We start from the raw sequence: 72,089 nt of genomic DNA, 5'->3' as shown, positions 1-72,089 counted from the left end.
GTCCTTGATTGATCACAAGTTCGGTCCCATAAATGATCCTATTAAGTCGGGTCGAACCAATTCCTTAATCTATTCTGAGTTGCATGTTTTAAATTGTCATTTTAAATTGTTAGTTACTTCTTTATTGTTTAACAGATTTCGATGTTTGTGCAAGTTAGGTTGGAAAATTTATGTTCCGAGGAATATTTAACACGTGAATATAACTCTGATATATTATTATATGTATTATTTTTTTTTGATACTCAAGACTAGATCCTGATTGATATTTGAGACACATCTTCTTTCTTGATTGAATGACAAAATATTATTGTCTTAATATCAATTAAGTTACTTATGTAAATGTAATCCAAGAATATGTAGATAATGCTAGCTTCGAATTGGACATTTATTAAATATCTTTTAGATTCGAAAATTGACATATCTTGTTTCCAGACAAGGATTGGTCTTAACATTATAAATAATGAAGCTTTATATTTTTACAAATTCATCTCAGAACACACTTGGGTAGTATGAGGTTATTTTCAGCTGCGAGTAACTTCGATTAAGTTAGGTAAAAAACACGATTAACTAGCTTAAAATTTTCTTACGAAGTCAAAGAGAACTAGTGACACCGTTGGTTGGAACCAGATTGTTATTTAGTTTTTCTTCGATTATAATTTTTGAACTAACACATACTTATATTTTAGATAAGTTCTTGTTTATTCCATAATCTTTCTGTTCTGCAATAAGGCCACTCAAAAACTTTGAAGATCAGACTATAAAATCTGTTGATAGATCTATTGATTTTTTAATGTTACAGACTCCCTGTCATGCGACAAATCTATAGAGGAATCAAGTTGTTGTGTACGTTTTTTGATTTAGAAGATTAAAGACTTTGATATTCTTATCTTAGTGTGGTTACCACTAGACTTGATTGACTGAGACTTAACAAGGAGTTTACTTTTTGTAAACAAAATAGCCTTGTAGATCTAACATGTATTTTATCTTTGTTAAACGTAAACTTTTTTTGAACATGTTGTTTATTTCAGCAAACATAAATCTTGTTGAATCGAGATTGGCTGCTTCAGTAATCTTGATCTTGATTGGAACTGATTTAGTATCAAACACATCGTCATTTGATTATATCTTGATATTTAGAATCTTAAAAACTCGAATCTTATCACTTATTCTTTATTTATGATTGTAACTGATTTAATATCAAAGATATCGTCATTTGATGTTTGATAAATGTCTTAAAGGAATCAGAGTCGTACCGACTGTGTGGTTGGTAGATATAGTCTCCATGACTTTTTGTGGAACAACTCTTGACAATGGGATTCTTCTAATAGATTCATATGTGTTGTCCAAATTGGTTGTAGGTGCATAAATACTGAGTAACTAGGGGGTTTATTCGATCTCAACTAACCAGGTTGCATTGTAGGCAAGAGTATATCGGCGTAATTATGAGAGTATTCAAAATTAGACTAGGTCTCGGGGTTTTTCTGCAAAGTAGTTTTTTTTTGTTAACAAAATCTTGTGTGTCTTTGTTTGTTTACTTTATTCTGGTTATATTTTTTTAGCTTTATAATGGAAGTAAAATACTTGTACGTGATTTATAATGTTTTTCATTTCGAACAAGGATTATATCAAAGGTGTTTCTGATATAGGTTCAACGAAAAAGAATTGATGGTGGACTTGGTACCCTCATCTTTTCACTTACTCTAACTTTCATAGATAAAAAACCATTTATTATCAAAAAAGGTTTAATACATGCAATGATTTCCCCCAGGTTAGCCATGTAATGAGCATGGTTTAACCCTTTGATATGTTCTGGATAAAGGTAATGTATTAAAATTTTGATGGGCTAGAGCCAACTCATATATGCTTTGGGTTGAATCCCACATTTACATCATAATAATATCACCAGATACTGTCCTCATTTCCTGATGCAATACATAAACCAACTCATAGTAAAATCCAAACCTAATCAGATAAAACTTTATACTAAGTATTTTTTAAACATACACCACATCAATCATAAATGATAATCCATGGAAACTTAACTTAATATGAATTAATGTTTGACATATAGAGAAAAGCACCAACAAGGCGATTACAACAAAGAAGTTGTAAAGTAACCAAATGTTTTGGTGGTATATCATTGAAATTGAAGTATCCTTCATCAACAGAGTTCATGGAATTTTCTAAGGATTTGGGTTAGAAACTTAATACCTCAAAAATCCAAAATAATATAACAGATAATAGGTTGCAAGAAAATTTAAGCTATTAGTTATTGTCGTTCACATAAGTGGTAACAGTTGAATTTATTGTGCATCTTAAGGGTGATGGTGAAATGACAACTTGACCAACCAAAAATTGAAAGAAAGCGACAATAATTCCATTAATCTATAGATTTAGATCATCGATGAAGAAATACCTCGTTTTTTTATTGTCCAGATATATAACGAAGTGTTAGAGTATTGCTCGGTTGAACCCACCAATCTTTTGGTATGTAAAGTTTGGTTGTCATATTTGCTATGTTTGATTAGATTACTAGAGTCAACTTTGTTAGGTTAGACTGGGAACAATATAAATATCGAGACAAACTCGTGTTACTCTGAAGAAACTGAAGACGTATAGTCATCAACGAACACATCATCCTTCGGTTCGAGGTTAGTAATACAGATTTGACTTGTTCCATTTATATCAACATTTTTTTTCAATTCGTTTATATTGAACATAACATACCAAGTATATTTATGTATGTCTAGTATTAGTGATTTGATCATTATATTATGATCAAAGTGTCAAGGAAGTGTATGCTAGTTGTTTTATACAACTTTGGCATATTGGACTACGAAGTATAACATTTATCTTTTTAACTTTGTAAATTCGAAATAACGTTATTCTATAATTCGTTACTAGTTAGTGTATTGAATTTTTGGGTTGATTTTATACCTATAAAACTATGTTTGATTACATAAGTTTAAAGAAGTAGACTTGCGAAACTTGTTACGTAGTTGAAACGAATCAAAGTATCTACTCTAAGACTGATCCCTTAAAAAAGGATCTTTACTAGGACTGATCCCAAGGATCTCTAGTAGGACCAATCCCTTAATTAAGGATCTCTACTAGGACCGGTTCCAATGATCTCTAGCAGGACTGATCCCATTACAAGGATCTCTAGATGGACCGATCCTTAATGTTAGCCAAATATGATGTTTTTCGACTTCAGCTATTATCTTAGGGTTTGGATAGGTTTCAGAAATATGGTTTGGTTAACATAGAAAGTTCACAAGATATAGACATAGTATTTGAACATGTGCTACTCTTATTACTTAATGTTCGAGTATTTTCCTCGATACTCAAGGTGAGATCTCAAACTGAAATATTCCAAAATATCTTTGTGATATTTAGAATTTATGTGCCATTCATGTCCCAGTGGATAAGCACATCTCTGCTTGCTATACTACTAGATAATATTTAGTTATCATCCAAGAGATATTTTGGTACATTGTTTGGATTACAATTGGAATATTTACAAAACCAAAAATAGGCGTTTCTTGCATATCTTCAGTATTTTCGGGTTTGATAATTCCTTGTTTTCCAAACTACCTTGTTGTTATAAGCAGTGAAGTTTTTAATTCTTGCAAACTTATCCCGGAATTCATGTTTGTATGAGGAAGCACGCTAGCAGTATTCTAGTAATACTCACTGATATAATGTAGAAAGTGGTAAATAAGATTTGATTCTCATACTTATTGAGATTGATTCTAAGATTTAATAATAGAAAATATATGCAAAATATGGTAACATGATGATGAGATTACTAAGACTCAAGATTCCACCAGACTTCGTATTCATGTGGTTCAAATATCAAGCTAGAAAATTTTAACTCATTCAATAGGAAATTTTGATTATAAATCTTTGCCTAAGGTAGATTTTGAAAGTAATGACTGTAAACTGAAAGCATGGAACATCAAAACACTTAAGCTAAGCATGACCCATCGATTGAAATCACGACCATTCAATAAAAACCATAAATCTATTAATAATCAATGTAAAAGTCATAAAAAAAATTAAATAGAATTACCACAAGGATGGAATTTGGCTTCCTCAATTGTCCCAGTGATGGGGTTTAGCTCCACATGATGAAAAAATGCTCAAAATAAATTTTTCATAGCTCAAATGGTGCTTAAAAGGGTGAATATATAATAAAACAAAAATTCGCAATGATATATAGGCGTTGCAGAACCCACTATTATAATAAATATATTAAATTCAAATATATGTTGCGGATGAAGCTGTTACATCAAACTATAGCTCTGTATTGTTGTAGAAAGATAAACGTTTCTGAAAGAAAATGTAACGGTTTCTAAACGACAGTTTTATGCAATATAATGTTCTTCATCATCTTCTTCAGCAGCAGCAACAGACTTTCTATGCAACTCTGATTTCTACCTTTTGTTCTCACCCCTATCTCTCCATACCTCTTATGTGACTCCCACAACTCTGTTATATACCCACATGACCCAAATCTCCCGGTTTAATGCAAAATATCTTTTCTTTAATCCTTTATTCTCCACTACCACTACACGAGAATAATTTCTTGTTTTATTTCTTGCACGCGTCTGTTAGCAGCAAACACACCCCAAGCGCGTGGAATACATGTCTTGGAATGAGAAAAACTCTTACAAGAAATATATCTCCACTTACTTTCCGTATTCAAACCAAAATATCCCTAGAAATATTCTTGTTTCATGTTTAATCCAAATTGGGTGTCTCAATCCATTTTTCTTCATAACCAAGTCCATTGCCTCTCTTGTTTCTTCGTGACAACTCATTCCAAGTCAGAACCCACGAGAAAATCTCACCAAAATGATCCGAAATTCAAAACAAAAAATTCATTTTTTTCAAACTAGCTTTTCCCGCCAATTCTATTTCTTTGAAAGGTAGGGGATGAAGTGCTTTGATCCAAAATTCAGGTGCCTTTATCTTCCGAGGTGCCATGGGAAGTATGGGAGCCTTTAACACTTTTCCGGGTGTTTTAACACTTTTCCGGATGCCTTTAACAAATTTTCCAAAAGTCAGGTGCCCTAGTCTATACTCGAGCAAATAGAAATTTGTGAGTCTTTATTAAATACAAGAGATATAAACTTGGATGGTACCAAAGACCAATATCCAAGGATCAATCAATTTCCAATCAACAACCAAAGGTTGGATTTCACAATTGATCGATACAACGTACAACCTGTGATATTTCAAATATATAAAAAAATATAATGCGGAATAGAAATAACACATACACCAGAAGTTTTGTTAACGAGGAAACCGCAAATGCAGAAAAATCCCGGGACCTAGTCCAGAATGAACACATATTGTATTAAGCCGCTACAGACACTAGCCTGCTACAAACTAACTTCTGTCTGGACTGTAGTTGAACCCCAATCAATTCCACACTGATCCAAGGTACAGTTGCGCTCCTTACGTCTCTGATCCCAGCATGATACTACGCACTTGATTCCCTTAGCTGATCTCACCCACAACTAAGAGTTGCTACGACCCAAAGTCGAAGTCTTTAATAAACAAATTTGTATCACACAAAAAAGTCTACGGTAATAGATAAATCTGTCTCTCACAGAAATACCTACGAGTTTTTGTTCCGTCTTTTGATAAATCAAGGTGAACAGTAACCAATTGATAACCCGGACTTATATTTCCGAAGAACAACCTAGAATTATCAATCACCTCACAATAATCTTAATCGACTAGCGAAAGAAGATATTGCGGAATCACAAATGATGATATGAAGGTGTTTGTGACTTCTTTTATATCTTGCCTATCGTATGAACCAATCTCAAGCCAATCTTACGATTGTACTCAAATACGATAGAAACAACAAGATCAGATCACGCAACTACAGAGAAAATAGTTGGGTCTGGCTTCACAATCTCAATGAAGTCTTCAAGTCGTTAACCTACATGGTCTCGAGAAGAAACCTAAGGTTAAAGGAGAATCGACTCTAGCTAATACAACTAGTATCACACAGGAGGTGTGAGGATTAGGTTCCCCAGTTGCTAGAGTTCTCCTTTATATAGACTTTCAAATCAGGGTTTGCAATCAATGTTAGCTTAGTAACAAAGCATTCAATATTCACCGTTAGATGAAAACCTGATTAGATTCAAGCTAATATCTTTCAACTGTTAGATAGAAACTTAGCTTATTACACACAAATGAAATGCACGATTATTTAGGTTTGTGTAACCGTACCCAAACATGTACACTTAGTTGGTTCAACAGTGGTTAACCAAATGGTTAGCCGTATGAGGACTTTCATATCAACCATATTCTTCTTTACCACAACTAGTTCAAATGACTCAAATGAACTAGTTAGAGAGTTGTTCAATTTCTTAGATCTTATAGAAGTATACAAGACATAATCGAAGCAAAAACGATTTGATTCACTTGAATCAATTCATGAACTTTATAGCCACAGTTTGCAATTATGCATTCCTTAGTTTATATAAGTTTGAGTTCACGAATTACCATTTTTAGAAAAGAACCAACCTAAGTACGCGGACTGGTACGCGGACTTAAGTACCCGGAATAAGTTTGTTTTCAGTTCACAAACTCCAGCAGATTTTCACAGGACGTGAACTTTTGATGGTGCGCGTACTGGTACGCGGACTTTAGTTCCGGTTTTCCTGAGCAGCAAAGTACGCATACTTTGGTTCAAGGAATAAGGACTTACACACATATGTGTTATTACACAATGTTTATATCCTTCCAAGGTTATATATTATAAACTCTCATTTCAATTGTTGAAACATTCTTAGAGGACGTTATATAGTTCTTATTCACAAACCATTTTTCGTCAAAGCCATTTTCAAGTAATTGAAATTAATATGACTTTCGTCACTAGTAAAGAAGAACTTGGCCAAAGCGAAAGCTAATCAACACATATTTAGAGAAATAGATAAGCGAGATAAACTCGGCTCGAAATAGCAAATGTGTATAATCATAATCTATATAGCAATACGACTTTTGTCACAAGATAGGAGATAGAGTAGATAGACTTTTGAGTGATAGATAAGTTCAAGTCTCCACATACCTTTTAGTCGATGAAGTTCCATAAGTTCCTTGAGTAGTTCTTCGTCTTTGTATGATGATCGCCATGGAGTCTTGAGCTCAACTGCACTTTCTATCCTAGTCCGAGACTTAGCTAATAGTAGACTAGAAATCAAGACTTATTGTTTTGATCATTAACATTGACAAACATGCTTGAGATAGCAACGCATGCGAGTTCGACCGAGAAGTGCTCTAACATCTAACACTAATGTTTCCATATTGCTAGACTAGAAAATAATATTCTCATGATAAACTCGTTCCTCTAAACCATCATTATGAAGTATATGCATACCTAAGTGGCCGAACTTAGTTTGGGTTCGTCGGTATGCGAACGGGTACGCATACCTCCAAACTCAGTTGAATTTCCGGACATGAACTTTACGCCAGTACTCATACGGGTATGCATACTAAGTTCCCGGACTTTCATTAAACCAACCAGTACGCACACGGGTATGCATACTATGGTTCTCAGACTTGGAATAACTTGTAACAGTTAGCATACAAGTCCGCATATTGTGCTATATGCAATTATGGTTAATTGTTCTAAACTCCCATTTCAATCATTGAAACATTCTTAGAAGACGACAATAGCTACCTCACACAAACTATTAGCTTCAAAGCAATTTTTAAGTGTTCGAATGATCAATAAAAAACATTTTGAGTCTACATCAAATGACCGTCTAACACAAATCATGTAAGATGTTACCATGCGATTTTCACATGATCATCTTTTGACTTTCGACAAAAATATAAGATCAACTTGGTTAAAGCGAAAGTTTACCAACACGTATTTCGAGAAATACGTAAGTGAGTTAAACTCAACTCGAAATATCAAATGTGTATAATCGAAGTCTATATAGCTATACGACTTTTGTCTCAAATTGAAGATAGAGTAGATAGAATTTTGATTTATAGATGAGTTCAAGTCTTCACATACCTTTTGTTGATGAAGTTTCACAAGCTCCCCTTAGTAGTTCTTCGTCTTCAATCGATGAACGTCGTGAAATCTAATGCTCAACTACACTTACTATCCTAATCCTAGACTTAGCTATAAGTAGACTAGAAATCAAGACTTATAGTTTTGGCAACTAAACTTGACAAATAAGCTTGAGATAGAAAACGCTTGCGAGTTCGACCGAGCAGTTCTCTAAAAAATACCAATTCTAAAAACTTAATTTCTATTTCATTCATCTAACATGTTAAACTCGAGTAACCCCCACACCAATTTCCACACTTCCTGCACTAGTAATCTATTCGATTTCATCACCACCTGCTAAGTTTGTGTCTCATTAAACCACCACTACGTGCATATTTTCCATCCTCTCAACTCACACACGAACACACTAAAATGCATCTGTAATAAAGCTGAATCACATATGCCAACCATATCAAACCCTAATTCATTTTTGTACCCAATCTCTCAAATTAAATACAACTCCCTGTGAATCAAAACAAGCCTTTACCTACCAACAACAATAACAAAACTTAGCCATTGTACTCTCCAAACTTCCCTACAATCTCAATATCACAACCAGCACAGTAAAACGACTCCCAATCACACAAAATAAATCGATTCCATAGATTAGTTTCATAAACATTCACCTCTAATAAAGAAAATTGAAGAAAGAAAAGGGTATATTAATTATATACTCTTAGTTTTCATACCCTACAAATATACCCCTACTACATAATAAATATACCCTCATCTTATCAACTTAATAATACATTACATTAATAATTTTTATTATATAATTTTTTTCTTATTTTATCACACAAAAATATTTCTTTATTTAAAAAAACTAGATTTCTCACGTTTCACCACTAACACCCCACTAGTTTACCACCGGCACCTCTAAATCCACCACCATCACCACCAGTCTACCCCCACCACCTACAACTTCACCGCCACTACCGTTACCACCATGACAATTATCCACCACCACTACCACCATGACAATTATACACCACCACCACTATCATTTTACCACCGGTATATCCAACTCCACCACCACTCTGGCATCACTACTATCGCCGCTAATCCACCACCACCACCACCACTGGTGCTGTCAACAACGGAAGTTGATCCCAAAAAAAACAACATAAAATAATAAAAATACATAAAAAATAATATGGTGCCAACAACCGAAGTTGACATCATAATATGGTGTCAACAACCGAAGTTGATCCCCAAAATTTAAAAATTCAGACACTATTTCGATTATGTATGGTGTCAGCAACCAAAGTTGATCCGAAAATATGGTGTCAACAACCAAAGTTAACCCCAAAATCTAGTGTCAACAACCAAAGTTGATCCCAAAAATTGATGTATTAAATTTAGGGAACCTGACGTGAATCGAACAAGAATCTTCTGATGTGGAGTCAGTTGTGCTACCATTGCACCACAAATTCGGCTTAGAGGGAAACTCTATAGTTTGCAAGTGTTAGAGCATTGCTCGGTCGAACTCGCATGCGTTGCTATCTCAAGCATGTTTGTCAATGTTAGTGATCAAAACTATAAGTCTTGATTTCTAGTCTACTATAGCTAAGGTCTCGGACTAGGATAGAAAGTGTAGTTGAGTTCAAGAACTCCATGGCAATCATCATACAAGACTAAGGACTACTCAAGGAACCGGTGGATCTTCATCGACTAAAAGGTATGTGGAGACTTGAACTTATCTATCACTCAAAAGTCGTTTTTCTATATATACTTAGATTATACATATTTGTTATTTCGAGCCGAGTTTAGCTTGACTATTTATTTCTCGAAATATGTGTTTTAAAGCTTTCGCTATATCCAGGTTCATCTTTACCTAGTGAAGAAAGTCATGACAAGTTTCAATCATTTTGAAAATTGCTTACTTTGACGAAAAATAGTTTGTGAATAACAACCATAGAATATCAACGTCCTCTAAGAATGTTTCAATGATTGAAATGAGAGTTTAGATTATATAATCATTGGAGGATATAAGCATTGTTGTGGAAACACATATATGTATAAGTTCTTATTCCTTGAACCGAAGTTTGCGAACTTTGTTGATCAAGCGAAACGTCATGGTGGCGTGAGCCAAGTCCGCGAACTGGCGGAAGTTCTCGTCCCGAGAATTTATGCTGGAGTTTGTGAACTCCGTCCGGGAATTTAAGTCCGCGAACTTGAGTAGGTTATATCTAAAAACGATGTTTGTGAACTTATTCTTATATAAACTAAGGAATGCAAATTGCAAATCGTAGCTATATAGTTCATGAACCGATTCGAGTGAATCAAATCGTTTTTGCTTCGATTGTGTCTTGTGTAGTTACTGATAGGCACATTTTTGTGTCTTATATTTATCTCAATTGTGTATATTGTTAGTGCCCATTGTTGTACTTATTTTGGTTTTTAATCTCTTTGTAGGTGTTTTTAGAAGAATAAGGTTTTGCGGCAAAATTGGCTAAAAATATGGCATTTGGACCTCTGTAGATAGCATACCGGAAGCTCCCTAGAAGTGTACCGGAAATACCCCGGAGGAACCCTGAAAAAGTGCGGAAAACATCCCAGACGAATTGCTAAAGGCACCCCTAATTTGGATAAGGGGCACCCCATTTCAGGGCATGTACTAAAGGGACACCGGAACTGGATAGGGGGAGGTCATCTTCAAAATTCAAAACAGAAATTGGCGGGAAAAAAAAGGCAGCAGCGACAACAGTTTTTGAGCAGAGATTTGAGCGACTTAGGAGGAGATTCAATGGGCATATTTGGTACTTATGGACTCTAGAAGACATAACAGGCATGTTGCAAGCAATTAGACCAAACCAATTGGGATGGATAAGCCGGAAGAAGAGATCAAAGTCCAGGCAGAGAGACGTGTCCTGCTGTTTACTGTCGAAGATTTTGTGGAGATTTTGGGAGAATTTTACGCTGGATAATCATGTATTTGGTCATGTTCAAGTCATAGGAAGAGTTTGGTGGCTATTTTATAGCTAACAGACGCGTACAAAGCAACAGAAAAGAGATTTCTCTCTCAACTGCACGTGAAGAAAAAGGGAGATAAACTCGGATTTAATCGAGTTATTTGGACCCTGTTGTGTATATAAAGGTTGTTGAGAAGTGGTAGAGGGTTTTTATCAAGAGTTTGGGGAAGTTTTGGGACGCAGAGGAGCGAAGAATAAGGATTAACAGCAATTCCCACCTGCTGCTGCTGCTGCCATTAGAGGACCTTGAAGAACACGAAGAACAGACTGCACAGAGCAGTCTTATTTTCCAGCATCAACAGCAGCAGCGGAGTGTCGTTGTTTTACGGCAGTTCCCTGGTATCGTTTCTTTCTGGACGTATTTTGTGGGTCACAGAACCACAGTTTTATAACTTTTGACTCTTTTGATCACACTTGGATCTTTGAATTAATATTTTGAGTGTATGATTAATATGAATAGCTAAACCCCAATACTGGGATGATGGAAGAAACCATTCTTTATGCATGAGTAATTTTTATTTAATTCTTTTATGACTATTTGCACTATTATGAATGGAATTATGATTTTTATTGATTATTTGTGATTTTGTCTGATGATGTATGCTTAATCCATGAGATTCTTGATGCATCATGCTTATGATTTACATCTAATACTCTACAAAATCTATTTTTCGCAAAAAAAAGAGTCGATATTTGTTATCATTATAAGCTATAATTGTCTAGAATTAATAGTTGATTAGCATGAGTATAAGAATTGGTGGAATCCTGAGTCATAGTATCTCTTGATCCTGTGACAAATTTTGTATATAATTTTGTTTTTAAATCTTTTCAAGTCCGAGCAACGAACTCTTATTTATCCCTTTTGAAAAACTACAACAAAATGGCGCCGCCGACGCGGACTTGTATATAGATTTGTTTTTAGGTTTAATTTTTTTTTTTATTTATTATTATTTGTTCCTTTTTACGTTTCTTTTTGTGTCTTTAATTTACAGGTTCGAAGTGGAATACTAAGGACTTGAGAACAAAAAGCTTAAAGCTAAAAGCTAAAAGAGAAGAAAAAAAAGACATAATTTTTTTTTAGGATTTAATTTTTTATTATTATTATGTTTTTGTATATAGCTTTTATTTATTTATTTTTAGAATTTGTAAATAGGCTTTATTTTTCATAATTTTTGTAATTTTGGAATTTTTATTTGGACTTTATTCTGGACTTTTGGACATTTTTTTAACCCTACGGAAGGGTCTTATTATTAATAAAAAAAAATTAAATTGTTTGCAGGGAAGGACGACGATTACGATATCTTCTCGGCCCCTCGGGTTCGTACATGACATAGGAGTCGTGGCCTGAGTCGACTTCAACGGTTCATCCCCCGTCTGGTACGGGAGGTAAGTCCATCGAAACACTCGCGAATCTCCTGTAAGCGAGTTACTGTATTCCTTAAGGTGATTCATTGATTGAGGACGAATTTGGACTGTTTTTAATTTCCTAGTAAAGGGAAAAGCCTGGCCAAATCAAGATAAGGACTCGGATTTCATTACCGTTTCCTTCTTGCCCGCCTTAGGAAAACGAAACCAAACGCGAACCTAAGCCTAAAATTTTGAATAGAACGAGACATATAGGGTAACGAGCTTAATAGGACAGTCATTCGAAAATATTGGTTACTATTTTGAGCATACTTCGAAGTTCAGGATGGTTTCTGTGAGTTGAATGCGTGACTGCGCCGCCTTGAATACCGGTGAGGCCTTGGGTATCAAAGCTCCACTGAGCTTCCCTCGCCTCTATTCAACTCACTTTGACTCGTACTGATTCCAGAGAATTTGCTCAGATTGTAACGAATTCCTTTTCGAAGTATTAGAAGCTGGTCTAGTGACAATCTAAGTGGAGCCATCATGCTTTTTGTTTGCTAGAAACTTAGGTTTGTTTTGGTCGAGTCAGCCTTGTTTGTGATTGTGTAGAATTTCCTTGCAATTAAGAATGTCGAACTGGTATGATAGAAGCCAATACAATGATTATCGACCTGAATTTGAATATGGACATCATCCTTTTTATGACCATGTTGGGAATAGTGGTTGGGAACGCCATCCTTTGGAAGGATATGGGTCATACCCTGGTGAGCCCAATTACTATCCACACGTGCATCAGTCATACGAGCAAGAAGATTATAGTACTAGTTCTTCGTCTCTAGAGGATACAATCAAACTATTGAAAAGTAGTCCTTATTATGATCCTTCAGTTCCTATTCCTTCTCTAGAAGACACTCTCAGGAATTTAGCTGAGTCATCACGTCAGTTAGCTGAATCGACGTATAAATTAGATGAGCTGAATAACGTAGTTATGGACGAAAGAACTGCAACAACAACTGGATCTGTAGAAGATATCCTCAATAGATTAACTCAAAACTTAGATCCTACACTAAGGGAACTTTCTTTGGAAGAGACCCTTGAGAGGATAGCTGAGTCGACACGTAGACTTGAGTTAGAGACGAACGAAAGTATTGCTCAAAATAACTTGAATTGCCAATATAGTGTATCCAATAATACCCTTGAGAATGAAGATAGTTTTTCACATAATCAAGATAACGAGGTTATAATTGGTAACATTACTTATTTAGATAAGGTTCAATCATCTTCGTACTATTATGATGACGAGGATAGTAGTGATGAAGAATCTGAAATATGTAGGCATAGTGATCAGGAATCTAGTAATCCAATTGAGTCTTATAATGATTATATTATTTCTGGTTTAGATCCTAATAATTTTAACAATTTTTCACCTATTCAAAAGGACAAGGATTTGACTAGAGATACCCCCGTTTTAGACGATGTAGTATTTCCTTTTGATTACGAAGCCGATAATGGTTTAGAGGAACGAGTTTATTCTGAGAAAAATATTGTAAAGTCTAGCGATTTAGAAACAATAGTCTTAGACGAAGAAGATGAACTCGTAGAGCATTTAAACATGTGTGAGGAGGCATCACCTGAGTATAACCTAGAAGAAGCAATTGACCATTTTCATGATTCTGATGATCTAGAAATTAGGGAAATTGTAGCTAGTCTATCTAGAGACACCCAAAACTCCAAGTTTGGGGGTGATTATCATTCTCCATGTGATTTAACTCTTAGAAAGGTCCCTCACTTGGGTCTTGACATATCTTCCTCAACCATTTTACAAGATTATCTTCATACACGTTTTCCTGAACCTAGTGATGTCCATAACGAAGTTCAGTTATTAGAAACCCATCCTCTGGTTGATGTGGTTTTCCCAGGCTATGATACCCAGATTGACTTTGTTTTCCCACCAAATAGTTTTCTTCCAATTGTGGGAACGTATAAATTTCAAATGTGCCACTTATTAAGTTCTGAGACTAAGCCTAAGTACTTTAGGAAATTAGAATAGACACATTTGCTTCAGAATGACCACTACTCTGACTGTGGTCAACTATGTAAGTCATACCTAATTGACTTAGAGGATCCTAAATTATTTAGGTTATTTTGTGATTCCAGGTTCTTATCTGAGTTTTTCCAGACTCTAGGACCTAATAATTTGGATCCTACCTATGAGGAAATGCATCCGAGGAAAATAGTCTATTTAGACCCCTTCATAGAACCTGAACCTGAACCGCAATTAGCGATAGTTATCCAGAAACTAGGTAAGGTCATGCTAGTCTTGTACATTTTCTTGGTTCACTGCAGTTTCCTTTTGTCAGAACTTTTTGGTTTTAAAGACCCACAGTTATTCCGGCTACTGTTATACGGTTCGAGTTGACTAAACCTTTTCTATGTCTGGCTGAAGACTTTAAACTTAGCACTTCTTGGGAGGTAACCCAATCTCATGCAACACGGTAATATCTTTCCTTAACTCTTTTGCTTCAAATGGTAACAGTTTCTCCTTGTTCGTGCTTTTAATTTTATCTTTAGAACATTGAGGACAATGTTAGATTTAAGTTTGGGGGTATGGGAGAAACTTTTTAGTTGCAGTATGAATAAATAAACTCCAGAACCTAGAAATTTATGCCTATTGAGGATTGCACTAACTAATCTAAGTGGATGGAAGCATTTTGGTTGTAGGAGTTGAGGAACCAATCTGATTAGATGGCAACATCTGGAAGAGTCTATTCATAAAAGCACAGAGCTCAGGTGTTAGAAATAACATGATAGTTTCACCATATCTCGTTGAGTCCTTTTCACTTCTATTTTTATTTTATTTTATTTTTAAACCATGTTTCTCTAAGTGATAGGTGGGGCCCACGATTCAAGTTGTTACCAATGCTAGGGTGAATTAGAGTGATTGAGATACAAAAAAAAAAAAAAAAAAAAGAAAAAAAAAGAAATTGAGACCAGACCATTTGACCAAAAGGAATAAATTCAATAAAGTCGACCACTGGTACCCTTGTATATGCCAGTTGTGTGGACCTAGAGTTAGGTTATCGACCACTGGTACCCTTGTATATGCCAGTGTGTTGATATTAGTCAGACTAGTATCTCAATCCATTAGGATAGGTTCATTTTGGCGGAGGCCTTCAGACAGATATGAGAAACGCCGTTCACTTAGTAAACATCAAAACCATATATGTTTTTCTATATCCATCTTCTTGATCTATCCATGTGATTAGTTTTGACTCCGAATATGATGTCCATAGTGCAACTATCTGAGTAGGGCTCTGTCACTTTATATGAATTTTAGTATGCTTGAGTGCAAACTCGTGTACAACAATTGGAATTTCGCATCAGGGTACTTCTTCCTGTAGTCAATAAGTATGCCAACCAAGGAGATTCTTTAGTGCCTTCCAAGGTTCTGCGTAGATAGCTAAGGTATGGAGTACAGGTTTTGTGGGTATATCTCTGGTAAGCCCTCCCAAGACTATAACTCGGCCACTAGGGCCACCTAGGGGTTTAAAGGCTTATTGCATACGCTAAATGCAATCGACGATGCCTGCGACAGTGAGTTGGGATTTTATTTTCTATTTGATTTGCTCGAGGACTAGCAAATAATAAGTTTGGGGGTATTTGATAGGCACATTTTTGTGTCTTATATTTATCTCAATTGTGTATATTGTTAGTGCCCATTGTTGTACTTATTTTGGTTTTTAATCTCTTTGTAGGTGTTTTTAAAAGAATAAGGTTTTGCGGCAAAATTGGCTAAAAATATGGCATTTGGACCTCTGTAGATAGCATACCGGAAGCTCCCCAGAAGTGTACCGGAAATACCCCGGAGGAACCCTGAAAAAGTGCGGAAAACATCCCAGATGAATTGCTAAAGGCACCCCTAATTTGGATAAGGGGCACCCCATTTCAGGGCATGTACTAAAGGGACACCGGAACTGGATAGGGGGAGGTCATCTTCAAAATTCAAAACAAAATTTGGCGGGAAAAAAAGGCAGCAGCGACAACAGTTTTTGAGCAGAGATTTGAGCGACTTAGGAGGAGATTCAATGGGCATATTTGGTACTTATGGACTCTAGAAGACATAACAGGCATGTTGCAAGCAATTAGACCCAACCAATTGGGCTGGATAAGCCGGAAGAAGAGATCAAAGTCCAGGCAGAGAGACGTGTCCTGCTGTTCACTGTCGAAGATTTTGTGGAGATTTTGGGAGACTTTTACGCTAGATAATCATGTATTTGGTCCTTTTCAATTCATAGGAAGAGTTTGGTGGCTATTTTATAGATAACAGACGCGTACAAAGCAACAGAAAATAGATTTCTCTCTCAACTGCACGTGAAGAAAAAGGGAGATAAACTCGGATTTAATCGAGTTATTTGGACCCTGTTGTGTATATAAAGGCTGTTGAGAAGTGGTAGAGGGTTTTATCAAGATTTTGGGGAAGGTTTGGGACGCAGAGGAGCGAAGAAGAAGGATTAACAGCAATTCCCACCTGCTGTTGCTGCTGCCATTAGAGGACCTTGAAGAACACGAAGAAGAGACTGCACAGAGCAGTCTTATTTTCCAGCTTCAACAGCAGCAGCGTAGTGTCGTTGTTTTAATGCAGTTCCCTGGTATCGTTTCTTTCTGGACGTATTTTGTGGGTCACAGAACCACAGTTTTATAACTTTTGACTCTTTTGATCACACTTGGATCTTTGAATTAATATTTTGAGTGTATGATTAATATGAATAGCTAAACCCCAATACTGGGATGATGGAAGAAACCATTCTTTATGCATGAGTAATTTTTATTTAATTCTTTTATGACTATTTGCACTATTATGAATGGAATTATGATTTTTATTGATTATTTGTGATTTTGTCTGATGATGTATGCTTAATCCATGAGATTCTTGATGCATCATGCTTATGATTTACATCTAATACTCTACAAATCTATTTTTCGCAAAAAAAGAGTCGATATTTGTTATCATTATAAGCTATAATTGTCTAGAATTAATAGTTGATTCGCATGAGTATAAGAATTGGTGGAATCCTGAGTCCTAGTATCTCTTGATCCTGTGACAAATTTTGTATATAATTTTGTTTTTAAATCTTTTCAAGTCCGAGCAACGAACTCTTATTTATCCCTTTTGAAAAACTACAACAGTTACATAAGATTTCCTTGCAATTGAACAACTCTCTAACTAGTTCATTTGAGTCATTTGAACTAGTTATGGTGAAGAAGAATATGGTGGATATGAAAGTGATAATATGGCTAACCATTTGGTTGACTATTGTTGAACCAAAAAATGTACAAGTTTGGGTACGGTTACACAAGCCTAGAAACGTGCATTTCATTTGTGTGTAACAAGATAGTTTTCGATCTAACAGTTGAAAGATAGCTTGAATCTATATCAGGTTTTCATCTAACAGTGAATATTGAATGCTTTATTACCAAGCTAACATTGATTGCAAACCCTGATTTGAAAGACTATATAAGGGAGAACTCTAGCAACTGGGAAACCTAATCCCCACACCTTCTGTGTGATACTAGTTGTGCTAATCTAGAGTCGATTCTCCTTTAAAATTTGGTTTCTTCTTATAAACCAGGTTAACGACTTAAAGACTACATTGGGATTGTGAATCCAGACCGATACTACTTTCTCGTAGTTGTGTGATCTGATCTTGTTGTTTCTATCGTACGAGTACAATTTTAATAATTGGCTTGAGATTGATATCTCCGACAGGCAAGATATAAAAGTAATCACAAACACTTCGTCTCATCGTTTGTGATTTCACAATATCTTTTTTCGCTGCGTCGATTAGGATTATTATGAGGTGATTGATAATACTATGTTGTTCTTCGGGAATATAAGTCCGGTTTATCAATTGGTTCCTGTTCACCTTGATTTATCAAAAGACGGACAAACTTCGACTTTGGGTCGTAGCAACTCTTAGTTGTGGGTGAGATCAGCTAAGGGAATCAAGTACGTAGTATGCTGCTGGGATCAGAGACGTAGGAGCATAACTGTACCTTGGATCAGTGTGAGATTGATTGGGGTTCAACTACAGTCCAGACCGAAGTTAATTTGGAGTAGGCTAGTGTCTGTAGCGGCTTAATATAGTGTATGTTCAATCTGGACTAGGTCCCGGGGTTTTTCTGCATTTGCGGTTTCCTCGTTAAAAAAATTATGGTGTCTGTGTTATTTCTTTTCCGCATTATATTTTGTCATATAATTGAAATATCACAGGTTGTGCGTTGTTCAATCAATTAGAATATCCGACCTTTTGGTTGTTGATTTAAATTGATTGACACTTGGATATTGGTCTTTGGTACCATCCAAGTTATCTCTCTAGTATTTGATAAAGGCTCGCAGATTTCTATTTGCTTGAGTATATATCAAATCGAGAGATTGAGATATAAACTCTTTAATATACTTTTTTATCTAGATCGAGTCTGAATGTCTAGTTTATTCTCTAGAAAGTATATTGGAGTTTGTCCATACATATGGCTAAGCAAAATATTGGGTGTGGTTGTTGTAGCCCCGCTTTTTCAGCAAGGATAAAGAACTGGAGCACCAATATATGCGATCTGTAAAACGAAAATGAGCAGCTATTACATACCTGCAATAATCACCAAAAATAATAAGAAGAAAAGTCCATATAGAGTTTAAAACGACAAGTTATTGTATACCTTGTACTTGCTTCTTTCACAGTCATGTCTAATAGGTGTGTTACCCATTGATGGTGCATATTAACTCTAGTATATTTTCACTAAACATTCAACTGCTGGTCAAATTTCATCACCATGCGCCAGTTTATAGAGTTAGTAAAAGTGCTGAAAAAAATTAAGATACAATAAAAGTTAGGATTGTGTATCGTACATCTTATCTTTACAAAATCCATTATAGCGTCCGTCCACCACCGTGGAACCTGAATCCCCACAAGTCTTTCTAATGTTAATGTAGGAGAGGCAATACGCAATATGAAGTTAGAATTTTAGGTACTCGTATTGAAAGAGCAAGAACTAAGCAATTTTTTTTTTAACAAACATGATTTAAACCACAAGCAAAACTATATTAATCAAGGGAAATGCTGTCACAATAGGAGTTGATCCCATAAATCAGATCAACAACAATAGGTGATCCAATAAAAAATTGTTTCAACAACAAGAGTTGATCCCATAAAAACTGAAATCCAGAGATCCTCTTCCCATAAACAAATAAAGCCGTAATACTCAAAAGTAAAGGTGAATGAATGTATGATACCTCACTACTTGTTGCTCCTCCCCATCAGAAAAAGCACTACCTTTCAGTTATATATACTTGTTAAAACAAAGAAAATAATCAAACTCACTTTCAATTTTCCCCATCAACACCTCCACACAACACCAACACCAAACCAAAATGGTGCCATATCACCACAACCATAATCACCTGCAGTGCAACAAACATCCACCACCACAACCACAACAAAGAATAACATTCACCAACACCAATGCTGCAACATCCACCACCATCGCTGAAACAACACCAATACCACCACCCACCACCAGCCAAAACCAGACCACCACCCCCACTGCCGTTATTGACTCTATGAATTCAGTCATAAAGTTTTTTAAAACATAAAATTAGTTTTCAGAAATTTCAAAATCTAAACCCAAAAATAAAGTTAAATCATACCAGTTTCAGAATCAACAAATCTCGAGCTTAATTCACTGAATTTGAATCTTCAACTCGAAATCCACTCACAATCTGAATCTTCAACTCAAAATCCACCCGAAATCTGAATCTTCAACTCGAAATTACCAAATTAAAAACCAAAAATGATCTCTGAACCTGGTTTCGAAAATCATCTTTAACCTATGAAGATCAATCAATAACAAGTTGTAATCAGTTGAAAAAAAAACACAAAAACGTGATAAATTTGCTGATAGTAGAGGCGGAGGTGATGCTACTGGTTGCTGTGGTGGCGATAAAGATGGTGGTGGTTGTGAAAGCGATGAAGATGGTGGTGGTGTGTGTTTCATCTGAGCATCGATGGAGATGGTAGCGGCTCAAAATTATTTCCGAGACTTATTTTTAGAAGCGAAGAAGAAATGGAAGGTTAAATATGGGATTATTAAAATTATGTTTTTAATGAAAATTTCAATTACCATCAGGGGTATTTGTAAAGAGGCTTATAGGTAATTATGAAGGCCCATCAGAAGTAAGGCATTTATTCAATTTCCACTAGGGGTGAGCATTAGGCTCGTAATCCGCGGATTTAACCGGGACCAACCGCATTTGTGTGGATGGATGTCCAAACCGTTCGCTAACGAGTTGGATGCGGATAAGAATTTTGGAACCCAACAGGTTACGGATTGGGTCCGGATGTAACCTTGAAAATCCGTTGGACATCCATAACCGTTAGATTAAGAATATTTATATAGTTTTTAGAATATATTTACATAGTTTAGGAATTCTTAAGGCGTTTATTTGGAGTGTTATTCATGGCATATTTATATCTATAATACATATATAGAATGTGTAGGTTCTATAAGAAATCGTCTATGTTGGTTTTATTTTTTCATTATAAATTTTAATTGAAACAAATCCATTGGATTATCCGTACCCGATCTGTTCATCCGTGTATCCGTTGGATACAAATCCGTCGGATGTTGGATTGGATACAGATGCCAAATTTGAAATCCGTAACTAATTGGATTGGATGCGAGGTAAAAACCGGTCCATATCGGTCCATGCTCACCCCTAATTTCCACTAATTTTTTTTCGTTTGGCATACAAATGGGCCTCATATAAAGCCCGTTCGATACAATGATGGGTTTACAGATGACCCTCTTAGTAAGGAACGATTTTTTGGGGACCATGGTTTTTTTGGGGGGGCCATGGTTTTATTTTGGGTAAAGACATTAGAAGTAAATCTAGGTCACCCCTTATCTGGATATTTATATTAATACCTAAATTACCCTCCTGATTAATTTTGGGTGATGATTAGTTAGTGTTAATAATAGTTAGTGTAATGATTAGTGAGATGATTAAGTTAAAGATAATTAGTGAGATTAAAAAATCAGATGGTTTTTTTTAAAGAAGTAGAATTATTGAGAGAGTAAAGTTAGAGAAGATGAAGAAGGAAAACATGAAAAACGATGGATTTTAGCAACCACAACCGGAGGAAGGGTATTTGGGTACCCAGGTGTGCTTCAAACTTAGATAATGTTGGTTGAATTTCTCCAAACTTTCAAAAAAAATGAAATTTTTTATGTAGATTTGGGTCAGTTCGGTTACCATATGTCAAGAACATGTAACCGAACACACCTGAAAGTGTAGTTCGGTTACGTTTTCCAAACACGTAGGTTACCGAACTCGCTCGTTAATGGAGGTTTTGGTCGTACAGTGTAATGTTCGGTTACCTAGGATAAAATGGTAGGTAACCGATCTTTGAACTTAACAATTTATTTGGGTATATCTTGTGTGTTCGGTTAGTTCGCAAACTTCAACGCAACCAAGTTCCCAACCGAACTGCAGGTTAAAAGTAATCTAGTGTTAGAAGTTCGGTTGGTTCGCAAACTTCAACATATTTTGAGAATCAACCGAACTGGGCTTATATATGCATATATGCAATTAGGCAAACGTTCGGTTACTACGAAATTTATTTCTTGGCGAATTAGGTAGAGTTCGGTTACGAAGTTTCAAAGATAGAGTTCGGTTACAAAGAAAACTTAACATTTTTGCGAACGAACCGAACTTGTGGACTTCTCATTATTTTCGTAAACTAAAGTTCGGTGATATCCTTATTTTGCGAAGGAACCGAACTTATGGACTTTTGTTGTTCTAATACAAGGAGTTCGGTTAAAAGTATTTTTTGCGAATCAACCGAACTCTATTGGCTAAGTTCGGTTACTTTGTAGTTTTAAAATTTTTTGCGAAAAAACCGAACTCTATTGGCTAAGTTCGGTTATTTTGGAACTCAAGATAGTGGCCACAACAACACAGTTCGGTTAGACTGGATTTGTTTTTTTTTTCGGTTCTAAGAGTGGAGTTCGGTTACTTTGTAGTTTTAAAATTTTTTGCGAAACAACCGAACAGAGAGTTCGGTGACTTAGTTTTAAATCCAATAGAACCGGACTGTTCTTCGTGTTCTTCATTTTCAAGAAGTTCGGTTAGTAAACTAGGGTATTTTGGAAAATCGGCCTAACCGAACATGGCTCTGTAACTCCTACTAAAACCCTATTTTGATGATTTCTATTCAATTGAAGCAATCAAAATCAAATTAAAGTGAAGGGTTTGTTGGAAAATACCTCCGGAGTGGTCCCATGGCAGAATCAGGCTGCGGCTGGCGTCTTTTATACTCGATAAAATTATCATGTAACAGAACTTAATTGTGATTGCATTGATGTTGTTACATTTCTTAAATAGGTGGTGGTGGTGGTGGTGGGAGGAGGTTGTGGTGGTAATCGGTGGTTGGTGGTGGTGATAATCGAAGGTGGTGGTGGTAATCGGCGGTGGTGGTAATCGGTGGTTGGTGGTGGTGATAATCGGAGGTGGTGGTGGTGGTAATCGGCGGTGGTGGGCGGTGGTGGTTATATATATATGTGGTTATTAGGTTTGTTTTAAATTAAATTAAGTTAAGGATAGGTTAGTCATTTCAACATTTTAGGACACTCCTTATCACTATAGGAAAGGTGGCCTAATAAAATCATGGTCACCTCAAAAAAAACCATGGTCACTAAAAAAATCATTCTTAGTAAGTGTGTATCCAGGAACAGCACATTAGTAATAGCATCAAAAGGAATATGCTTTACCAAAGGACATCTACGGCAATGATACGCCTGATCCACCCTAAAGTCGTGTGAATGAGTCCAAGTGGATCTATGTCTTTCCAGGTTTATCCAATGGCCTGTCCCAGCAGTAGGAGCCCCTACAGGATTCCTGAAAAGTATTATACATGCTTTCCAGCGATTTTGAGATCATGATCACGTGGTAAAAACATTTTGATTTTCTGTGCCCACTGAAGAGACAGAACAATGGGTCCCACAGATATCCAATGAAGCTTCAACACTTGGCGAATACGGATTGATTAAGATTCGTGATCCACCTCACTCCACCAGCACACAAATTAGTTATTTAACCACACCAAAATGATTTAGTACGATAATCCCTCAGCTAAAGACGGGGTATATGGTTAGCCGACACAACTACACATGATGTTCTGTGTACCCCGTGTTAGCAGCCTTGGGAAAGACTTTTTAAGAAAAGTCTCAGATTCTCTGATGTTCACTCTGGAAATGAATTAGGCATGAACTAGAAGGTTGGTTACTAGTACGTTATAGTTGAATATAACTGCCATCCCTTTTTGGATGTAGAAATATCAATCCAAACAAAATTTTTTTTACAGGAATAGCTAGTGCTAGTTCAAAAAGATGATACTCTTGGAGACTTGGAGTAGCATTATTCCACTGCTGCGGCTTTATAAACTTCGAATGAGAAGACTAAAGGATTGGTAATATATTTATTTAGGCCGAGAGATACTTTCATTGTCACATAACTGAAAAGTATGCTTAAAAGGAATATGAAATCAGTTTGACTCAATTTATTGTGTTACTCCTTCCGCCTCACTATTAAGTGATCTATTTATTTTTAGTTTTTGTCCCATTATTAAGTGACCTATATCACTAAACAAGGAAATATTTCTAAAATCATCCTTTTAATTGATTATAAAAATTATAAGAAATATGCATAATTTGATAGACGTGTTTATATTCGTTGCGTAGGTGTTTTAAAATGCTTTTCAATGATATGAAGTTTGTGAATATCCTTGGTGTAGTTTGAGAAATAAATCATTTCAAAATTTCACTAATTATTATCCATAAGGGTATAATTGTAAAAAATGCTTAAATATAATTTTTTTCCCTTGTTTTAAAAATTGTGCAAACTTGAACTAGGCCACTTAATAGTGGGGCGGAGGGAGTATAATTTTGTGAAAAAGGTTAAACTAAAAGAGAAAAATAGACGTAGCCAAAAGATAGGCTACATCTCCATGGACTGTTTTTGGTAGAATTCCACTGATGGAGTTGTTATGAAAAAAAAAAAAAATTACAGGAAACCATCTACCGGCAAGATTATTAGTAAGATACAATAACAATATTACGACTTCATTATTAAATATTTCATATTTGTGTGTTTCCTTAGATTGGATATATAGTTATTAATTGTTTTAGGTGTGTTTTTGTTTTTTCATGATCAGAATTTATTAGTTTAGTTGTAGAAAATTTAATTTGCACATGGAGAACGTAAGACCAGCCAATATCTCAACGATGCGTCACCCATATTCAAGTTCTTAAGCTCGTTTTCTTCTCCTTTGAAAATAAAAGCATGCTATCATTTTATTTTTATTTTTTTGGTCACATCATAGCCGGACATAACTCCGCTGAATGGTCCCAACCGGACTAACCTCACCGCTAGTTCAACTACCATCTCCACCAACAAAGTCCTCCCGTGCCAATATCTGTGCGGAAAATTAGAGTAAATGGGAAATCCAACACTTCTTATTACAAATGGAACAAATCCAACTCTATACCCATCGCCAAGACTATATACCAAAGGAATAGATATTACCTTATACAATATAGCGAATCCACCATTCTAGTGTTGGCGTACACACACATGGTTTTTAAAAGCGTACGCTTCACGCTTCGAATCGCAATGATGAAGCGAATCTTTTATGAAACGGGGTTAGATTTTCTGGGTTCGAACCCCACGCCTGCTACTCACTTAATCTCGTCCAAATCACTGAGCCACGGTTACATTTTTGGTGATAATTGGATTTGTATTTTATTTATATAAATATTATCTAACTTAGAACAACTATTATCATTTATAGACGCTTCAAACATCAACCGTAAAGCGATGCTTCACGATTCGACATACGCTTCGCTTTTTAAAATTGAAAAACGAGTCACGCTTCGCTTTACGCTTTAAAAACCTTACGATATACTAAATCGGTAAACAAAAATTGTATGTATGTAAGATATGACTATCAACATTGTTTATGACACAAGATGGTACGATTACCATCATCGTATAATTTAATGACTCATAATAGACGATCCTAGAGTTCACAACTCGTGTTAGCATCTATTACCTGAGAAAGCACTGAGCCTCACATACACGATACTCATTAGGTGCTTGTAGAAAAAATGGGTTAAACTAGAATTTCAAACTAGGTAGGAACCACATAGCAGTACAATGGATTTATATCACATTTCCTTTGGTTGAGAGAGTTTGTGAGTTTAACTCTCGTCCCCTTCATATAAAGGTTTTTGATGTAATGGCGTTATGATGATATTGTACAATATACTATCGAGAAAATACATGAATTAAAACTGGGTGACATCACACCAAATTAACGGTTTTGAGATATTTATTTTGTTATGAATTTAAGAGACTCATATAAATGGCAACACCGAAATATGCTTCTCAATAGTATTGTCTTCCTTATTACTTTTATATTCGTCTCAACTAGTCTTCCATTTTCAATCAAATATGAAATATGAAAGCAATGACTAAATACAACCCATGCTTTAATAGAATGCAACTCTAACTAAATACAACCCCCTTAAATATGAAATTAGCTACATACAATCCTATTTATTTTCAACAATTTTGTTAAATACAACCAGACCAATGTTTGACAAATTTGAATAAATATTTTACAAATATTTTCTTAATAAAACTTAATCTCCTACATTCTTTTCCTCTTTTAAGAGAGTGAGAATCGTCATTAAAAAACACATGTTATTATTCAAAGAGCTATTCTACATATCTATCTTTAAAAAAAATCTAGAATCCCTGTCCTAAAACCACTTTCACGTTCAGAGGGAGAACAAAACCCAAAAAAATCCATCTTTTCTTACAAAAAAATTTCACAAAATCGAGCAAGCAGTGCTTCCTATAAATTTTTTCACCGTTTAATATTGACTAAAACTATCAAAAAAATAAAAAATAAAAATCATAGCATTACGCTTAAACTTACCTCTTGACTGAATGACATGATTGTTTTGGTTTTTCTAGGGTTTGGCCTAGGTTTTCTAAAATGAGATCACTCATAGGTAAGTGTTATGACTAGGGAAGGAATAACAGTTGATTTTGTGAAGAAGAATAAATGTGTTATAGCGTTACACACACGATTGTCGTCAGTTATTTTAGTTAGTTATGAATAAGGTTTGAATTTTTTAGCGGTTGCATTTAGTTATCTTTTTAAAATTAAAAAAAAAAACTTATAATAGTAAAATCATGGTTGTATTTAACCTAACTCTGGTTGTATTTATTCATCGCCAAGCACAATTAAATCAATTGCAACATTGTAATCGTGATCAATCTTACAGTCACAGTTACATATGTAACCTACTTGACTAAAGTTGTATACCCTCCGTTTTTGAAAAAGAGATACTATCACTTTTTCAATTTGACCTATTTTTAGGCTAAAATGAAAAAAAGTGATAGTAACTCTTTTTCAAAAACAAAAGAAGTAACAAAAAAAACTTAATACTGAATAAAATGAACTTTTTTTCTCTTATACCATGTAAATGATTGTGCCTACTTAAATACTAATCTTCATATACTTATAACAAACAAACAAACAAAAACTTATCCTTAATTTTAGCAGAAATCCTCCTAATTTTTTTGTTTTCTTCTTTCTTTCTTTCTTTCTTTCTTTCTAATTTAATAATGTCGGAAATGTGCAAGGAAAATTGGATAGGTATCTCCATACTATTACTTGGTTTCAAGTAATTACGATTAAGATCTGTTAAATTCATGAGGCATCTTGGTACAGTATTTAATATACAATTCCCATTATTAAGACTGCAAAAGGGATATCAACGTAGACCGCTAATTTTTACATGATTTGTCCATCAACTAAACCTACATCCATGGAGATGTTGTTTTATTATTGGTTCAAAGATTAGACAAATTATAAATTTATAAAGGTAAAGATGTTCCCTGAAGGTCATGGTTACAATCGTAACGTGGATATTCACAGACTACGCCTTTCTTCCACGTTTCTTTAAAGCTTCTTTTACCATGTATCAAAATTCATAATTAGTTGTGTTTTTGACTCAACAATTGTGATAACCCGTTCTGATCCAATCTAGCCCATTTTCATTATTTCAAACATTTTTGTAGTTTTTTAGCTACCTCATTTTTTCAAGTACTTTGTAGGCATCTACTTTAATCAGGTCATTCGTTTATTTTTTGATTGATAAATCTGTATTATGACATGCACAATATGAGACAATAAGACTACAAGCAATGTGTTTCGTAACACATTAGGACTAATAAAAGGCATGAAAATATAAGTAACGATTAGTTGGATATAGTCATCCAAGGCATGAAAAGCTCAGTTAATTGAGTTGGGTGAAAGGACAAAACTAGGATTTTTGGTTGGGTAGGGATGGAAAATCATTGATCGGCAAGGTGGTCGACGACTGCAACATCTTTTGTTTGATGGAATCACATAACTAGTTGATAGACACATTTATGTGTTTACTTTGATCTCAATTGTCTATATTATTAGTACCTATTTTATTAGGTGTATCTGTAGGTATTTTCGAGAAATAAAAATGTTTGGAAAAATTGGCTGGAAAAGTGTTAAAGGCACCCCAAAATTTACTAAGGGCACACATGGATATAGGCACCCGCGGATTGGATAAGGGGAACCCTTCTTCTTCACGGTATGAAGAGTTTTTGGCGGGGGTAAATACGTTGTCAACTGCGAAGATTCTATGGTGATTTTTAAGAAGTTTTTGTGCGAGTTTTTCATGAATATGGATTGGTAACAACCTGTCATGACTAAACATGGTTGGTAATTATCTTGCAGCGTTAAAAAAAAAGGAAAGATTTATGTCAATTATCGATTAAATAGGAAATGAGGGTATCTCGGGATTTTGGTCTTATTTTTGGAAGTTACGAGACTATCTTCCCTCTTATATTTGGTCTTATCCCTAAAAAGGAGTTTGGAAAATTAACCTAGGGAAGACGCTTACAAAGATTGAAAGAAATATTTCTGTAAAATAATAAAGGAAGATTTATAAGGATTTATTTGCAAGATATTTGCCTTTGGTGTATAAAAGGAGTTGGCTCAAGTCACAGAGAGTTTATCGAGAGTATGGGTAAAGTTTAGAGACACTACAAAGACTTTTTGGAGGCTCGATTTGAAGACTAAAAAGTTACAGGCGAGTTCTTCACGAGCAGGGAAAAAGAAGAAGAAGAAGAAGAACCATAAGGACTCCAAAATGCAGTTTCTAATCTAGAAGATATTCTTTATTAAGCTGTGATATTTTATGTCCTTTTCAGTGACAGAAAAAAGACACTTATATATCTTGTTGTTCGATCCTCTTTTATAGTCGTTGCAGATTTATGTAACAGTTTTTTTTCTTTATTTTCTTCTTTTTAAACAATTTTTGGAGCCATGTATCAATCTTTTGAGAGTGTTTTAAGCATGATGAGCTAAACCCCATCACTGGGACATTTGAGGAAACCATATATATTTCACAATTGATTGGTAACTATTTTGATTCTTTATGACTTTTTGCGTTGATTTCAATTGATTTATGATTTTCATTAATTACTTGTGTTTTTGTTCGATGGCGTATGCTTAATTTTAAGTACTTTTGATTTGCTATGCTTATGGTTTATATTTAATCTTTTAGAAATCCAATTTTAGCAAAGAATCAGAGTCAATAATTTGAGCTATAATTAGTTGGAATTAATATATGAGCCGCATAAATATGATGTATGGTGGAATCTTGAGTCTCAGCGTCTCTTAATTTTTTCATCTTCTAATTAATTTCCATTTTAATTTATAATTAGGTCTAAAATCAAATCTTCACAAGTCCGAGTATCAAATCCCTTTTTATATCTTTCTACAACACATCACTAGTGGACAACTATAATTCTCCTGTAGAATACTAGATGAATAAACAAAACAAAAAGGGTTAGGGTTTGCAATTTGCACGAAAAACCTTCTAAATTTTCTAATGTTTCAAATTTATCGAGTGTAGACTAACTCAAATTTCATTTAGTTTGACTCGACTTATCAACATATAAGCTAGCCAATTTCAATCAACTAATACAAATCTATAATGGTTGAAACTAATGATGTGATAATATATATTTAGATAGTGGATTAGCGAAAAAGAGCCCAATATATTAACTTCTCAATAGGCCCATTCCTAGTTGGGTGAATAACTGAGGCATGGACAACCTCCTCGAAGTTGTTGTCAGATAACCACATTAATGGTCGTGCATAAAACTATACTGATAGATAATCATCATGGGAAAATAAGGAAAATACAATACGTGGTCAATTGTGCTCGAGTGATAAAATATAATGGACTTTTTGGGTTTGTTGCCAGTGTCACAAGGGTCATAAAGGTTTTATCAGCCTTTTAAGATCGACGTCTTTAAGAGATAAAAGCACACTAATATTAAATGATGTCAAGCCCTTTTTGATATTACTTCACTTATAAACTTCACATATCTATTTCTAGATATAACATGTAACAATAAAAACAACAAGACTAGTATATTAACTCCTAAATAGGCCCATCCAAAGTTGAGTGATTAACTAAGACATGAACAACCTCCTCGAAAATATTGTTATATGACCGCATTAATAGTCGTGCGTAAAACTACCCGGATGGGTAATTGCCGTGGAAAAATAGGGACAATACTATATGCGGTCGCTTGTGCTCGAATAATAAAATATAATGGGCGTTTTGGGTTAGTTACTGGTGTCACAAGGGGCAAAAAAGTTTTATCAGCCTTTTAAGCTCGATGTCTTCAAGAGATGAAAACACCCTGAAGTAAGCAAGTTCAAGCTCGTTTTGATATTACTTCACTTATAAACTTCCCCTATCCATTTCTAGATATAACATTACATGATGAAACTTCAGAATTCCAAGTAAAATCCATATTGATCTTTCCATGAGTTGTTAAGGCTTAAAGCAATGTAACATAATATATATAAGAAGGATCCCATAAAATTATTTTGGATGATCGACAAAAGAATCATTCCTTTATGCATTTATGTTACAGTCTTCTTTGAAAAAGTAGAATCTTCTAAATATTATTTACCAATTTACCAGTATTTGGAATCATAAATTACATAGATACTATGGACATTGATAATCTAGCTCTCATAAACCCTAAATAGATAATCAATATTTGTAGGGAATCTTTCTCTACTTGGTTTTGCGGTTTTAGAGAGTCAAGCGGTGAAAATGATGCATCCAAGGTCTCTTTGTGTCTTAGTGTATGCGTTTCCGAAAAAGTAACCTTGGATAGGGAGTTTCTCATTGTCATAACGGTTGTTTTTATATTTAATGTTAGAGCACTTCTCTGTCGAACTCACAAGTATTGATATCTCAAGCTTATTGTGAATGTTAGATGTACAAAACTATGACTTGATTTCCAGTCTACTCAAGTCAAGTCTGGAGTAGGATTAAAGTTTGGTAGTTGAGTATCAGACATCATTGAATAACCTCGAAGATTGAACATTGAAGATCAAATCAAAACATTTGGAGAACTTCATCAACAAAGAGGTATGTGAAAAAGAAACTCTTCTTTTTACTCACAAGTATTACCATTCTTTCTATACAAGACTATATCGTATGATTTTTAGTAGATATTTCAAAGAAGAAGTTTCGAGTAAGCCTCTCTTGTTAAACATCTTGAAGTATTCAAACAATGGATATTAACAAATCCTAAGCAATCTTAGTTCGAAACAATTTATTGTTCTTGAAAATTTTCCCAAGCAATGATATTTATATCTATGGAGATTGGGAACATTTCAAACATCTAAAAGAGAGTTTTCAAAACCACTGAAATCTGGACTCAGGAGGGTGCGCATACCCAGTACGAGTACCATGGTTATTTGATATTCCGGAACATAGGTAGGTATGCATACCCAGTACGCGTACCACGGTATTCTGAATTCGTGAATATGGGGAATTTGTTGCAACTCGGAAAAAATAAATATTGGCTGCATACCCAGTACGCGTACCTCAAAGGCATGAGTTCGTGAATAGCCTTAGAGTAAGCATACCCAATATGCATACCTTGGCCATCTGAATTCACGAACAAGTTCATCGTTACGCGTATCCTTTTGGCACACCTACCCAGTACGAATTAGCATATGCTCATGAACTATTTGCACAAATATGTTTGGCATTGCTACAACTCTTGTGGACATTTTTAAGACATCTTTGATCACTATAATACCTTGTATATGTGCATCTTTATTCAAGTCTTAAGTGTTTAAATGTATTATGCTTAACATTTTTCAAGGCATACTTGCCATGAAATATCATTATACATGGTCCCGGTACCCAGACCATAATGTACTCTTTTATGTAATTTCAAGACAAAATTCTCACATGCTTACATGAACTCCTACCAGAATTTCATATAAACAAATAAAGTATTTGCTTGAATCTCAAGGTATCTTTTCTTGAGTTCTAAGCAACCCCAGTATTGAAAGTATATAAAGAAACAGACTCAAACAACCATGAAATTCAATCTTTGACACTTCTGCGTCGTAGTTGTTTGCTAGAGTCGTCCTCTATGAATCTTGGTTTCTTGTGAGAAACATAATTAGCTATGCGATTTAAAAACTTCACCCTAGGGATTCGTGAAACCAGGTCCGACTACTATTACCTTGATAGTTCGTGTATCCTGATCTTGTTCTTTTTGTTATTAAGGTTTTGGTAATCTCTTTCAGGAACGAGATAAATAGAGATCACAAAAGTTCTCTTTGTCTAAAACTTTGTGATTCCCCAAGATAAATATTTAAAACTCTTCTTGATTGATCGATTTAAGGTTGTTCTTGAGAGGTGGTTAATAATCCAGGCTTGTCATCTAGCTGAGTGTAGTATTCCAGATTTGTGAGATTTGCTAGCTATGTCTATTGCAAACAGATTTTCAAGCCTTGATCTATTCGATCTAAAGGGAAAACAAATAGGCTTATCTGTTAGAGGAAGATTAGTATCAAAAGTCTTCACTTGGGCTAAAACAACTCCTAGGCTGTAAAGGAAGTCAGCTAAGGGAATCAATTGCGTAGAACTTTGAGAGTTTTAAGAGACGTAAGGAGCATGACTGCAGATGAATTGCTTAGAGGGTGAATTCGGTCTCAAAAATATTCCAGTCAAAAATATGATAGTAGGATAGTGTCTATAGCGGCTTAATACATTTTGGCGTTTAAATCTGGACGAGGTCCCGAGTTTTTTCTGCATTTGCAGTTTCATTCATTAACAAAAATTCTGGTGTCTTGTGTTTTTCGTTTTCACACTATATTATTTTATTTTTATAACAGATATAACACAAGTAGTACATAATCAATTCTAGTAGATAAGTCCATATTAATTGTGATCAATTACGAGACTTGTTCTTGTAGAATGTGCAATTTGAAAGATAGATAACAAGTTTCATACTTCGCAGAATTCAGATTCAATTATTTGGATACGACTAGGTTGATCCTGAATATTGATTTTTGAGATCATCCAAGTACTCTTCTATACAATCAGGTTGGCGGACTTTATTGTCTTGACTTTCTGTTTTTGAAGAGATAGAGATATAAACTCTATATACGTATTGTCAAGAATCTTTAAGCAGGTCTATTTGCAATTGTATTAGATTTTGTCCATACTGGTTGTCAAACGAAAATGCTGATGGTCTACTTGGTACTCTCCGTCAAATTTAACTTCTTGCAAAAATTGTCAATACTGTTAATATGCTTTTCTTCGGGAACATCACATAATCTAACTACTATTGTTGGGGTCAATTATCATTAATAATTTTTAAAAATGTATAAGAAATAAGGATTTTTAAGATATTATAAATGAGAAAGTCGACGAAAATATAATTACAAATAAATAAAAATGTATATAAGATGAGAATTTTTAAGATATTATAAATGAGAAAGTCGACAAAAATATAATTACAAATAAATAAAAATATCTTATCACTAATTACAAGGTTAGTACATTTCTTTTAAGAGTTATGAAAATACTCGAAAAGACATCTCGAGTCCTAAACAACTTATAACCTCACGTATGAGAGCCGGGACTAGGATACCCTTGGCTCCCCATAGGTTATGATATTTTTCGTTTATAGAATATTGGTTCCATGAAAACAAAATATGTCATGCCTTATATCACAACTACTGTTATTCTCATTCTTATTTCTAAAGGACAATTTTTTTTTTCTCTTGATTGATAGAAATAATAATATTGAAAAAGATATAAGCCACGTGAAAACAATTACAACTAAATGAAAGCATATAGCCCCAAAAAGAATTAAGGAAATAAATTTTAAAGTTGAAATGAAGGAAAACTCCATGTTTCACAAAAACAACAAGTAAAGAATAAACAACTAGTGAAACCACTGGATGTAAAATATTTTGCAATCCCTACGAATCGCACTAAACTTCCACTACGCTAAGATCTTCGTGATTATCCGCAAGACCAGTTGTTCGCGGGTAAAAGTGTTTCACTGGTTTATGATCATCCGCAATCTGTCTAGGAACATTTAATTGATTGAAGAATCGAAATATGAGATGGAAACACCATATTCATTCTAAATATTATTATGTATTATTATGAACATCTGGAAAGGTTACAACACCAGAGATGAATTCTGAATGAATTCCAAATACAGAAAGAGACGCTGAGTCGTTCGACATAAATGATAAAATATATGGAATATTGAAAGTTTTGCCTCAGAGACTCTAATATTGCTGTCATATGTTATTGCTTTGATGAGGTTACCAGATTGCAATTCACTTTTATTGCGGAATGTGAAGACATAAATTTTTATGCTTATGACACTAGTCAAAGATACATATTTTTCTATGCGATTTTACGAATTCAGCCTTCGTCAAACATCCACCATCAACACCAATAAACATATCTTGATGATCATTCTTCGGAAAAAAACTCTACGTCATCATAAAGCGTATCCCGTAGAAGTCTGATGGTCGAACCTTTTTAGGATCACTTTAAGATTTTGGTTGACCTTTAATTTTTGAAATTAAAGATTTTGACAAACTTTGCCAATGTCATTGTAATACAATGGTAAAGCTTTTGGGCGATCAAATAATCTGATTTTGATACTTGTTTAACACCCAAAATTTTTATTAATATTTTTTTGACAAACCTTTATAGAGGAAAATATTCCACAAGATAAAACTTAGCAAAAAAAAAAAATAAATTTAGCAAAACTTTACGGAAGGGAATATTCCACGAAGCAAAATCTCTATACCGGGTCTCTAATGAGACCGACCGCTATGAACAATGTTATACTAATTGAACGATGTGAATAAAACTGTTAATAAAATTGGTTGTGTTCTTGATCATGGTGATTTTTTTTTAGCGAGACGTATTGGCCCAGATTTTCTTTGCTGGATTCACTCTTAGTTATGCCGCGTCTGATGATAATAGCTTAGAGATGAATTCATGTCACATTAGTATAACTCTAACTCGTGGTATCCATAAACAATATGACACCAAAAACGTTTATGTATGTTACGGTGATAGTAACAAAGAAATCAAAACTATTTGATACCCTCTATTTTCCCCCGATGTGTTCACATGAGTATGGTAAAATTTTTGGGCCTGGGAGAGGTTCTACTAAACATTCGACCAATATCTTTGCGACAGTTACTTGAAAAAAACTACGGGGATAGAGAGTTTTTTCCCAAAGAAATACTTTTGAAACAGAAGTAATGGCAAACTCTGAAGTTATTCCAACAATCCTGCCTAAAGTTGGTTCCTTTCGCACTTAAACAGTTTGACTCTGACTTCTTTGTATTTCTCCCTCCATCCACCACAGTGACCTCCTTTGTATCCTCCTCCTCCTTTTCTATTTATATAAATCCGTCTCATCTCATCCGACTACCTCAAAACAAACCAGCGCCACTTCCCTTTCTCTCTCTCTCCTCGCTGAAACTAACTTTCAATCTCTTTTCGATGGCGGGTTCTAATGGTTCATCGACAAGCGATCTGAAATCTAAGTTTCTGAATGTTTACTCTGTTTTAAAAGCTGAGCTTCTTGAAGATCCTGCTTTTGAATTTACCGATGATGCTCGGCAATGGGTCGATCGTGTAAGATTTCAATCTCTTGCCCATTTCCCACTTTTATTTGATTTGTTTGAGATCTGCATTGTTTATGTTTAATTTCCAACTTATTGGGATTGAATTCAAGGGAAAAAAATAACGTCTTTCTTCTGTACATTGTAAGCTCGTTAACAATGTTAGATCTAATCTTGTTATGCCTTTTTAATTTCTTGTTTTAAGACACCTTAGTTTGATTATGATGTGCTTATACTCTGTTGCCTGTTCATGGTAGATAATGTTAAGAGGAGGAAGAAAAGTGGATAACTTTAACTCAAAATCATGAAATATACATGGATTTTGCTTTTGTTTTTCATATTGTGGACCACTACTTAAGTTTTGCTATCAATTTCGAGTGTCAAAGAAGGAAATGAGATAATTCTTTTGTGGCAATTGTTCAGCTACTAATGGAACTCAGCTATTAATCCATTTAGACTCGCATCAGTTCTTGGATCGGGTTGGTAATTTTTGTTTGTTTTCTCAGCTGTCGCCCGTAGTTTTGTCGATTTCGTGAGCTCGTTTCCATGTTCTTTGAATTGTTTCGATGTACTCGATTTTCTTGCATTGAATACGATAGCAGACCCATGACTTTGTACATGATGCACCTTCTTTATAACGCTGCCAATTAAATGCTTACAAGACAATGATAGTTGAACTGGGGACAGATGGATTCTGATGATAGGTGTGGGGACCCACTGTCTGGATGCGCATGTACTCAGGATCTCATCCTTCGAATGCCTTTCGATGTATGCATGCTTATATGATTGACCAGAAACATCACATGACCTTTGGTTCTTTTTCTTTAGTGATTATGGGAGTGGGAATCTTGGGGTCTGATGTGTAGTAGTACTGCAGGAGCATATTCTCATTGTTTCTCATTTTGTTGTGTGGGGTTTTGATCTTCTTTTTGTTTCTTTTACAGATGCTGGACTACAATGTACCTGGAGGTAGGGGATAAAACTTGTCAATCATATTTGTGTTAAGGATAATCTGATGTTCGATCTTCTTTTGGTAAGCTTCTTGATGAGACATATTTTTCCAGGGAAGCTGAACCGTGGTCTCTCTGTGATTGATAGCTACAAGCTGTTGAAAGAAGGACAAGATTTGTCTGAGGATGAAATTTTTCTCGCATCTGTGCTTGGCTGGTGCATTGAATGGGTATAGTTTGCAGATACCTCCTACGACAAACACTTCGTTCTTACACTAAATTCACATTTATTGCTTCCTCTGAGTGTGGTAGAGCTAGGAATCTGAACTCTTGTATTGATTGATACTTGCAGCTGCAGGCATATTTTCTTGTTCTAGATGATATTATGGACAATTCTCACACACGGCGAGGTCAACCTTGTTGGTTCAGAGTAGAGAAGGTGCTAATTCTGTATTGAGAATCTTCCGTTGTGTATTTATTACTTATTAGTCATTACCATCCTCTGTGTAATCTGGCTCCGTAGGATATTGTACTTGGAGTTCGAATTCCTAGACAAGGTACTAACATTCCCGAACATAAACTGTAGGTTGGTTTGATTGCGGCAAATGACGGAGTTTTACTTCGTAATCACATTCCCAGGATTCTTAAAAAGCACTTCAGAGGAAAGCCTTACTATGTAGATTTGCTGGAACTATTCAATGAGGTAGCTGTGTTTCTAGTTTCTGTTGAGCGCTCTAAATTTGTTTCCTGAAATAAAGTTGCTCAAAGTTGGTGCTGATTCCTCGCATGTTTCAACAGGTTGAATTTCAAACAGCTTCAGGGCAGATGCTTGATTTAATTACAACTTTAGATGGAGAAAAAGATCTGGCGAAGTACAAATTGGCAGTGTAAGTAAAAAAGAGAAATAATTAGAATAATTCCTAGAGACGTAGTTTGGAACATTTATGGACCTATGACTGCTTTTATATACATGGGAGTGCAACAAGCACAACTAATCGACTGAGGTGTGGCATGTGATGGCGTCTGATAAGGGTTTGAATCTTGTTAGTGTGCTTAGACAAATTTTCGGCAGTAAGAATACATGCCATGATGTGTCAGGGATTCACTTATAGGTTATATTAGTGATGAGTTTTTAGGGGGTGTTTAGAGTCCTTAGACTTGATTGTCTTCTGTAGACAATAACTTTTCACACTGCATCACGTGTGTTGGCTTATTAAGTTTTGAAATTTGGCCAATTAGTTCAACTTATTTCCTTTATTTGAAAACATTTCTCATACTTGCTTCTAGAAGATGGTATGGATTATATTGCTAACTAGCCCATATCTTACAATTGAAATGTTGATTTAATGCAGCCATCGTCGCATTGTTCAGTACAAAACCGCCTATTACTCATTTTATATCCCTGTAAGTAAAGCATATACATTCTCTGTTATCGTATCTATTTCTTCTACTGATTGAAATAAATCTATGTCATGGTATTTTCTGGAAAGAAATGCTAACAATATTTGGATTACCGAACTTGGTGTTCTAATTTCTATCACATTATGCATGCCACATCCGAGTTGTGGCGCACTTACTCAGTTGAACATTGTTTTCCAAGACACCTGATATCAATAATGCCTATTAAGCTTAATGGGATCAGCCTGTCTGATGTTTAGTGTTTGTGTTATTACTGTCAGGTTGCATGTGCATTGCTTATGGCGGGTGAGAATCTTGATGACCATGTTCTTGTAAAGAACGTCCTTATTGAAATGGGTGTCTATTTCCAAGTACAGGTATGTCTTTTATCCGAGAAACTACTGCACTATATAGGGATGTATTCTGTCACTATTGGATTGATCATTGATGTTAATGTCTTTGTAGGACGATTTTCTTGATTGTTTTGGTGCTCCGGAAGTAATTGGAAAGGTAAGCGAAGTCCTGAGTTTTCTAAGTCTGAAGAAACACATAATCCAAGTGTCTGGTCTGTATGACTAACCTTTGTTTTGATTTTCCTTCACCATTAGATTGGAACCGACATTGAAGATTTTAAATGCTCTTGGTTGGTTGTGCAAGCACTCGACCGAGTAAACGAGGACCAAAAGAAAGTGTTATACGTAAGAGTGACAGCTTAATTTTTCTAGTCATTTTGCTATTTTTTCATTGGAGGGTTTCTGGAATTTAGTTACTAAAATGTTTGTTCCAGGAGAACTATGGGAAGGTCGATCCAGCTTGTGTTGCAAAAATAAAGGCACTTTATGATGAATTGAATCTTAAGGTTTGAAATCTATCTCATCCCCGGTTTTCATTTGGCAGACCTAACTTTTATTTATCATATTTTGTGTCATGTCAAAATTTTATTCCATAGTTGACATCTGAAAACTAGCTAGCGTTCATGTGTTTCTTCATCTGAATTTTTTTATTTCATCGTTCTATGCTACTGAAACATCAGGGTATACAACAATACAGAAAGAAAAGAGCCATTGGTGTTCTTTCTGCCGAGATTGATTATGTCTAAATCTTATCTGCAATTACATATGATTTAACTAGAATCCATTGGTTTTCTTTCGCTTTCACCAAGTAAAATGTTTTCTGAACATTTTTGTCTTTTCTTTACTTGTTAGGCTGTTTTTGAGGAGTACGAAAGCACTAGCCACAAGAAGCTAATCTCTTCGATCGAAGAGCATCCAAGCAAGGCAGTACAAGCAGTGTTGAAGTCTTTCTTGGGGAAGATATATAAGAGGCAGAAGTAGAGGAGTAAAGAAACCATGAAGATAGAAAGAAACCTGGAGATTTGGTTGTAGAATTGAATTTCCAATAATTGGTCTAATTTTTTTGTTGATTTGATTTTTCTTCTGTATCCTTCATGTCACGGTGATGAACACTATTGTCTGTATCCTATTGTTGCAATGTATAACATGTATGGTGCTATAAGTTTCCTCTTATTTTGGCCTCCAAATATTATTGAAATTTGAAAGTGAAGTTGACGAACCGTTAATTCCACCACATTGTGAATCCAGCATGAAACTAATCATTAAACAAGAAAATTAAATACCAAATCGAAACTGTTATCTTTATTGAGTGTCCAGTCTATGCACTGATGTTTTCAGAATCTCGTTTTGTCTTTGGATTGTTTCTCTTTGAAAAAGTGACGGAATCAAAAGGCACCAAATACAGATCCCTTTGCACATTGACTTCATTTACAGTACGTCCATTGACTTCATTTAGAGTAGGTCCATAAAGACTTGGCCTTAGGCATTATTCATTGGCTTGTGGATGGAAACTGTTAGGTCGACAGTAAACTAGTATGGATTAGGTCAATTATGAGTAATGATCCGCGTTTGATTTACAATTATGGGGTGGATAACATGATCTCTCCCAAAGAAAACTTTAACCCACTACTACTTGAAGAAAAAGCCACCTCTGTTTTTTCCTCTTTTACAAGAGTAAGTGGATTGTTTATTTTTGGAAGAAAGAAGAGCCCAGCTCAGGGAATATACTTGTGCAAATAGGGACATAGTACTTTATACTCGTACAGGTTTGAATATTTGACTGGGCTATAAATTGTTTATCCAGACATTTCAACCCTACCAGCATTCATGGTGATGTTCATGTTATTTTTTACTCGATATGAATTTGCTGAGGCATTCAATTTTTTTGTACAACATCCCACATGAAAATCATCAAGTTGTTGATTTTAAGATCAAACAATCTCTAGAGTCATAGAACGAAAAGTAAATGTTGTACAGTGTAGAATTCCAATTTGGTAGATTAATAATAGATAGAAAATCAAATGTGATTATCAACTCTTTGTAGTTTGGTTTAAGAGGTCAAAATGGTGTTTAGATTAAAAGTATACCTGCGTTTTTAGGGGCCACTCAAAAGAAATTAGGGGCCACCTTTTTATTCCCATCCATTGAAGGAGGTTAAAGGATGTCTTAAAAATAAAAAATTGTCTATATTGTCTTTCACCTTTATACTAAATCTAAATCTATATCCTTTATTTTCATAATCATATCATTCCACTTCTTCTTCTCTTTTCCACCCATTGGAATTTTTTTCCATCATTTTAATTTTGATTGAAAACAAAGATCATCGATCAAACAAATGTTATGATTGATTGTTTAAAATTAAAACCCAAAATTCATTAACCTTAGAGTTGAAATTAGAACATCAAAAAAAAAGGAGTTCAACAAACAAAACGAATAGATGATAGTAGTTGTGATTCAAAATTAGGATTTGATTACTTAAAATCAAAAATTTGATCCGAAAATTTTCTTGGATTTACAGTAGATAACTATCTATTTTACCTACCGATTATGGTTGATGTTCTTGGATTTACACTAGCAGAAACATAATCGGTAGATAATAATCTACTTTACCTACCGATTATGGTTGATGTTCTTCGTTTCTTAAGAACATCAACCATAATCGGTAGGTAAAATTGATCGATATCTACCGATTATTCTTGATTCTAAAAATTAAATTTCTCTGTACAAAAAGTTACGCACAATCGATAGATAATGAACACCATTAACTACCGATTGTGAAAGTAGAAAATTTTGAAAATTTTGTTAAGTTTTGAAAATTTGAGGCCATGAACACAATCGACAGATAATAAGCATCACTTATTAACACAATTCACTTCCGATTATGGTAGTACTAAAATTCGAAAATTTAGTATATTCGGAGGTTAAAGTAACACACTTTACTACCGATTATGGTTGTACCAAAGTTCGAAAATTTTAGGATTTTGGCAAAATCATATTTTGGGACCAATATACATTTGGAAGTCAAATTTACTACCGATTATGGTAGTACTAATATTCGAAAATTGAATATATTCGGAGGTTAAAGTAATACACTTTACTACCGATTATGGTAGTACCAAAATTCGAAAATTTTAAGATTTTGCAAAATCACATTTTGAGGCCAATATATATTCGGAAATCAAATTTACTACCGATTATGGTAGTGCTAAAAGTTCGAAAATTTAGTATATTCGGAGGTTAAAGTAACACACTTTACTACCGATTATGGTAGTACCAAAGTTCGAAAATTTTAGGATTTTGGCAAAATCTCATTTTGGGGCCAATATACGTTCGGAAGTTAAATTTACTACCGATTATGGTAGTGCTAAAATTCGAAAATTTAGTATATTCGGAGGTTAAAGTAACACACTTTACTACCGATTATGGTAGTACCAAAGTTCGAAAATTTTAGGATTTTGGCAAAATCTCATTTTGGGGACAATATACATTCGGAAGTTAAATTTACTACTGATTATGGTAGTACTAAGATTCAAAAAATGGATATATTCGGAGGCTAAAGTAACACAATTTACTACCGATTATGGTTGTACCAAAGTTCGAAAATTTAAGGATTTTGGCAAAATATCATTTTGGGGAAAATATACATTCGGAAGTTAAAGTAACACACTTTACTACCGATTATGGTTGTACCAAAGTTGAAAATTAAAGGATTTTGGAAAAATCTTATTTTGGGACCAATATATATTCGGAAGTTAAAGTAACACACTTTACTACCGATTATGGTTGTACCAAAGTTCGAAAAAGCATAAAAATAAAATAAAATAAAATAAAATAAAAAATCCCTCAATTTTTTTTATCACCAGAATCCTGCTCAAACTACCGAATATCGAAGGATAATTTTATCATTATGAAATATGGGACATAAGGGGTGAACACAATTTAGGATTGGGTGACCTTTTTTGTTTTATTGTTGGCCCCTAATTTCTTTTGAGTGACCCCTAGAAATGCCAGGAAAAGTATCTTCTTTGTTTGGCGATTATTAGTCATTCTTTGTCACAGATGTTGATTTATTTGAAACTAAACCTGTAAAAGCAATTTTGAGCTCCTATGAGAAAATTCTTCTCTGGAAAACACTATGTCGCGGACCTGGTAAATGTTTGACAAAGTCAAAACTGTCAATAGAGCATCATTTTAAATGTCTCCTTGATTTTAGTAGCAATACTTACACGTTACCAAAACCTCGTTACTTGCCAAACAGCATCAGAATTCAGAAGTATGCGCGTGCGTAACAATCCGCAACCGCTTTCCTCCATTTGAATTTTCAAACACGTAAACCTTTTTCTGAATCAGGATTTTGGAAAGCAGCCATGGAAACTCATCTCTCTGGGTCTTTCTCTAAATCTCTTGACAAAGTAGAAACTTAGATTAAGCAGAGGTGGTAGTGACGAAACTTCGTAATAATTAGAAAAAAGTACAAGTCAAAAATGTTGTCTAAATCCAGTACCGTCATCTCTTTAATTAATATACCGGTAAAAAAGTGTTAAATTTACCTATCTGGGTTATTGCAGAGTCAACATTTTTCTATACTTATTTAACAACTCTCCTTTTCTGGTGCTTTCTCTATTTTGTTTGAATCATCTTCATCTTCATTCTTCGTCTATTCCTTCAAATGTGAGCCAAAACATTGTAATTTATCTTATTTTTCAAATTTCATTCTAATTTTTTCAATTCATCAGAATTTCCTTGATTCTATTTATTTGCCATAAAAGATCTCTTCTTTCCCCACCAAAATCTCTACTTTATAAAAGATTTTTTCCTTTTTATTTGTTAACTTTGTATGTATTTTTGGATATAAAAGTTGTAATGAAGTTATTAGTAGAAGTAATTGAAGGAAGAAATCTTAAAGCCTGTGATCCAAATGGGTTTAGTGACCCTTACGTTAAATTACAACTTGGGAAGCAGAGATTGAAAACTAAAGTAGTCAAAAAGAATTTAAATCCATCATGGAATGAGGATTTCAATTTTAGAGTTGAGGATCTTAACGAAGAACTTCAAATTAATGTTTTTGATGAAGATAAATTCTTAGCTCATGATTTTATTGGTCAAGTGAAAATACCAATTTCGGAGATTTTTGATGCTGAGAATAAGACTTTGGGTACTTGTTGGTATACTTTACAACCGAAGAATAAGAAGATCAAGCAGAAAGAATGCGGTAAGAACTCAATTCTAGTGTTTTACATTTCCGGCATTCGATTTTGCATAGTTTTGATTGGTATCCGTTTGCTATGTTCATGCTATGAGAGTCTGAGTACAATTCAATTTGCTTTAGTTATTGTGATTGTAATTTTGTATCTTGGTTATATTTTTGTTTCTTGTAGGTGAAATACTTCTTACAATTTCATTGTCTCAGAACAACTCATTCTTAGATGAACTTAGTAGTGGCGGTGAACCCTCTATGGAGAGGAATATAGAGTCAATTGGGAACGAGTCACCAAGAGTGCATCTAGATAGTTTCCCAAGACCATTGTCTGAAATCAACTTTGTTAAAGAAGAGAAAACATCTACTGTGCAAACTCTTGCGGGTCGTCTAGCTCAACTTATTTTTAAGAATGCAGACACGGGGTCGACTAGTGTACCTGGAACACCAACTACAGTGAATTCGGAGGAAAAGGATTTCGATAATTTTGAGATTGTTGATAATTCGTCTGATGGCACTTTTGAGGAAGTCATGAGGAGCTTGGAGTCCAAACATCAAGGAGTTGAAACGCCTACTAATCTTCCTGGCATTCTACTTGACCAGTCTTATGTCATTACACCATCTGACCTGAATTCGCTACTCTTTTCACCTGATTCTAATTTTACAAAAGATTTGGCTGAATTCCAAGGAACTACGGAACTACAAGAAGGACCTTGGAGATTTGAAGACGGTGGTGAGAGCTTAAAAAGAACTGTCACTTACATTAAGGCTCCAACTAAGTTAATTAAGGCTGTGAAAGCGACAGAAGACCAAACATATGTTAAAGGTGATGGAACGGTGTTTGCCGTTTCAGTGACGGTTGCTACACCTGATGTTATGTATGGGAACACCTTTAGGACGGAGTTGCTCTTCTGTATAACCCCCGGACCTGAACTTTCATCAGGAGAAAAAACGGCAAGGTTGGTAATATCGTGGCGAATGAATTTCCTTCAGAGCACTATGATGAGAGGAATGATTGAAGGTGGGGCTAGGCAAGGTCTTAGGGATAGCTATGAGCAGGTGGCAACTTTGTTATCTCAAAAAGTTAAGGCGGTCGATTTGAAAGACCTATCTGGTTCCAACAAAGAGCAGATTTTGGCTTCTATGCAGGTGGAGCCACAATCAATGTGGAGGCTGGCGATCCATTATTTTCTCAATTTCACTGTAATTTCCACTGTCGTGATGGGACTGTATGTTCTTGCACACATCTTGTTAGCCATGCCTAACAAAATACAAGGGCTAGAGTTTGATGGCCTGGACTTGCCAGATTCGATTGGTGAAGTGATTGTGTGTGGTATTCTGGTTCTCCAAGGGGAAAGAGTTCTGGAGATGGTAGCACGTTTCATGCAGGCCAGATTGCGGAAAGGTAATACTCTTCCTATTCTGGCTTTGGCCATCTCCGTCACCAAGCTTTGTTCCTATAGTCTGTCACTCTGGGTCAGCCAAAGAAAATGTTCGTGTCTTGAACTGATTCAGTTTTATGCACATTGAAAAATTAGGAAGTGATCATGGAGTCAAAGCACAAGGGGATGGATGGTTAGTAACCATTGCTCTGATTGAAGGGAGTAGCTTAGCAGCTGTTGATTCTACTGGATTCTCAGACCCATATGTGGTATTCACCTGCAATGGTAAAACAAGAACCAGTTCGATAAAGTTTCAGAAACTCGATCCTCTATGGAATGGTACGCGCCCCTTTCTTGTAATCACAATAGCTGTGTGTTGTATTGATTTTTGTAATTCTATAAACATGAGCTGCACCATGTAGCAGGGGAACTGTGTGATCTCAACATGCTGAATATGGTCCATACTTGATCCTACTTTCAAAATATTGTTTTTGACTGCAGAGATATTCGAATTCGATGCAATGGAAGATCCCCCATCAATGTTGGATGTGGAAGTTTTCGACTTCGATGGGCCTTTTTATGAAGCTACATCTCTAGGACATGCAGAAATCAACTTTTTAAAGTCTAATGTATCCGATCTTGCTGATGTGTGGATCCCTCTTCAAGGAAAGTTAGCTCAGACTTGCCAATCTAAGTTGCACTTGCGAGTTTTCTTGAACAATACAAGAGGCAGCAGTGTTGTCAAAGAGTACTTAACGAAGATGGAGAAGGAGGTTGGGAAAAAGGTAAATTGCCGACCTTGCTTCAATGTCCTTAAATATGCAGCATGAGTTTGTCCATGTTGTTCCAATTTCGCTAATTATCTTCACAACTCAAACTTTTGTAGATAAATGTGCGTTCCCCTCAAACAAATTCAGCGTTCCAGAAACTATTTTGTTTACCATCCGAGGAATTTCTTATCAACGATTTTACTTGTCACTTGAAGCGCAAAATGCTACTCCAGGTGGGAGAAGTCTTTTGAAATTTAGAAGAATTGATGTCCTTATATTACAACACAATTTGTGTAAAACACCATAGTTCTAGTTTGTTGTAGTATGAAGCAGCGATCTTATCTTACCTTTTGATGGTTGCTTCCATGCAGGGTCGCCTATTTCTCTCAGCAAGGATAATTGGGTTTCACACAAATATGTTTGGTCATAAAACCACGTTCTTCTTTCTTTGGGAGGACATAGAAGACATTCAAATTCTTCCACCAACTCTGGCATCAATGGGAAGTCCATCCATTATTATTATTCTGCGTCGAGGAAGAGGTAAGGATGCAAAACACGGTGCAAAGACACTAGATGAGGAAGGCAGACTGAAGTTCCACTTCCACTCTTTCGTATCCTTCAATGTAGCTCAGAGGTACTCACTTAACAGCAAGTGACCTATGCACACATCCTCTTCGAGAGATGGAGCATTTCTAACATTTTCATTGTACAGGACTATAATGGCACTTTGGAAGTCTAAGTCCTTGAGTCTTGAGCAGAAGGTTAGGATAGCTGAAGAAGAATCTGGAGTTAAAGGCGGCCTCCGAAGTGAAGAGAGTGGAACTTTCACTGGCCTAGAGGATGTCAGCATGTCTGAAATTTATTCCTCGTTATTCCCTGTTCCTGTAATCTCTCTCTCTCTCTCTCTCTCTCTCTCTCTCCATAACAAAGTTTGGCCTCTCTCATAAAAAAACTTATTTGAAAGTTGTTGCTTTCTCAGACGAACTTCTTCACCGAACTGTTTGCTGGAGGAAAGTTAGAGCTGAAGGTGATGGAGAAGGCGGGATGTGTTGATTATTCGCATACTCCATGGGAAGTGGTGAAGTCCGATATTTATCAGAGACAAGTTTGTTTCAAGTTTGACAAAAATGCTTCTGGATACGAAGGAGAAGTTACCAGCACTCAGCAACGATCTCCCTTACCTGATAGAAAAGGATGGGTTGTTGAAGAGGTCATGGCCCTTCAAGGAGTTCCACTTGGTGACTACTACACTGTAAGATGGCCCCTCCTCTCAATTCTCTTGTTATGTTATCGCATTTCTGGAAAGTTATTTCATTATTAAAATGCTCTGGCTGTCTCTTGTTTCTTTTGGTCGAATATAATGCTAAGTTCTATTTTCCCCCTCACTCTGCAGCTTCATAAAAGATATCAAATTGAGGACAACCCTTCAAAACCGAAATCATGCAATATCCACGTGTTCTTTGGCATTCAATGGCTCAAAAGCACCAGTAACCAGAAAAGGATCACAGAGAACATTGTATCAAATCTTACAGATCGTCTAAAAGAAACATTCTCTCTAGTCGAAAAGGAATATATAATAGGAAAGTAAATGCTTTAGCAAGTAGACGTGGGTGTGTTAAAATCATGTTTTTTCAGCAGTACTCCCTCCAGGCATTTGTTTTTCTCGAGAGACTCTCCTCATTGCGCTGGAACGTGGAATTCAGGGTCTGGTAACTTTCTCCTCACTCTCTCTATGGGGGTTATGGTTAACTTACAATGTAGTAGGTAAAGTTGACCAATATCCGCTTATTCATGCTCCAGATAGAGGAAATATAAGCAAATGGAGTTTACTGTGACTTCACATGCAGTAGTTTAGATTTGTTCATAACAGTGTCATATTCTTCTTCAAGTTAATCGTTCTCAATGGGCTAATAGTCTCACATTTCATCCACTTGATCCTTTAAATATAATGGTGCTACATCTACCTACATTTGAAAGAGATTGAAGATGGATTGCTGTAGGTGCAGTTTGCTAGTCTGCATACGTACAATTTTCTTCTTCTTCTTTTTGTGTTCAGTTTCTTAGAATTGGCACTTTGTATATGTACAGATCAATTTCGTTCGTTGGAAAACAAAACGTGTAATTTTCAGTGAAAACATTCCAATCCTCTTTTTGTTCAGAATTCCAGTAGATAAATTTAGACTGATACTGATAAATAAATGAGAAGAGATTTCCATTGAAATAAAATTGCATTCAATTCCTCGATGCATAAAATTAAACAATGATGAGTATTATTTATTCCCTGAGATAGTTTTTTTTTTCTCAGAACAGATTTTTCAACAATCATAAATTGATAAGCCAGACGGACACTGATATCCCTGGTGAGTCCAAAATTATTCGGAAGTGGAGTCCTGCTGACTCATAATCTCTGCAACAAGATTTTCCAACAGCTGCAAGAAAAAAAACACAAGTGTACTGAAATTTCAACATATTCTGGTTTTTATGTGTTCGCCAACCATGGTTAACAACGAATCTAATTGTAAACAAGAAGTACCTGAACGTATTGGTTATGCTCCTGAATAACTTGGTTTCGCTGCTGAAGCTGCATTCTAAGATTTTGAATAACTTGGTCTCTCTCCCGAAGCTGCATCTGAAGATGCCAAATTTGAGAATGAAGGCCGTAATTAGCTAGCGATAGCTGAGCACGAGCAACCTTCACAGGAAATACACAAAATTATTTGAGAGGAGCAGTTGCATACGTAGGACTTTGTAACTCAACCCAGATATTTTTACTCAGATTTTGGTATCATGTGAGGTCCAGATCTGCAAAACTTTGCAGATGTGCACAACACTGGATTCCCATCAAAATGTGGTCTTAAGACTAACAATTCACGCTGTTATCGTACCGGGTCGTTCTTAACAAACATAATACCTGTCGCCGAGCCCTGATACGAGCAACCAACTGGGGGTTTTGGTTGGTGTGTGCATTAGGATGCATGGCTCCGAATTCTCTTGAAGCCCCCTGGTTGAGTTCGTTGGTCAACTGGTCCCCAGGCAACTGACCAACTCCATGGTTGAAGTTCCCACTCATGGGTAAACTTGCTGCCGGATTCGTTGATGAAGCTGAATTCTGACCTACATGGCATATGGATATACCGTCCGAGGTCAAAGTCGGGTAAATTGCCGCACTTTGGTTGAAGCTTGTGGGTGCGGAAGCCTGAGATGAACCTGCACAACGACCTCTTGCAACCTCCAAGTTGAAGAGCGACTGGCTTTGCAAATCTTGAAAGTTGTCAACACGCTGTACTGGTGGGTGCTGCATTGGGGTATTGAGCATCATCATCATCCTTTGGATCATGGGATCCACTGGTTCTTGTTGTTGCTGTTGTTCTTGTTCATGTTGAGGAACATTGGGTGGTACTGATGGAGACATTTTTGCGAAGGATTTTGTAACCGTACCTATAGGCTATAGACACCACAAATAAGAGCAAACGCGCACGAGTAAGAAATAAAATAGGAGTGAATAAAAGAGATCGTTAACAGTTTTCAAAATTTTGATTTTCTAGGTTTTTACTTCTAGTGGACTTATTACACTGACAATTATAAGAGTCTTTTCATCTAAATCCGAGGTAATTCTATTTTTTGTGATAATAAGAGTTTTTTCATCTAAGAGATAATTCTACTTTTTGTGATAATTTACTTCTAGTGGACTTATTACATTGACAATTATAAGAGCCATCTCCTCTAAATCCGAGGTAATTCTACTTTTTGTGATAATAAGAGCTTTTTTTATCTAAATCCGAGATAATTCTACTTTTTGTGATAATTTAAAAAGGATCATCACGGTTTTATTTATTTTTCATAAAAGTTGAAGGAAAAAAAGCCTATGGAGTATAAAAAAAATGTTTTAATAAATTGATAAGTATACTATTTACCGTTGATGTGCAAAATTTAATTAGTATTTTTGATACGTGAAAACATCAATTAAACCAAAACTTAGACCCAAATTTTTTATTAACGAAATATATTTTTTCGATTCTCTTTATTGTAAATATTAATATAAATATTGATGGATATAACATCACTCTAATTTATGCATCGATTATAGAAACAAAAATGCTTGGTCCACTCACGAGCAAAGAATGACACCCCCTTGTGTTTCAGAAAACTAAGAAAAAAACAGCATCCCCTTGGATGACGAAAATAATACTAATACTATATTATACTCTATTTTATTTTTGATTTGTTTTGTTTAAATTTATTATACCTAATCCGATTGCTGAAAATCATTAAGCAGTGCTTATCCCTAAATTGCAAACTTTTTCCTCTGTGGAAAGAAATACAGGTTTATAACCAGCCTTCGGAACAAACAACCAAAACAACATCGGTGCATTAATTTATCGAAACATCATTTAAAGGTGAAATCTAAGAGGCACACTCGAGTAAATACTTCTAAAATCTAAAGAAAAAAATGTGGAGAAACTACAATTAAGTATGTCTTAGCCTTACTGAAGGAAAAAAAGAGTAAAACAGATATATAAATAAAAGATATATACTGCTCATGTCATGTTATATAAAATTTTGCATAACATATGATCAAATTATATGAGAAACCAACAATTTTATATCAATAAGTCCAAGAATCCAATAGAACATATAAATTCTTAATATTATTATCATTGCAGATAAAGAAAAAAAAAGTATGATTCTTATTTTTGTACTAATTGGTTATCAAAATAAAGAATCATATAAACTAGTTTTTTTTTTCTTTTTTTTAATTTCTTTTGATAGTAAGCCTCTATATTTCATTAACACCTTAAAAGAAATTTACATAGAAACCAACAACACCAAAAGTAAATAGTAACAAGAAAAACATACTTGAAATAGTATATATTGAATAACCTGACATGAAAAAATCAAAAAAAAACTAACCAGAGTTCTTGTGTCTGAATGACAACTTTAACTGCTTCTGATAGAAATCATTCGTCTCACCATATATGTATATATACTAGTATTTTTTTTTAGATTGAATGTATATATACTAGTAAACCAGATCATTTTAGATGCTTATACATACAATGTATCATATGGGTTACAAGAATAATTATATCTCCTTATAAATCTATTTCCATATACACGGGTCTGAGTTTTAATTACGTTCATCAACTTTGGACATTTTATTGCACCGATATCGAGTTTGCCCAGTTCAGAAAAGAGTATGATATCAGTCATTGACTCGGAGACAAAATAAATGTCATATTTTCATTGTAAATTTTACAGACATGGTTCATTAATTTATTAAAAGAGAGATTGCTGAGTTAAATTTTATTCCTTAAATTTATGCTTAATTTTTTTTACTGTTAGATTTAGGTGGTTGTACAATCCTTTGTTTTTCAGAATTATATCCTGATATGGTTATAATTTTCACCATCCATCCTTATACATCTGGCAGTGGATATATTGAATTTAAATCACATTATAGTTTATTTCTAGCATGTTTAATACATAATGTACTAAATCGCCGAGTCAATGCCTAGGTATTCTTCCTTTTGAAGCAGACACCATTTTTATAATCCATACCAAAACTCGGTAATCCAATAAAATTCTTTGTATTAATGTGTTTGTGACATTTATTATTTTACTATAATAACTTTACAGTAATTTTATTGAACAGTACCCACGAAAGAACGAAGAATTAAATATATCAGAGTTACACAAAACGCTGGTTACTTTTATTTTGTCCTTCGGCGTTTTGCAAACTTATTTTACCCATGACATTACTTACCCTTCTTTCGAAACGATTATCAAATCATTTATCTACTGTATAAGTTCATGTAGCCGACATTGTACTAGGTTCAGTGCGGTGGGTATCCATAAGCCGATCGAACCAAACTGAAGATTATTTTATATCATCAGTCGTAATTCTGTATTGAGGTTGATCTTATTCATTCATGTATCAATATAAAATATTATTTTTCATTTACTCGTAAGGTAAAAGAACGTTATTTTCCTCTGGGATCATCCTCGACTATAGTCATATTCCGGATATCGTTTTAGTTAATTTAGGACAAGTTAGGATTGGTTCTCGAATACCATTGTACGATTCCAATGACATTTCTATCGGTTTTTCCCTTGTAATTGGAAAGTTTATGCGAGCCACAAATTGATATAGTTCCCGGTTTTGACACCATCTATTCAGTTGTTCGGAACAAAGGAAGTTAGTGGCGAATATAAAGTCTCTTAGCACTGAGCATTCCAACACGATTTTCGAATGGCTAGGTGTACTCAAGACTTTGCCGTGGAAACTGAATCGTGAGTTAGAAGTAAGTTTTAAGCCATATTTTTAATAGTTTTCCCTATTTCCATCTCCATTTTCCTTATTTTCCATCCCATTCACAATTTCTAAAATCAATTTAATTTTCAATTTTGATTTTCCTATGTACCACCTATAAAAGTCAAATTTATCTTACTATATGATTATTACAATTTTTATTTGTCTTCTTCTTCCCCAATCTTTCTTTTTCATTAAACAAAACCAAAAATTATCAAGTTAGAAACCTAGGTTAGAGTCTAATTATTGTTATAGTATACATATTTTTATTTATCTTTTACCATTTAATTTGTCGAGATTTAGATGAATTAGTTGGCGATTGGTCGATAAATATTATGGAAGATTCCATTATTGAAAATCTAAGGGAAAATATCTCAACCCTGATTCAATCCATATACATGTGAGAATGTTTTTAGACATTTAAAAAGAATCCAATCGCAACAGCTGCATGCCAAGGAAATCCCCAAAAGCATAGCAGCAAGTAGAGCGCCTAACACTTTCCCTATCAATTGCATATAAAGTAGTAACTTGATCCATATGAACTTCTCTTCAAGTTTCAACTTTCAGGTCCCGAAAACTAGCCAATTCACAAAACCAAATAAAAATAATCGAAAATACAAAGCCATGGTAGGACTATAACCAACGTTGTAGGTCCAGTACAACGTAAGATCATCATAGTAACAACAAATAAAAAAAGATTTGATCCTTTAGTGGGTTTCAGAAATGGGTTTATTTATAAAAAAAATAAGTGATATAAACGAGTGAAACAGTATAATAATAACTAACACAATAACTATATGCACTCCCTCTTTAAGTTTCATTTTGATCGTTTTTCTTCGATTGTAAGGATTAAAAACAAAAGTTGAAACTAGAATCACCACTTAGGTATTTTGTTTTTGTTTTGTTGTAAGGTGGTTTTATTGTTGGAGGTAAATAAAAAGTTAATGGGTAGTATTTAGGTCATATAAAATTTTACACGGGTGGTACTTAGGATAATTGGGGATAGGAATCAAGGAGGATGGGAAATAGGAAAAATGGGGTAGGAAATAGGGAAAACCTATTTAATCTTGAAGTTCAAAGAATGTTTTTTGAGAAATGTCTTGGAAATAATTAGTTGCTTCATTATGTGGTTAGATGTATGGTCTATGGAGTTTTGGATATGCGGGTGTTGGTGTCCACTATTTTCTTTCTCTGGTACACGAAAAGAAATTAAAACATATTCGTCTATCTTGTGATACTCGTCAATCGATTGCTGACTCCAAGAATTCGTAGTGGAATATCCGAAAAACATGCATCCTTCTGTACCATATGACGCATTTCATACAAGAAAGAAACAATAAAGAGTTAGTGAGGTTAGATATTGATACCAACACATTTACTCCTTCTTCCTATGATGCTCTGGAGGTGACTCCAGTTGAGACACATTTCCAATTTCTTCTTTGGAATAGGCTATACAATCTCCTATCTTTGCATTTTTTTCATCCAGTGCTTCCTTACCTGAATTTTCATATCCTAAATTATTCTTTTTCCTTGCTAGTGATATTTCTAGTCCCGTTCATGTTTTAATCCATTTTAATATCGGAAATCAAACAAGGAAACTCACATTAAGATATAAATTAAAAGGAAAAATCTCGAATAGAAATTAAAATAACATTAGTAATAAAAAGTCAAAAAAAAAAAAAAATACAAGCACAAAAGAAAAGAGAAACAATACTCAATCTAATGAGAAAGACAAATCTAGAAACAATACTCAATCTAATGAGAAAGATAAATCTAGATAGTCATGGAAATCACAAAAATATCTTCAGACGCAATGACAATCATGGAATTTTAAAATAGTCCTAGATAACAGAAAAGCAACAAAAAGCATCTGGGAAAGCAGGAAGAATGAACTGCACAATGATTGAATTTGTAGTACTATTTTTATATAGAGAGATAAAGGAAAGAAAGAAGGCTCGAAGGATATGGATCTGGGTCAAATTTGTTATTTCTTACGGTGGGTCTAGGTATTTTTTTTCTTCCATTTAAACTAGAAGGGGCCCAGAGGTTGTTTGAAATTAGGGTATTTTTTTTGTGGACGTGGCATAGTTAGAGAAGGTTATATTTTATCTTTTTGCATATTTCTCAAGGTTTTTGCATAATTCTCAAGGCAAAGAAGAAAGAAAAGCGTTTGCTTGTGTTTTTTTTTTAGTTTTTTTTTCTTAGCTACCGTAATGAGTTTTAGTTTCGAAATAACATATCTCACAAACTACAAGACGAATATTTGTAAAATATTACATTGTTAGAAATCTTTTCAAAAGACATATATATGCAATAAAATTCTTTATATTTCTTGGAAATTTTTTAACAAACATTAATTATTAGGAGTAATATATACTTACTTGGGAAAATAACATATACAAATGTAAACATCCACTTCCGTGGACAAAACTAAAAATACTTACTTTTTGCGGAATTGAGGGAGTATTATTATATAAAAAAAATATTTGGATTTTTTTGTAGTGGAAAACATAAAGGAAGTAAAGAGTTAAAGAGATGTTTCTATTGATCAGCATCAGCAGGTTACATGGAACAATATCCTATATATACATGTAGGAAATAAATCCTAGATACTATATTTGGCCGCACATCCATGGGCTACAAGCCCTACCAAACTCCCCCCTTGTGCGGTCCAGTGTAGTGCTTCACATCTAGTGCTTCGAATATATTTCTTCAAATATCGTCCTCTCCTTGATGACTTTTGCCCAAATCAATTGCCTCATTAAAATTTTGACAAGGAAACACTCAGTAGGATAAAACCTTGGTAAAATTATTCACATGTATTACTTCACATGTTGTCACGTACTTTACATGTAGTTCATCACGTGCAATACGATCTTCAAAGATCAATGATCTAAGTTAAATGCCTCGTTAAAACTTCGTCAGGAAAACCCATAGGGACAAAACCTGAACTAAAGAAAAGAGTACAATATTAAGCAAACTTAAAACATAGTTCGATGCGTATATGTTGCCTCATTAAAACCTTGGCAAGGAAAACCCAGTGGGATAAAACCTTGACGAAGGGAAAAGAGTACAACCTGATAGATGCAAGTAAAGGTGATCCGTTGCAAATGATCACTTTGCTCTGTTGAAGTTGACTAGTTGTTTCACAACTTCTAAGGTAGAAAATCCTCGTGGAAAAGACAATAGCCTTAGATGGGAAATTACATTCCCGGTGTTTATTGTTGTCTCATTAAAAACCTTGCAGAGTAACAAAACCCTGTAGGAAAAAATAACCTCGGTGAAGGAAAATAGTTCAACACACCATTAGATTCCCCCCCTGATGTCAGACAATTTTCATTAGTCTAATGCAGTCAAAAAGAGTTTATCACACTTTACTTTGGTAACTTGAATGTTTATAAGACCACGTTGTTGATTCTGGAAGTTACGTTGCTTAACATACTATCACGTTTCATTTCTTTGATTCAAATATTTCAGTAATATCAACACGATCTTTATGTCTTCAACGTTCAACATACTTGATGTTTTTAGTGTTATCTCGCTAAAAACCTTGTCGAGTAATAAAACCCTTTGGGAAAAACTATTCTCGATCGAAGGGAAAAAGAGTACAACACAACTTCAATTTCGAAGTAAAATATGTCGACATCATATCCTTGGATCCTCCCCCTGATGTCGGCATCTCCCCTTGATTACTTTCAGAGTTGTTACAGACAGTTCCTTTAGTCATGTACTTTTCGAAACTGAATATCAGTAATGACTTAGAAAATAGTCTACATATCTCCCCCTGATTACTTTCGTTGGAGAAGAGATTATTGTTCTTTCATAATCAACAACCTTTGTATTGCATTTTCGTTAGCATTTCCTTTTTATGTCTTTGCAGGGATAATACAAGTTTATGTCAATGGTTACCTTTAAGTACATGATTACATTCATTATACCATTCCAATGACGTTGCGTTGGCGCTGAGCTATATCTAGCTAATAAGTTCACTGAGGATGTAACATTTGGTCGAGTATATTATGATAAGTACAATAATGCGTCTATTATACTTAGATAAGGAAGTTCATCTTCCGACACAACTTCGTCATCTTCCTTTAGACGAATCGGTCATTTATGTACATTTGAAACTCGACTAATCATGGGAGTGCTAGCAGAATGCATATCCTTGTTAAATTGCCTGACAATGGAATATGCAAACTGGTGGAATAATATACCACAAGCTCGGTCTTCTAGTTCAGAACATAGATAAGAGCGAGATTTCCCAGGATTTTCATCTCAAATTCATATTTTAAATAACTTGTAAGATCTCTTATTCCATTAAGAGTACTTATCATGTCCATACCGTCGACATAGATAGCTATAATTCTGAATCATGAACTTATTTAATACACATGTTACAAAACCTTACTTGTTTATCCCTTCCCAATCAAATAGTCACTTAAACGGGTATGCCACATCCACCTGATTGTTTAAATAAATAAGTGAGTGTTCCAGTGTAACTGCAAACACACTCCGTGGTTTAGAGTCATTCGACTTGGGAAGCAAAAGGCCATCATGCACTTTTGAAAATATCTTCTATCTCTTGATTCTTTCAGGGATACGTAACAACCACATACATATACTGCATTTCAAGTCTTTTTGAAATTACCAAGCTAACTAAGTAGCGGAACACTATAAAGTTCATTATAAGAGAACAATTCCGGGGGGTTGTGAGAAACCTCGCGCCACAAGGAGAGTCTTTGTACTTTAAGACTACTTTCTTCTCATTATGCTTTATGACAAATTTGTTATGTATGTCCAATAGGCTTTACACTTGGTTGGTTAGCACTACCACACCAAATACCCGTAAATTTGCCAAAGAACTAAGTTTTACCTGGATTGTGTAGGCCAAATATGCTATTTATTTGAAATTAATCAAAATAAAGCATGGTTCGATCTCATTGTGCTCTACTTATGGAGCAACTATTTATGGATTATATCATCATTGTGCACGCATGATCCTTCCATTGACTCATGTGCATCCTCATAATCCTTCAGGATTTCATTGTTCTCTAGAATCATTTAAAACTTCGGAGCGTCCTCCAATATTGATTCATGGACATAGTCGAGACAATCAAATGAGATGATTTTATTAATGATACAAATTAGGGTGTGCCTTACTCATCTACTTCCTTTTTAGGTGAGCATTGATCGAACCTGGTGGTGTCTCCATCTTCCTTTATGGAGCCACGACCTCAACTACACTTCTACCAAGTGTAGTTGCAACACCTTAGTCTATGGTGTACCCCATACTGAGGATTTCTAACCTTGCAGGAATATTTGCAGCTGGTATGTGTGATTTTGTCACTTTAACGACATCAGTGTACATTCTAAAAATTGATTATTCTTTGTCACTTCACATTTACATTTGTGGAGTACAAGAATCAATATGATACTTAGTGGGAACACACCACGACAATTCCTGTCATTCCCTTAGAAAATACGTTTTCTTATCTACCCATAACGACGGGAAGACTGTCTCATTAAAATGGCAACCCGCAAATCTAGCGGTAAAAGATCTCCTGCCAAAGGTTTTAAAAATGCGGATAATTGTCGGAAACTCATTTCCAACATAATTACTTAATAGTTTTGAAGACCCATCATAGTACGATGTGGAATCGTAATGGCACATGTATAGTGCAACCAAAAATGCGTAAGAACACGAATGTCAGGCTTAAATCCAGTTACCAACCGGTACGTAAAAAAGGTTGACTAATATTGGGGTTTAATAAAATGAATTAAGTAAAGATGCGTGTAATATTTCATATCCCCAAAGCAATAAAAGGTAGGTTAGTACGCATAACCTATTCCTTAGACACCATCTGCAACCTTTGATGGTAGCCTCTGCGAGACCATTGGGTATAAGATGCTCTATATTGATCCTATTAAACATGCAATATTCATCAAGACCTTTTGATGTAAATTCTCTAGCATTAACAAGGGTGGTGAGCCTTTGCACTTTACATTGTGTAATATGTGCTAGGAATTTTCAAACGCAAATTTCTTGGGAACTATAACTAGTCCAAAATGTCAAAACATTCACCAGACCCATAAGTCACTTTAATGGTCCACATTATGCGTGAATATGTTTCTAAATTTCACCTTGTTATCTTTGTAATATGGATTGTTTACCATTTGCATCTTAGGATGGTCTCGATCCTGTTTTACTGAAGACTTTGTAAAATGAGTGATATTCTCTCTTACTTAAAATCATAATGGGAGAGAGGAGGGGGTTGTGCATCTAGTACTTTAGAAAACACTTATTGAGAGATATGTCGTTACTTCGCATTCTGTCAATCTTTTTCCTGTTTTTGTTCACTCAAATAAAGTGATGTTCGCATGAGTCCTTTCAAAACGATCATCATGTCACAACCAAAGTTGCTTTATGGTTATGCCCAAAGCCTGTATGAGTCATTTTCCAACATTTCATCGTCGGAGTCAATATGGATTCAATAATCCAAATACTATAGTGATTTACATTTCACTAGATTGACTCATTAGTTTCTCTAAAATATATTTCCTTCCAAATATATTAGAGACTATAAAAGATGCAATCAATTAGATTCTCATCATTGTGAGGTTCCACATGATATCCATTTGCATGGGTTACTTTGGAATTTAACAAGGTGTGATTATCTCTTGGTACATGTAGAGATTTTGTGACGTCTTTGTTCTGTCTCAGCAATAATTTTTAAACAGTGCTTCGCTCGATGATCTAATCATGGTAGTAACATTGTAAGGAATTAGTATAACAAATAGTATATATTCCGTAATTTAGTGGGAGGGAAACCACTATCTTTTAGACATCGAGTCTTGAAAGATTTAATAAGTGGTGTGAACTTATCATGTAACAAAAGTGGGGCTCACTCAAGTACTTTAGAGTGTGTGTTACGGTTCAAAGGGGATAATTTACTTTTCATCCAGATATATATCTCAAGTACTTTAGATAATTTTCGTTTCATGATAATGATGTACTTTTCATACGTGCTAAAAATGGGTCTAGTTCAACTGAAATCAATTGGCTAGGCAAAGTCCTTCTTTCCAATAGAGTTGACGTCTAAAGTATGATCTTCCTATGGAAATCTATTGCTACTATAGTACCTGCATTACACTGCTTGCACTAGTAACAAGATTCATTCACAACTCTTTTATTTTAATGTGAGCTAGAATTGCATCTTAGCTTGATCCCATATTCAGTTGATACCTGTACTTTGGTGTCATTACTATTGGAGACAAAAATACAAATTTGTCTTGTGATATATATGTCCCTTTTTATTTTTATTTTCTACAATTAGCTTAATTTGAGAAATTTCTTCATCTCAATTGATCAAGAAAATCCCACTTTGCATGTCAACCACTTACTTTAGGTTGAATAGATTACTAAAGATAGTTGAAAACTTGTCTGCATACTTTAACATATACTAGTTCATTAGTATTACGAAGGAATTAGAAAAATGGAAGAAAATAAATTTGACTCATGCCACTTTCTGTGAGTCCTTCAAAGTGGATTACATTCAACTGAACATTGATGATTGAGGGGGAGAAAAATCAAATCTTTCCTTCAAAGCGTTCCATGGTTCTTCAGGTATTTTTAACAAAGATTTTTGTACTCCGTGTATGTTGAGGACAATATGTTTCCTATAGGGGCATATGGATTCACCTTGTAGACGGTACATCGTCACTGGTAAAAGGTTTTAAATAAGAGATATTCATTTTCCACAAGGAAATAGTTTCCACATTAAATAGACAATAACGGTGTTCTAGTACTTCTGAGCCCAAAAATAAAATTATATTCCAATCGAGTTGGTTAGTCAAAGATGATAGTCAAAATCCAATCAATGATCATACCCCATTAATTGATGACGATACTTGATCAAACACCAATAATTACGTCAATCCATTACCCATCATAGAAATATGTGCGTTACAAGCAGAAATATAACGACACAATATGTAGATATAATCACACAATATATATATATATATATATATATATATATATATATATATATATATATAATAACAAATAAATATAATAGACAACGAGGATTTCATAGCGAAAGAAGAAAGAAAAAAAACACTTATTAGTCGGTTACTAAAATAAGGACAATATTATCAGGAAAAAAAAATTACATTTTTTATAACATATCACGAAAAAGGAAAAAAAAATTACTTCTTTATAACATACACCACAAATACATACAAAAATACATGATGTAAAAATGATATTTAAATATATATAAGAGGCGAACAAATATTAATCTAAAAAAAAAGTCAATGAAACTAAAATACATTATTTTTTTAATTTTTCTTTTATGAAAACCGTGGAGATATGGTCCATAGATATATATACATATTGCTAATAGAATACGTTGTCAACAGCTGCCCATTCAATAGGTATAAACAAAACTAATTTGTGAATTTATTATAGCATTATTTATTTTTACTTTAGATCATTCAATCTAATATATTAAAATAAAAACTTAATAAGACATAAGTTAAAATCACTCGTACCGTCATACATGAAAACATGGATCAATAATGGCTCTTACCGTCGTACATGAAACATAGGTTATGTCATATGTGAGATAAAACAGAACAGACAAACATATTCAATATTAAAACTCACAATAGCAACCTACCTGAAGCCAAGCTTTTGCTTCACGTACACAAAACCCGAACGGACTTGGTCAGAACGGAACAGGACATGATACAGCTGGATCGGACAGGAACGGAACGAAACAGGATACAGCTGGACCGGACAGGACATGAACGGAGTTGGAGATCCCTTTTCCTTCTCCTCGTAACGACGGAGATTATTCAACAGACGCACAAAGAAAAGAAAAAGATGAAATCAGATTCGGATCATCAAATTTCATGCCCAGGTTTTTTTTATTTTTTTTTGGTTTTATTAAACATCACCCTCAATTGTGATTAGATTCCAAAATCAAGTTTCACGCCCAAATAACATATGCCGAAATAAAAAAAATAGGGAGAAAAGATAACAAAAATTATTAGATCCAACTTATCTTAAAATTTCCAGCGATTGCAACTTATCTTAATCCGTGTAGAGAGAAAAAAAAAATCAATCAATCCAATCTAGCTCTGCGATGTAGCTTCGTGCATGATAAATTGATAACGTTTTGTAATGGAAAACATAGAGGAAGTAAAGAGTTAAAGAGATGTTTCTATTGATCAACATCAGGATACATGGAACAATATCCTATATATACATGTAGGAAGTAAACCCTAGATATTATATTGGGCCGCACATCCATGGGCTACAAGCCCTACAACAGATTTTTTTTGCTAGATTGTTGTAAATAAAAAGAAAGAGGGAAAACAATATAGAGTTAAATTGGTCATATTTATCCTTAGTTTTTCAACAACGAACAATAAAATAACACTTTAACAATGTATGTTTAAATTTTCCGAAGAACTCAAATCGAGTTTACTCATTCTCATTCCTTCGAAGGTCAGAATTTCTCTTGCGTTCACTCTGTTTATTAGATATATTAAGAGAATCTTTACATAAAGATTTTGGGGAAAAAAAGAATGAAAATAATATATAGTTAGATTGGTCATATTTTATCCTTAGTTTTTCCACAACGAACGATAAAACAACATTTTAACATGGTATGGTTAAATATGCCGAGGAAACTCAAATCAAGTTCCTTCTTTCTCATTTCTTCAAAAGTCAAAATCTTTCATGCTTTCACTCCATTTAATATACATATTAGATAAGAGATTTGGGAGACACTCCATGAGTTTAAAGAATTTTCAGCGATTCATAGAGCCAAGAAATACATATAATTTCACTTTCCATACATCAAATAAAAAAGAAGAATTATCAAATGGCAAAAGAAAGATGGTTGTATCAGCATGGTTCTTGACATGTTAAATAAGGAACCTCCTCAGTTTAGCAAGGAGGGTAGAAAAACCAATAATCAGAAGGCTGTCAATGTGATTCCTTCTATACCTAATGATGCAGGATATATTGTTATCTTCGGTGACATTGTCATGGGCGGGATCAAAAGTTTCCCCAAGGGAACTTCATGTGGTCGTGGTGGGCTGTGTCCCCAACATCTTCTTGATGCATTTAGTGGAACAACGGCTGTAGTATCAAATGATCTTCACTCTTCCATCACCGATGTATCAACCTATGGCTGGCTGGAAAATGCTCTCCTAATTTAGGTGAATATGTGGAAAATGCCCCTCTTACTCCTTTACGCAAACCAGATGGTAAGCATAAGACATATTTCCATGGGTATAGTCTGGAGAAAGCTTGTCTTGAAAGTGACATCTCATATGGTAAATAACGAGATTAGCCAATATTTGGTTGACTTTCAATTTGGTGTGGGGTACCATGTGGTGGAGAAGTTATTTTTCACTCAGTAAACAAATTTCTTGAAGAGAAGGGCACTTCTACAACTATGACAATGTTGCTCATCGACTTTAAAAATACTTTCAATATGCTAGACAGATCATCCATGTAAGTTGCAGTTAGGTTCAAATGGCCAGTTGTCTCTACGTGGGTTGAATTTTTCTACAGTTCACCATCAGGGATATACTACGAAGATGTTATTTTGTCTTCAGCCCAAGTAATACAGCAGGGATATCCTCTCAGACCCCTTCTTTTTGCATTAACTCTCCACTCCCTAGCAACTAAAATTGCTGAGCAGTGCAATCCAGATCTACATGTGCGGTATCTTGATGACGGTACTCTTATTGGAGATACCCTAATGGTTTCTAAAGCTCTTTACATCATTCAAGAAGAAGACACAACTCTGGGGCTTCATCTTAACGTCAATAATCATGAAATTTATTGGCACACTTTAGATTAAGAAGTTTTGGTACTAATGTTTTTCTACAAGGACTATGAAGCTAGTTGTCGGGGTAAAGTTGTTGGGTGGATCAGTGAGCCTGGATAACCAATTCTGTCAGAATATGGTTATAAGCAGAGTCAATAAAACAATTTATCTGATGGAAGCTCTACGCAAGATCAAGGACTCTCAATGCGATATGTTGTTACTCAGAAACTGTGCAGGTGTCTCTCGCATATATTTCACTATGAGGACAACCATACCAGCCGTAGTTGTTGTACAAGATGTTTTTGAAAAGCATATTTATCAATACACACAACTCCTAGTAACAAATGAAGAACCTAGTTTTGGATTTTTTCAACAGTGTTTAGTCTCGTTTTTTTTTTTCTTTTCCATATATGGTGGGTCGGGTATGTATCATATGTATGATGCAGTCAACTATTGCTTCCTAGCTTCTTATATCCAAACCACAGAGTTACATGAGTCATTTTTGCAACTCCGTAGATCTTAACCAAAGCCCCAGTTTTCTACATGTTGTGGACTGCTTCACGCAGTCAGTTGGTATTTCTTCCTCATCATTTAACATCGACGATATTGCCCCATGCTCTATGAGCTCCTTGGTGATTAAATACTTCGACGCAGTTATGAAGAATGTGCCCAAAACTTACAATTTATCTGCACGGGATAGTTTTCTTTGGCAATGTAACAAAAACAAGTACGCTCTCGCCTTTTCATTTTCCCCTTTTGCGATAGATAAATGGACCCCTTTGGCGACCATGCTCTACATTGTTCACACGAAGTCGTCCTCAATTATCGACATGATATTGTCCGCGATACATTGCAGACATGCTTTACCGAGCTAGGCTGCCTGGTAGGAAGGAAGTTTCTTTGGACTTTATTTCACCTATTGGGAACGCATTGCAACCGTCAGATTTATTAGTATATAATTGGGATGATGGCTATGATACATGCTTCTATGTCACGGTGTATCTCCATTCATCAGTGTTGGTTCTCATACTCTATGCCCAGGGCATACAGTGGACAATGTTGTGACCCGTAAGCATAACAAATGCTCCCTCCGTCCCACAATTAAGTGACCTAGTTGAAGTTTGCACAAATTTTAAGGCAAGCAAGGAAAAAGAGTTTTTTAAGCATTTTTTACAATTATATCCTTATGGATAATAATTAATGAAATTTTGAAATGATTTATCTCTCAAACTACATCACGGATGTTCGCAAACTTTATACTATTGAAAAGCATTTTAAAACACCTACGTAACGAATATAAACATGACTATCAAATTATGCATATTTCTTATATTTCTTATAATCAATTAAAAGGGTAATTTTAGAAATATCTCCTTGTTTAATGATATAGGTCACTTAATGATGAGACAAAATTAAAAACCAAATAAGTCACTTAATGGTGGGACGGAGGGAGTATTTAGACATTTGTGTCTCGTATGGCTATGGTTTTGGCGCTCTTGTTTTGGGAGAATTAAGTGAAGATTTTGTTGATCTTTTGAAAAAGCTTCATAATTACTTTTGTAGGCATGATGCTAACGCCAAAGGAGGAAACTTATTCTTCCATATATTAGGCATCGCGATTCAGAAATAAAGTGTTGGTGCACAGCTTGTCGCTAGGTTCGCCACCAATTTCTTGTAAACTTCACTATTACCTGAATAAACATCTGTTCTGATATAAGACTATATGTCTATGCATGCTTAACAATAATTATAACTGCTGTATTTTATTTTTTTAATAAAAATTATAAATATTTTATCAACCCAAAAATGAAACCAAATTAAACATGAAAATAAGGCATGGATTAGGATCTCGTATAATATTATTGGGTTTTGGGAAATAACATTAGCCTTTTCATTCATTTGCATGGACTTAATTGTAACTTATTTAATTTGTTATCACTTTTGATATTTTTTCCTTAGAAGAATTAAACCAGATTAACTCAGAACTTCTTTAGGATTTTTTTTCAAGATCTTTACGACACTCCCATCGTCCCATTATTTTCGTTAATCCTACAATAATGCCCCCTTCTATTTAAACTCTCAAATATACCTTTTTTCCATAATAAATTCTTGTTGGGTATGACCCAATTTAAAATCATAAATGGTATCAACATAAACAGGAAACAAAAATGGTCGATATATACTTTTTTAATTTTTATGTTACTGTTAAAGTTTATGTTTTTCTTAGTAAAGAAATTTTAAATTTTGGCAACAATTTGACATTTAATAAGGGTAGCTTAGGAATATATTTCGCTCTCCTTAATATTTTAAGGTTTTCAACGCATGCAGGAATAATGAGATATATGGAGTATATTTCAACATAAAAGTCTTTAGAAATCCCTTGTAACCTTAAATCATTATCCAATAACAATAAGATTCGAAAGACCTTTAGAATGTACTTATCCAATAACAAAAATTCACAGACATTTACAAATACTAGATATCCGGTAACAAGAGGTTTGTAATACCTCTAGAATTCCCTATAGGTCTGAGTTCACTGAACCCCTATTACTTTGGTATTAATACCGATAAAGAAATTCACTATTGGTTCATGAAATTTATGGGCATTTAAGATTTTTACTTCATTATTGATAATAACGATGTACCAATTAAAGTAGTATTGAGATTCAAAAATCCCAGTTGCTTGAGGTTCCCCTTTTATAGATTTTCAAAGCATAGGATGTTTTAGGTTTAAGCTAAGATAGCTTTGGAACCTAGCAATCAATATCCATCATTAGATGAATCTTTAAAATGTGATTTACATATGAAGATATACACTTTGGTTAGGATGAACCGTAACCAGACCGTATACAAAGACATTGTTCATAAACGGTTAGTCGAAACTAGTCGATTGAACCATAAGCTTAATCATTTTCATAAACACTTAAGACTTTAAGATTGAATCACAACCTATAGGTTATAATGTGATCAATCATGTCTATATAGTGTTCTTAGAGATTTATGCTAATTATCTCACATAAATAATTCTATGTGCATCTGAAAATATTCGATAGGGTAAGTACGTACGTGTACTTCAACCTTGTTCCTGACTACATTTGTCATAGTAGATGTACCGATCATGTGTACCCTTAAGACAAACATAAGTTCTGGAACATACATAACTTTTTCGGCTTGCGTACCGGCTATGGATACCACACGGCACACCGGTTTCAGAACCAACAACTCTTTTTCGGTATGCATACTAGGTATGCGTAACATTCCAGGTTCACGAGTTCACAGATTTTTTGTGGTATGGATATCGAGTATGCGTACCACTAAGTCGCTGCAGAACTATAACTACGTCGGTACATTTACTGGGTACATGTACTACGGTTCCGGACCCACAACAGTTTTCCCAGTTTGTCTAACTGGTATGCATACTGTCCTGTATCCATATTTTTAGTAGTTCTATATTTCTCTCTAGATCAATTAGAAACATTCCCAAATAACATCAATGCCACATATCACTGTTACAAGCTATTTTCGAATGATAATCTTGAATCATAATTTATATTACGAACAATAAATTGTTCTTAACCGAAATTTATCGAGTATGAACAAATGTCCATTAAGCTTAGTCGTATATATTTCGAGAACTAATTACCAAGATAAACTTGACTCGAAGTTCTTGATATGCTTAGTCTAATTAGTTATGCGACAATGTCTCATAGATAGAAAGATGAATATAACTTGAGAAATAGGTGGTTCAGTCTTCACTTACCTTTTGTTGAAGAAGTTCTCCAAAATCTTCGGTTGATCTTCGCCATCAAACCGTAGAACGCAATGATGAATGTCGTGATGTCCGTTTCTCAACTACACTTTTATCCTAATCCGAGACTTAATTAATTGTAGACTAGAAATCAAGATATAGTTTTGACAATTAAATTTGACAACAAGCTTGAGATGCAACACTTGTGAGTTCAACCGAGCAATGCTCTAACATATTAACGCCTAATATTCCTCAAAGAAATAAAATTAAATGCCTAAAAATCAACTGTTAAATAATCAGAACAAATGGAGTAAATGCTACCTTGATCAGTACTGACAAACTAATATATTTTCCAAAAGATACTCACCTTTTTGAGTAAGAAAAAGGCATACCAGATCAGAGAAGAGATCTCGAAGATCTGAGATCTAGGTAATACTGCCTAAATCAAACAATACTTTTATCTCCTATATAAGCTAATAAAGCTGAGCTGTAAATATAATATTTACACCAAATTAAAAAGTCACATCTCAACCAGCTGTGAAAAACAATATGAACTGCTATAAACAAAGAAAAATAACCAAGGTTTACATACAATATAGTAAAAGACTAAACTTTATGTAAACTGGAGCAAACATATAGATGACAAAGTATAGCATCTACGAAGTACTGATAGTTGTAAAGTTCATAAAGGCTGAGGGCTGAGACAGAACCGAGACCCTTGTCCACGACCTGAATACAAAGACTAAGACACATGCACAACCTGAGTTCTGGAGCCCACAACAAAGAGTAGACTGAAGACACAGCTAGGAGTATAGACCAAGAGCTCGAGACCTAGAATAACGCTACACAAGAGAAGAGAACTACTCCCCGTTCGAGGAAGTTACTTGGAAAGAAAGCAATGTCTAAGTGGATTATGACGTCATCTCCAGCTAGATTAAGGAAGATCCTGATTATACATGGTTTTTACGTGATAGTTACGCTGGTATGAATATCAAGATAGGCTAATCTTGTAAACAAAGTACAAACAAGCACAATGTACACAACTCACATTGATCAATAAAGTTAAACTTTTCAGTGATTCTCTCTTTTTGGTGATCTCTTTGTACTGATCGTTGAACCGACTGACAAGATAACCACGAACCCTAACTAGTATGAATTGATCGTAATATGTGATTAATCAATAGAATCACCAACAAACAACTCTGTCTAGGTACTTATTCGAAGTCTCTATTCCCAGGACACAAAAATACGGATATTGAAGAAGCTTCAGATATATGATTATCTTGTTATCTTGGTATTGAAATCTAGAGGGAAGAACCTTAACTACGAAATTGATCATACATATATGTTGGGATTGGGATTGGATTAGTAAGTGCATGGTTACCAAACAATTATTGGATCTTTAATATGTATTATACGTCACAAAGGAATTGGGAGCACAAATCTGTACGGGGGGTTAAAGTAAGATTTGGCAGTAGATTTTGTTAGATGACTCACATGCATTAGCCATATTGGTTGTTGGCACATGGATACTGAGGAAATTGAGTAGCTAGGGGTAGTTTATTCGGTCTCGACTATATAAAGTTGCGGTAATCAATTTTTTATAGTGTATTAATTCCAAGTGTATTGAAAACTGGACTACGTCCTGGAGTTAGTCTGCCAAGTAATTTTCCTCGTTAATGAAATCTTAGGTGTCTTTGTTGTTATTTATTTCAGATTATAATTGTCTTTGTTAGATCACTGCTCGGTCGAACTCGCAAGTTTTATTATCTCAAGCTTGTTATCAGTGTTAGTTGAACAAAACTGTATCTTGATTTCTAGTCTACTAAAGTCAAATCTCGGACTAGGTATAGCAGTTGGTAGTTGAGTATAAGACATCACTGAATAACCCTCGAAGACTGAAAATCGATGAAGACATTTGGACACCTTCATCAACAAAGGTATGTGAAGACTGGACTATTCTATTTACTCACATGCATTACCACTGTATCTATATGAGACTATGGCGTATGACTTCTATTATATTTAATATTACAAATAATAAATTTCTAGTCAAGCTTGTCTTGTTAAAACATCCCGGAAATATGATTTAAGCAATGTATATTTATTTGTCATTAGCAATATTTGTTCGAAATTTTTTATTGTTCAAGAACTATTTTTGCGGATCATTTGAAAATTTCCCAAGAAATGATATTTATATCTATGGAAAATGGGAATACTTCAAACATCAAAAGAGAATATTGCAGAACTACTGAAATATGGACTCAGGGTAGGTTATCTAACATATCTGATGTTCAGAATACAAGAAGGTTGGCGAACCAGTTCGCAAACCGTTGAGTTTTGAATGGGATGGTTCACCAACCCAGTTCATGAACTGGAATGATATGAAGTGGTGATATCACCAACTGTTCATGAATCCAGTTCACGAACCATATACTCTGAGTTCAGGAAAAACATGAACCCGGTTCCCGAACCGTAGAGCCCAGAATTCACGAACTGGCTAGCATTTCATGTACCGTTTCTCCAACCGTCCCAGTGAATATTAGTAGATGCTCAAATATAATTTTTATAAAATTATTTAGCATTTATATGACTCTCATAAACACCTCTAAGACATCATTGATCACTAAAACGATTAAAGTCTTAAGTGTTTAAATGAACACGATATTACTTACTAGTTCGAAAGGAATATTTTCCAAGAACTATCGTTATACACAGTTCATGTACCCGAACCATAGTGTATATTCTTCTGTGTGATTTCAAGACAAACTTCTCACATGCTTACTTGAAACCCTAACTAGAGTTCCATCTAAACAGAGAAAGTGTTTGCTTGAATCTCAAATTATCTTAGCTTGAATTCTAAGCAACCCTCAGTCTTTGAACATCTATAAGTAGAGACACTCATTCAACTGGGAAATTTAATCCGCGAGACTTATGTGTCCTAGTTGATTGCTAGACTCGTTCTCTATTGACCTAGGTTTCCTATAAGAAAAGTAATTAGGTCTGTTAGAGCACTGCTCGGTCGAACTCGCAACCGTTGCTATCTCAAGCTTCTTTGTCAAGTTTAGTTTCCAAAACTATAAGTCTTGATTTCTAGTCTACTTATAGCTAAGTCTCGGAGTAGAAAGTATAGTTGAGCATTAGAATTCGCAACGTTCATCGATTGAAGACGAAAAACTACTAAGGGGAGCTTGTGTAACTTCATCAACAAAAGGTATGTGGAGAATTGAACTCATCTATTACTCAGAAGTCTATCTACTCTATCTCATATCTGAGACAAAAGTCGTATAGCTATATAGACTTCGATTATACACATTTGATATTTCGAGATGAGTTTAACTCGCTTACATATTTCTCGAAATATGTGTTGGTAAGCTTTCACGTTAACCAAGTTCATTTTATATTCTTGACAAAAGTCAAAAGATGATCGTGTGAAAATCGCATGGTAACATCTTCCATGATTTGTGTGAGACAATCATTTGGTGTAGACTCAGAATGTTTCGTATTGATCATTCGATCGCTTGAAAATTGCTTTGAAGCTAATAGTTTGTGTGAGACAGCTATTGTCGTCTTCTAAGAATGTTTCAATGATTGAAATGGGAGTTTAGAACAATTAACCATGATTGGATATAACACAGTATGCGTACTTGTATGCTAACTGTTGCAAGTTATTCCAAGTCCGGGAACCATAGTATGCATACCCGTACGCGTACTGGTTGGTTAGTTGAAAATACGAGAACTTAGGGTATGCATACCGGCGTGGAAGTTCAAGTCCGGGAATTCAACTGAGTTTGGAGGTATGCGTACCCGTTCGCATACTGGCGAACCCAAACCAAGTCCGGACACTTAGGTATGCGTACCCGTTTGCATACTTGAGTAGGTTATGTTCTAAAATCGGTTTGTTCATGAACTAATACATTTATATATTAAGGAATGCAATCTTTTGCAAACCGTGGCTATAATGTTCATGAATTGATTTGAGTGAATCAAAATCGATTTTGGTTCAATTGTGTCTTGTATACTTCTATGAGTATATAAACATTGGAACAACTCTAGAACTAGTTTCATTTGAGCCATTTGAACTAGTTGTGGTTAAGATGAATAAGGTGGATATGAGAGCGTTCATATAGCTAACTTTGGTTAACTATTGTTGAGCCAACCTATTGTATACGTTTAGGTACGGTTACTCAAACCTAGATGAAGGTACATTTCATTTGTGTATAACAAGCTAAGTTCAATCTAACGGTTGAAAGATATTAGCTTGAATCTAATCAGGTTTTCATCTAACGGTGAATATTGAATGCTTTGTTACCAAGGTAACATTGATTGCAAACCCTGATTTGAAAACTATATAAGGGAAAACTCTAGCAACTGGGAAACCTAATCCCCACACCTCATGTGTGATACTAGTTGCGACTAGAGTCGATTCTCCTTTAACCTTAGGTTCTGTAGGTTAACGACTTGAAGACTTCATTGGGATTGTGAAGCCAGACCCAACTATTTTCTCTGTAGTTGTGTGTTCTGATCTTGCTGTATTCTATCGTATTGAGTACTATCTTCTCTAAGATTTGCTCGATATTTAATCTCCGATAGGCAAGATAAAAAATAGTCACAAACATCTTCGTCTCATCGTTTGTGATTCCACAATATCTTGTTTCGCTACTATACAATTAAGATTATTGTGAGGTGATTGATATTACTTGGTTGTTCTTCGGGAATATAAGTCCGGTGTATCAATTGGTTCCTGTTCACCTTGATTTATCAAAAGGCGAAACAAAACTCGTAGGTATTTTTGTGGGAGACATATTTATCTATTCAATAGACTTTTCTGTGTGAGACAGATTGGTTTATCAACTCTTTGATTTTGGGTCGTAGCAACTCTTAGTTGTGGGTGAGATCAGTTAAGGGAATCAAGTGCGCAGAGTCCTGCTGGGATTCAGAGGCGTAAGGAACGCGACTGTACCTTGATCAGTGGGAGATAGGTTAGGGCTCAACTATTTTACAGTCTGAAGTTAACTTGGAGTAGGCTAGTGTCTGTAGCGGCTTAATACATTATGGTGTTCAAATATGGACTAGGTTCCGGGGTTTTTCTGCATTTGTGGTTTCCTCGTTAACAAAATTTCTGGTATCTGTGTTATTTCTTTTCCGCATTATATTTTCTATATAATTGAAATATCACAGGTTGTGTATAGTTCAATCAATTAGATAATCCAACCTTTGGTTGTTGATATAAATTGATTGACACTTGAACATTGGTCTTTGGTACCGTTCAAGTTGTTTCACATAATAATCAGGCTCGCGTATTTCTATCTATTTGATTTGCCGATTACACTGTGAAACAGAGATACAACTCTTGGATATATTTCAATTGATTGAGTCTGACTGTCTAGTTGATTCTCTTGGAATTATATTGGAGTTTGTCCATACATATTGCCTAAACGAAATATTGGGTGAGGTTGTTAGACCCTCGCTTTTTCAAGGTCTATGACTAAAAGACTTCACTTATGGATTCGTGAAGTGATGGACATATTTTGTGTCTGGTTTTTCTCAATTCTCTATGA

The 72,089-nt window shown here is 34.8% G+C and overlaps 2 protein-coding genes across 2 annotated transcripts; both read left to right on the top strand.

Annotated features, from left to right (window-relative positions):
• Nucleotides 1-35,361: 35,361 nt before the first annotated feature.
• Nucleotides 35,362-39,490, top strand: LOC113301776 (farnesyl pyrophosphate synthase 1-like). The gene is made up of 12 exons (XM_026550595.1): nucleotides 35,362-35,583; nucleotides 36,515-36,539; nucleotides 36,635-36,750; nucleotides 36,873-36,959; nucleotides 37,107-37,223; nucleotides 37,319-37,407; nucleotides 37,873-37,924; nucleotides 38,200-38,295; nucleotides 38,384-38,428; nucleotides 38,527-38,616; nucleotides 38,706-38,777; nucleotides 39,124-39,490. The coding sequence occupies exons 1-12, from the start codon at nucleotides 35,449-35,451 to the stop codon at nucleotides 39,250-39,252; spliced, it is 1,053 nt and encodes a 350-aa protein (XP_026406380.1). The 5' UTR covers nucleotides 35,362-35,448; the 3' UTR covers nucleotides 39,253-39,490.
• Nucleotides 39,491-42,530: 3,040 nt separating this feature from the next.
• LOC113301770 (C2 and GRAM domain-containing protein At1g03370-like) lies at nucleotides 42,531-47,778 on the top strand. The gene is made up of 9 exons (XM_026550584.1): nucleotides 42,531-43,483; nucleotides 43,650-44,873; nucleotides 45,007-45,189; nucleotides 45,352-45,635; nucleotides 45,737-45,853; nucleotides 45,992-46,254; nucleotides 46,333-46,504; nucleotides 46,600-46,872; nucleotides 47,014-47,778. Exons 1-9 carry the CDS (start codon nucleotides 43,135-43,137, stop codon nucleotides 47,206-47,208), a joined length of 3,060 nt encoding a protein of 1,019 aa, XP_026406369.1. The 5' UTR covers nucleotides 42,531-43,134; the 3' UTR covers nucleotides 47,209-47,778.
• Nucleotides 47,779-72,089: the final 24,311 nt, after the last annotated feature.

This window comes from Papaver somniferum, chromosome 1 (assembly GCF_003573695.1).
Source record: "Papaver somniferum cultivar HN1 chromosome 1, ASM357369v1, whole genome shotgun sequence".
NCBI classification, from domain to species: Eukaryota; Viridiplantae; Streptophyta; class Magnoliopsida; order Ranunculales; family Papaveraceae; genus Papaver; species Papaver somniferum.
Note: the sequence above shows the minus strand (reverse complement) of the source record. Positions and strands in the feature narration are given on the sequence as shown.

Coding starts and splice junctions, on each gene's coding strand:
- LOC113301776 (XM_026550595.1), top strand. CDS start 35,449: ATGGCGGGTTCTAATGGTTCATCGACAAGCGATCTGAAATCTAAGTTT. Junction 35,584..36,514: donor CTCGGCAATGGGTCGATCGT/GTAAGATTTCAA, acceptor TTTCTTTTACAG/ATGCTGGACTACAATGTACC. Junction 36,540..36,634: donor GGACTACAATGTACCTGGAG/GTAGGGGATAAA, acceptor ATATTTTTCCAG/GGAAGCTGAACCGTGGTCTC.
- LOC113301770 (XM_026550584.1), top strand. CDS start 43,135: ATGAAGTTATTAGTAGAAGTAATTGAAGGAAGAAATCTTAAAGCCTGT. Junction 45,636..45,736: donor AGAAGGAGGTTGGGAAAAAG/GTAAATTGCCGA, acceptor AAACTTTTGTAG/ATAAATGTGCGTTCCCCTCA. Junction 46,505..46,599: donor CCTCGTTATTCCCTGTTCCT/GTAATCTCTCTC, acceptor TTGCTTTCTCAG/ACGAACTTCTTCACCGAACT.